General features: G+C 48.1%; 1 protein-coding gene across 2 annotated transcripts; it reads left to right on the top strand.

Annotated features, from left to right (window-relative positions):
• Nucleotides 1-22,151: 22,151 nt before the first annotated feature.
• Nucleotides 22,152-65,393, top strand: LOC137379285 (C-C motif chemokine 7-like). 2 transcript variants are annotated; one of them, XR_010976787.1, is made up of 3 exons: nt 22,152-22,442; nt 64,702-64,825; nt 64,999-65,393. XR_010976787.1 is itself a non-coding variant. In XM_068050016.1 (3 exons), exons 1-3 carry the CDS (start codon nt 64,444-64,446, stop codon nt 65,102-65,104), a joined length of 300 nt encoding a protein of 99 aa, XP_067906117.1. In that variant the 5' UTR covers nt 64,416-64,443; the 3' UTR covers nt 65,105-65,393. The 2 variants fall into 2 exon arrangements, 1 of the variants encoding a protein (XP_067906117.1); XM_068050016.1 differs by lacking the exon at nt 22,152-22,442 and adding an exon at nt 64,416-64,513.
• The last annotated feature ends 6,696 nt before the right edge of the window (nt 65,394-72,089 follow it).

Here is a 72,089-nt window from a genome sequence, read left to right as displayed (position 1 = left end):
AAGTAGATAAAACACCAGGACTAAATGAGATGCATCCAAGGATACTGAGGGAAGTGAGGGTGGAAATCGCAGAGGAACTAGCCATAATTTTTCAGTCTTCCTTAGACTCGGGGAGTGGTGCCAGAGGACAGAAAAATTGCAAACATTACACCCTTGTTCAAAAAAGGGTGTAAAGATAAGCCCAGCAACTAACAGGCCAGTCAGTTTAACTTCGGTGGTGGGAAAACTTCCAGAAAAAATAACTGCAGATATAATCAATAGTCACATGGACAAATGCGAGTTAATTTAGGAAAGCCAGCATGGATTTTTTAAGGGAAAATCATGTTTAACTAACTTGCTGGAGTTTTTTGAGGAGTTAACAGGGAGGGTTGATGAGGGCAATGTTGTTGATGTGGTGAACATGGACTTTCAAAAGGTGTTTGATACAGTGCCACACAACAGACTTGTGAGCAAACTTGTAGCTCATGGAATAAAAGGGACAGTAGCAACATGGATACAAAATTGACTGAGTGACAGGAAACAAAGAGTAGTGGTACCTGGATTTTTTTGGGCTGGAGGAAGGTTTAGATTTTTAGATTTAGATTTAGAGATACAACACTGAAACAGGCCCTTCGGCCCACCGAGTCTGTGCCGACCATTAACCACCCATTTATACTAATCCTACACTAATCCCATATTCCTACCACGTCCTCACCTGTCCCTATATTCCCCTACCACCTACCTATACTAGGGGCAATTTATAATGACCAATTTACCTATGATCCTGCAAGTCTTTTGGCTGTGGGAGGAAACCGGAGCACCCGGAGGAAACCCACGCAGACACAGAGAGAACTTGCAAACTCCACACAGGCAGTACCCAGAATTGAACCCTGGTCGCTGGAGCTGTGAGGCTGCAGTGCTAACCACTGCGCCACTGTGCCGCCAGTGGAGTTCGCTGTAGTGGAGTTCGCCAGGGATCGGTGTTGGGACCCTTGCTTTTCCTGATATATATTAATTACATAGACCTTGGTGTACAGAGTACAATTTCAAAGTTTGCAGATGATACAAAACATGGAAGCATTGTGAACTGTGAGGTGGATAGTGTAGAACTTCAAAAGGACATAGACAAGTTAGTAAAATGGGCAGACAGGTGGCAGATGAAGTTCAATGCAGAGAAATGTGAGGTGATTCATTTTGGTAGGAAGAACATGGAGAGACAATATAGAATAAAGGGTACAATTCTAAATGGGGTGCAGGAGCAGAGGGACCGAGGTGTATATGTGCATAAGTCATTGAAAGTGGCAGGACAGGTTGAGAGAGCGGTTAATAAAGCATATAGTATCCTGGACTTTATTAATAGGGATAGAGTACAAAAGCAAGGAAGGTTTGTTGAATTTGTATAAGACATTAGTTCGGCCTCAGCTGGAATATTGCGTCCAATTCTGGGCGCCACACTTTAGGAAAGACATGAGGGTAGTGGAGAAAGTCCAGAAAAGATTCACGAGAATGGTTCCAGGGATGAGGAATTTAAGTTATGAAGATAGATTGGAGAAGATAGGACTGTTTTCCTTGGCGAAGAGAAGGCTGACAGGTGATTTGATAAAGGTATTCAAAATCATGGAGGGTCTGGACAGAGTAGATAGAGAGAAACTTCCCACTCGTGAAAGGATTGATAACGAGAGGGCACAGATTTAAAGTATTTGGTAAGAGAAGCAAAAGTGGCATGAGGAAAAACTTTTTCACACAGAGAGTGGTTAAGGTCTGGAATGTGCTGCCTGAGAACATGGTGGAGGCAGGTTCAATTGGAGAATTCAAAAGGGAATTAGACAGTTATATGAAAAGGAAGAATGTGCAGGGTTATGGGGAGAAGGCAGGGGAATGGGACTGAGGGAGTTGCTCTTTCGGAGGGCCAGTGCGGACACGATGGGCCGAATGGCCTCCATCTGCACTGTAACAATTCTGTTATTCTGTGAATGAGGTTTCAGCAGCAGGTGAGCTGAAATGGGGCGAAGTCGGGCGATGTTACGAAGGTGGAAATAGACGGTCTCAGTGGTGGTAGGAATGTGAGGCCAGAAGCTCATCTCAGGGCCAACTGTGACACCAAGGTTGTGAACAAATCAGTTTACTCTCAGACTGTTATCAGGAAGAGAGCTGGAATGGGTAGCTAGGGAACAGAGTTTGGAGCAGGGACTGAAAACAATGGCTTCGGTCTTCCCAATATTTAATTGGAGGAAATTTCTGCTCATCCAGTACAGGACGTTGGGTAAGCTGTCTGATAATTTAGCAAAAATGGCAGAATCGAGAGAGGTAGTGGTGAGGTAGAGCTGGGTAAAGGCCTACTACCCGGCCCAAACCTGATGGGACCCGACTACATGTGTCGGGTTCAGGTCGGGTCGGGTCACACCTCCGGGTCCGGCATTCGGGCTTGGGTCAGGCCGGATCAGACACGCTAAATCATCATCTCAGGTAAGTGACTTTAATGTTAATTTACTTCTTGGACTTTAAAGGTGGTTTTGCTGCAGTTATTTTAAGCTTGTGCAGGTGAGGAACAAAGTGAAAAACGGAAGGTAGGTTAACTGATGATCGGGTCGGGTCGGGTCGGGTCAGGCGCGGGAAACAATAGAAGGACTCGGGCCGGGTCGGGCTCAGGGTCAGATGGGTTTCTGTCGGGCTCAGGTTGGGTCTCATTTGCAGACCCGAGCAGGCCTTTAGAGCTGCATGTCATCAGCGTACATGTGAAAACTAACGTTGTGCTTTCGGATGATGTTGTCGAGGGGCAGCATGTAGATGAGAAATAGGACGGGACAGCAGAGGTAACAGTGCGAGAGCAGGAAGAGAAGCCATTACCTGTGATTCTCTGTCTACAATTAAGTAGATAAGAATGGAACCCTGGAGAGCAGTCCCACCTAGCTGGACGATAGTGGAGAGGTGTTGGAGGAGGATGGTGTGGTCAATCATGTCAAAAGCTGCAGACAGGTTGAGAAGGACAAGGAGGGAAAGTTTACCTTTGTCACAATCACATAGGATGTTATTTGTGACTTTTTTAAGAGCTGTTTCGGTACTAAGTTTGTGGTTGGTTGGTGAGTAACTGCTGTTAGGGAATAACTCTAAATGGGTAAGTAACTAAAAGTAAAGGGAAAGGTCTCCTGCAACAAGAATTTAGGGAGTTAGGTAGCAGATTAAAAAGCAGCACCTCAAAGGTTGCAATCTCTGGATTACTCCTGGTTCCACGTGCTAGTGAGTATAGGAATAGGAGGATAGAGCAGATGAATGCGTGGCTTAGGAAATGGTGCAGGAGGGAAGGCTTTAGTTTCCTGGATCAGTGGGTCTGTTTCTGGCGAAGGTGGCACCTGTACAAGTTGGACGGGTTGCACCTGAACTGGAACGGGACCAACATCCATGCTGGGAGGTTTGCTAGTGCTGTTGGGGTGCGGGGTGGGGGGCGAGGTTTAAACTAATTTGGCAGGAGGATGGGATACAGAGTGGAGTTACAGTAAGGGGTGATGCACAGCCAAATATAGAAGAGAAACTGAGTCAGTCTGGAAAGCAGACCCGTTAAGGCACAAGTGAAAAATGCAAGGCTGGATTGCATCTATTTTAACGCAAGGAGTCTTACTAGTAAGGCAGCTGAATTGAGGGCGTTGATGAGCACATGGGAATATGATATTATTGCTATCACAGAGACATGGTTGAGGGAGGGACAGGACTGGCAGCTCAATATTCCAGGATATAGAATCTTCAGGTGTGACAGGGGAGGGGGTAAAAGAGGAGGTGGCATTGGACTGTTGAACAAGGAGTCAATTACTGCAGTAAGGAGGGATGATATCTCAGAAGGTTCCTCAAATGAGGCCATATGAGTAGAACTTTAAAAAAAAAGGGGCAATCACTTGGCTGGGAGTGTACTACAGGCCTCCAAACATTCAGGGAGAGATAGAGGAGCAGATATGTAGGCAAATCTCAGAGAGGTGTAAAAATAATAGGGTAATAATAATAGGGCATTTCAACTTCCCCAATATCAACTGGGATAGTCTTAGTGCAAAAGGCTTAAAGGGGGCAGAATTCTTAAAATTCATACAGGAGAGCTTTTTAAGCCAGCACGTAGAAAGTCCTACAAGTGAAGGGGCAGTACTGGACCTAATCCTAGGGAATGAAGCCGGACAAGTGATAGAAGTGTCAGTGGGGGAGCATTTCGGAGATAGTGACCATAACTCTGTAAGATTTAAGGTGGTGATGGAAAAGGACAAAGATGGAACGGAAATAAAGGTACTGAATTGGGGGAAGGCCGATTTCAATATGATAAAACAGGATCTGGCCAAAGTGGACTGGGAACAGCTACCTGTAGGAAAGTCTACATCAGATCAATGGGAGTCATTCAAAGAGGGAATAGTGAGAGTTCAGGGCCAACATGTTCACGTAAAGGTGAAGGGTAGGACCAACAAGTCCAGGGAACCCGAGATGTCAAGGGATACAGAGATTTGGAATCAGGGAAAAAAGGAGGCTTATGGCAGATTCAGAGCGCTGAAAACAGCGGAGGCACTAGAGGAGTATAGAAAGTGTTGGGTGGCACTTAAAAAAGTAATTAGGAGAGTGAAGAAGGGACATGAAAAAGCACTGGTGGGCAAGATAAAGGAAAATCCTAAGGTGTTTTATAAGTATATTAAGGGCAAGAGGATAACCAGGGAAAGAGTAGGGCCCTTGAGGGACCAAAGTGGTAATGTGTGTGGAGCCATGGACATAGGTGAGGTTTTCAATGATTACTTTTCAACTGTGTTCACTATGGAGAAGGACGATGTAGGTATAGAGATCAGGGAGGGGGATTGTGATATACTCAAACATATTAGCAATGAAAGGGAGGAAGTATTAGCTGTTTTAGCGGACTTAAAAGTGGATAAATCCGCAGGCCCAGATGAGATGTATCCCAGGCTATTATGTGAGGCAAGGAAGGAGATAGCAGGGGCTCTGACACAAATTTTCAAACCGTCTCTGACCACAGAAGAGGTACCGGAGGACTGGAGGACAGCAAATGTGGTACCATTATTCAAGAAGGGTAGCAGGGATAAACCAGGTAATTACAGGCCAGTGAGTCTAACATCAGTGGTAGGGAAACTATTGGAAAAAATTCTGAGGGACAGGATTAATGTCCACTTGGAGAGGCAGGGATTAATCAGAGATAGTCAGCATGGCTTTGTCAGGGGGAGATCGTGTCTAACTAGCTTGATTGAATTTTCTGAGGCGGTGACTAGATGTGTAGATGAGGGTAAAGCAGTTGATGTAGCCTACCTGGACTTCAATAAGGCTTTTGATAAGGTCCCCCAAGGGAGATTGGTTAAGAAGGTAAGAGCCCATGGGATCCAGGGCAATTTGGCAAAATGGATCCAAAATTGGCTTAGTGGCAGGAGGCAGAGGGTGATGGTCGAGGGTTGTTTTTACGAGTGGAAGCCTGTGACCAGTGGTGTACCGCAGGGATCGGTGCTGGGCCCCTTTCTGTTTGTAGTGTACATTAATGATTTAGACATGAATATAGGAGATATGATCAGTAAGTTCGTAGATGACACGAAAATTGGTGGTTTCTTAAATAGTGAGGAGGAAAGCCTTAGATTACAGGATGCTATAGATGGGCTGGTAAGATGGGCAGAGCAGTGGCAAATGGAATTTATTCATGAGAAGTGTGAGGTGATGCATTTTGGGAGGACTATCAAGGCAAGGGAATATACAATGGATGGTCGGACCCTAGGACGTACAGAGGGTCAGAGAAACCTTGGTGTACTTGTCCATAGATCATTGAAGGCAACAGCACAGGAAGGATCACTGACCTGAAACATTAACTCTGTTTCTCTCTCCACAGATGCTGCCAGACCTGCTGAGTATTTCCAGCACTTCATGTTTTTATTTCAGATTTCCAGCATCCGCAGTATTTTGCTTTTATTAAAAATGGTGAGGACTGGGTGCTTAATATTCAGGGATGCAAAGTGTTCAGAAAAGAATGGGAAGTGAAAAAAGGAGGAGGGGTGGCAGTACTGATTAGGGAAGACATTGTAGTGTTGCAAAGAAAGAATGTCCACGAGGGGGCAAAGACAGAATCCATTTGGTTAGAGTTGAGAAATAAAATGGCTATAATCATGATACTGGGGGTATTCTATACATCGCCAAATAGTAAGCGAGAGATAGAGGAGAAAATCTGCAGCGAAATCACAGAGATGTGCAAGAACTGTAGAGTGGTGATACTGGGGGACATGAATTACCCAAATATTGATTGGGATAATGTTACAGGAGAGGGTACGGAGGGAGAGGAATTTCTGAAATGCGGCCTGGAGAATGTCCTTGACGAGTATGTTCTCAGTCCAACTAGGAAGGAGGCTGGATCTTGTGCTGGGGAATGAGGTGGGCCAAGTGGACTAAGTGTCTGTGGGTGAACACTTGGGTAAGAGTGATCATTGTATTATAAGTTTTAGATTAGTAATGGAGAAGAGCAAGGAAAAATCTAAAGTAGAACTTCTGAGTGCTTCACCTGTGAGATGTGGGAGGTCCGTGACGCTTCCAGCGTTCCGGACGACTACATCTGCAGGAAGTGTACCCAGTGCAGCTCCTCACAGACCGCATGGATCGGTTGGAGCGGCAACTGGCTGCACTTAGGAGCATTCAGGTGGCGGAAAGCGTCATAGACAGGAGTTTTAGAGAAGTGGTTACACCCAAAGTGCAGGCAGATAGATGGGTGATCACGAGAAGGGGCAGGCAGTCAGTGCAGGAATCCCCTGTGGCTATCCCCCTCTCTAACAAGTATACCGTTTTGGATACCTTTGGGGGGGATGGCCTATCAGGGGAAAACAGCAGCAGCCAGGGCAGTGGCACCACGGCTGGCACTGTTGTTCAGCAGGGAGGGACAAAGTGCAGAAGAGCAATAGTTATAGGGGACTCTATAGTCAGGGGCACAGATAGGCGCTTCTGTGGATGTGAAAGGGACTCCAGGATGGTATGTTGCCTCCCTGGTGCCAGGGTCAAGGATGTCTCTGAACGGACAGGGGGCATTCTGAAGGGGGAGGGTGAACAGCCAGAGGTTGTGGTACACATCAGTACCAATGACATAGGCAGGGTGATGAGGTCCTGCAGGGGGAGTTTAGGGAGTTAGGTAGTAAGTTAAAAAACAGGACCTCTAGGGTTGTAATCTCTGGATTACTCCCTGTGCCACGTGCCAGTGAGGCTAGAAATAGGAAGATAGTGCAGCAAAACATGTGGCTGAGCAGCTGGTGTAGAAGGGAAGGTTTCAGATATCTGGACCATTGGGCTCTCTTCAGGGACAGATGGGACCTGTACAAGAAGGACGGGTTGCATCTAAATTGGAGGGGCACTAATATCCTGGCTGCAAGGTTTGCTAGCGTCACTCGGGAGGGTTTAAACTAGTGTGGCAGGGGGGTGGGAACCAGAGCAGTAGGACAGCTAGTAAAATAAATGAGGAGGACATAGTAAATAAGGCCAGTAAGACTAAGAGGAAGAGCAGGCAGGGAGATGTTGCTGAACACAGCGGGACTGGTGGTCTGAAGTGCATTTGTTTCAATGCGAGAAGTATAACAGGTAAGGCAGATGAACTTAGAGCTTGGATTAGTACTTGGAAATATGATGTTGTTGCTATTACAGAGACTTGGTTGAGGGAAGGGCAGGATTGGCAGATAAATGTTCCAGGCTTTAGAAGCTTCAGGCAGGATAGAGGGGATGTAAAAGGGGTGGGGGAGTTGCATTACTGGTTAAGGAGAAGATCACAGCCATACTGCGGGAGGACACCTCAGAGAGTTCATGCAGCGAGGCAATATGGGTGGAGCTCAGGAATAGGAAGGGTGCAGTCACGATGTTGGGGGTTTACTACAGGCCTCCCAACAGCCAGCGGGAGGTAGAGGAGCAGATATGTAGACAGATTTTGGAAAGATGTAAAGGTAACAGGGTTGTGGTGGTGGGTGATTTTAACTTCCCCTATATTGACTGGGACTCACTTAGGGGCTTGGATGGGGCAGAATTTGTGAGGAGCATCCAGGAGGGCTTCTTGAAACAGTATGTAGATAGTCCAACTAGGGATGGGGCCATTGTGGACCTGGTATTGGGGAATGAGCCCGGCCAGGTGGTCGAAGTTTCAGTGGGGGCGCATTTCGGGAGCAGTGACCATAATTCCATAAGTTTTAAGGTACTTGTGGATAAGGATAAGAGTAGTCCTCGGGTGAAGGTGCTAAATTGGGGGAAGGCTAATTATAACAATATTAGGCAGGAACTGAAGAATTTAGATTGGGGGCGGCTGTTTGAGGGTAAATCAACATCTGACATGTGGGAGTCTTTCAAACGTCAGTTGATTCGAATCCAGGACCAGCATGTTCCTGTGAGGAAGAAAGACAAGTTTGGCAAGTTTCGGGAAGCTTGGAGAACGCGGGATATTGTGAGCCAAGTCAAAAAGAAAAAGGAAGCATTTGTAAGGGCTGGAAGACTAGGAACAGACGAAGCACTTGAGGAATATAAAAACAGTAGGAAAGTACTTAAGCAAGAAGTTAGGAGGGCTAAAAGGGGTCATGAATAGTCATTGGCAAACAGGATTAAGAAAAATCCCAAGTCTTTTTATGCGTATATAAAGAGCAAGAGGGTAACCAGGGAAAGGGTTGGCCCACTCAAGGGCAGAGATGGGAATCTATGTGTGGAGCCAGAGGAAATGGGCGAGGTGCTAAATGAGTACTTTGCATCAGTATTCGCCAAAGAGAAGGACTTGGTGGATGATGAGCCTAGGGAAGGGATTGCAGATAGTCTCAGTCATCTCATTATCAAAAAGGAGGAGGTGTTGGGTGTCTTTCAAAGCATTAAGGTAGATAAGTCCCCAGGACCTGATGGGATCTACCCTAGATTACTGAGGGAGGCAAGGGAGGAAATTGCTGGGGCCTTGACAGAAATCTTTGCATCCTCATTGGCTACAGGTGAGGTCCCAGAGGACTGGAGAATAGCCAATGTTGTTCCTTTATTTAAGAAGGGTGGCAAGGATAATCCAGGAAATTATAGGCCGGTGAGCCTTACGTCAGTGGTAGGGAAACTCTTAGAGAGGATTCTTCGGGACAGAATTTACTCCCATTTGGAAACAAACAAACTTATTAGTGAGAGGCAGCATGGTTTTGTGAAGGGGAGGTTGTGTCTCACTAACTTGATTAAGTTTTTTGAGCAAGTGTCGAAGATGATTGATGAAGGAAGGGCAGTGGATGTTATCTATATGGACTTTAGTCAAGCCTTTGACAAGGGCCCTCATGGCAGACTGGTACAAAATGTGAAGTCACACGGGATCAGAGGTGAGCTGGCAAGAAGGATACAGAACTGGCTCGGTCATAGAAGACAGAGGGTATCAGTGGATGGGTGCTTTTCTGAATGGAGGGATGTGACTAGTGGTGTTCCGCAGGGATCAGTGTAGTATATATAAATGATTTGGAGGGAAATGTAGCTGGTCTGATTAGTAAGTTTGCAGACGACACAAAGGTTGGTGGAGTTGCGGATAATGATGAGGATTGTCAGAGGATACAGCAGGATATAGATCGGTTGGAGACTTGGGCGGAGAAATGGCAGATGGAGTTTAATCCGAATAAATGTGAGGTAATGCATTTTGGAAGGTCTAATGCAGGTGGGAAGTATACAGTAAATGGCAGAACCCTTAGGAGTATTGATAGGCAGAGAGATCTGGGCATACAGGTCCACAGGTCACTGAAAGTGGCAACGCTGGTGGATAAGGTAGTCAAGAAGGCAGAAGGCATGCTTGCCTTCATCGGTCGGGGCATAGAGTATAAAAATTGGCAAGTCATGTTGCAGCTGTACAGAACCTTAGTTAGGCCACACTTAGAATATTGCGTGCAATTCTGGTCGCCACACTACCAGAAGGATGTGGAGGCTTTGGAGAGGGTACAGAGGAGGTTTACCAGGATGTTGCCTGGTCTGGAGGGCATTAGCTATGAGGAGAGGTTGGAAAAACTCGGATTGTTTTCACTGGAACGACGGAGGTGGAGGGGCGACATGATAGAGGTTTACAAAGTTATGAGCGGCATGGACAGAGTGGATAGTCAGAAGCTTTTTCCCAGGGTGGAAGAGTCAGTTACTAGGGGACATAGGTTTAAGGTGCGAGGGGCAAAGTTTAGAGGGGATGTGCGAGGCAAGTTTTTTTACACAGAGGGTGGTGAGTGCCTGTAACTTGCTGCCGGGGAGGTGGTGGAAGCAGATACAATAGCGACAAAGAACAAAGAAAATTACAGCACAAGAACAGGCCCTTCAGCCCTCCAAGCCTGCGTCGATCCAAATCCTCTATCTAAACCTGTCGCCTATTTTCTAAGGGTCTGTATCTCTTTACTTCCTGCCCATTCATGTATCTGTCTAGATACATCTTAAAAGACGCTATCGTGCCCGCGTCTACCACCTCCGCTGGCAACGCGTTCCAGGCACCCACCACCCTCTGCGTAAAGAACTTTCCACGCATATCCCCCCTAAACTTTTCCCCTCTCACTTTGAACTCGTGACCCCTAGTAATTGAATCCCCCACTCTGGGAAAAAGCTTCTTGCTATCCACCCTGTCAATACCTCTCATGATTTTGTACACCTCAATCAGGTCCCCCCTCAACCTCCGTCTTTCTAATGAAAATAATCCTAATCTACTCAACCTCTCTTCATAGCTACCGCCCTCCATACCAGGCAACATCCTGGTGAACCTCCTCTGCACCCTCTCCAAAGCATCCACATCCTTTTGGTAATGTGGCGACCAGAACTGCACGCAGTATTCCAAATGTGGCCGAACCAAAATCTTATACAACTGTAACATGACTTTCCAACTCTTGTACGCAATACCCCGTCCGATGAAGGAAAGCATGCCGTATGCCTTCTTGACCACTCTATTGACCTGCGTTGCCACCTTCAGGGAACAATGGACCTGAACACCCAAATCTCTCTGTACATCAATTTTCCCCAGGACTTTTCCATTTATTGTATAGTCCACTCTTGAATTGTATCTTCCAAAATGCATCACCTCACATTTGCCCGGATTGAACTCCATCTGCCATTTCTCTGCCCAACTCTCCAATCTATCTATATTCTGCTGTATTCTCTGACAGTCCCCTTCACTATCTGCTACTCCACCAATCTTAGTGTCGTCTGCAAACTTGCTAATCAGACCACCTATACTTTCCTCCAAATCATTTATGTATATCACAAACAACAGTGGTCCCAGCACGGATCCCTGTGGAACACCACTGGTCACACGTCTCCATTTTGAGAAACTCCCTTCCACTGCTACTCTCTGTCTCCTGTTGCCCAGCCAGTTCTTTATCCATCTGGCTAGTACACCCTGGACCCCATGCGACTTCACTTTCTCCATCAACCTACCATGGGGAACCTTATCAAACGCCTTACTGAAGTCCATGTATCTGACATCTACAGCCCTTCCCTCATCAATCAACTTTGTCACTTCCTCAAAGAATTCTATTAAGTTGGTAAGACATGACCTTCCCTGCACAAAACCATGTTGCCCATCACTGATAAGCCCATTTTCTTCCAAATGGGAATAGATCTTATCCCTCAGTATCTTCTCCAGCAGCTTCCCTACCACTGACGTCAGGCTCATCGGTCTATAATTACCTGGATTATCCCTGCTACCCTTCTTAAACAAGGGGACAACATTAGCAATTCTCCAGTCCTCCGGGACCTCACCCGTGTTTAAGGATGCTGCAAAGATATCTGTTAAGGCAAAAACAAGAAATGCTGGATTCACTCAGCAGGTCTGGCAGCATCTGTGGAAAGAGAAGCAGAGTTAACGTTTCGGGTCAGTGACCCTTCTTCGGAACCCTTCCGAAGAAGGGTCACTGACCCGAAACGTTAACTCTGCTTCTCTTTCCACAGATGCTGCCAGACCTGCTGAGTGAATCCAGCATTTCTTGTTTTTGTTTCAGATTTCCAGCATCCGCAGTATTTTGCTTTTATATCTGTTAAGGCCCCAGCTATTTCCTCCCTCGCTTCCCTCGGTAACCTGGGATAGATCCCATCCGGACCTGGGGACTTGTCCACCTTAATGCCTTTTAGAATACCCAACACTTCCTCCCTCCTTATGCCGACTTGACCTAGAGTAATCAAACATCTCTCCCTAACCTCAACATCCGTCATGTACCTCTCCTCGGTGAATACCGATGCAAAGTACTCATTTAGAATCTCACCCATTTTCTCTGACTCCATGCATAATTTTCCTCCTTTGTCCTTGAGTGGGCCAATCCTTTCTCTAGTTACCCTCTTGCTCCTTATATATGAACAAAAGGCTTTGGGATTTTCCTTAACCCTGTTTGCTAAAGATATTTCACGACCCCTTTTATCCCTCTTAATTCCTCGTTTCAGATTGGTCCTACATTCCCGATATTCTTCCAAAGCTTCGTCTTTCTTCAGCCGCCTAGACCTTATGTATGCTTCCTTTTTCCTCTTAGCTAGTTTCACAATTTCACCTGTCATCCATGGTTCCCTAATCTTGCCATTTCTATCCCTCATTTTCACAGGAACATGTCTCTCCTGCACGCTAATCAACCTCTCTTTAAAAGCCTCCCACATATCAAATGTGGATTTATCTTCAAAAAGCTGCTCCCAATCTACATTCCCCAACTCCTGCTGAATTTTGGTATAGTTGGCCTTCCCCCAATTTAGCACTCTTCCTTTAGGACCACTCTCGTCTTTGTCCATGAGTATTCTAAAACTTACGGAATTGTGATCACTATTCCCAAAGTAGTCCCCTACTGAAACTTCAACCATCTGGCCGGGCTCATTCCCCAACACCAGGTCCAGTATGGCCCCTTCCCGAGTTGGACTATTTACATACTGCTCTAGAAAACCCTCCTGGATGCTCCTGACAAATTCTCCTCCATCTAGACCTCCAACACTAAGTGAATCCCAGTCAATGTCGGGAAAATTAAAATCTCCTATCACCACCACCTACATCTACATCCTACATCTTTCCATAATCTGTTTACATATTTGTACCTCTATCTCACGCTCGCTGTTGGGAGGCCTGTAGTACAGCCCCAACATTGTTACCGCACCCTTCCTATTTCTGAGTTCTGCCCATATTGCCTCACTGCTTGAGTCCTCCATAGTGCCCTCCTTCAGCACAGCTGTGATATCCTCTTTGACCAGTAATACAACTCCTCCATCCCTTTTACCTCCCTCTCTATCCCGCCTGAAGCATCGATATCCTGGGATATTTAGTTGCCAATCGTGCCCTTCCCTCAACCAAGTCTCAGTAATAGCAATAACTTCATACTCCCAGGTACTAATCCAAGCCCTAAGTTCATCTGCCTTACCTACTACACTTCTTGCATTAAAACAAATGCACCTCAGACCACCAGTCCCTTTGCTTTCATCATCTGCTCCCTGCATACTCTTCCCCTTAGTCATGCTGACTTCATTATCTAGTTCCTTACAGGCTTTAGTTACTACCTCCTTACTGTCCACTGACCTCCTCATTTGGTTCCCATCCCATTTAAGAGACATCTTGACAAATCCATGAATCGGAAGGGAATTGAGGGATATGGGCCCCGGAAGTGCAGAAGGTGTTAGTTTAGGCAGGTATCAAGATCGCCGCAGGCTTGGAGGGCCGAATGGCCTGATCCTGTGCTGTACCGTTCTTTGTTCTAAATTGGAAGAAGGTTAACTTCAATGGAATGAGAGGGATCTAGCCAGGGTAAGTAGATCAAAAGATTAACAGGAAAACCTGTAACGGAACAATGGTTGATCTTTAAGGAGGAGATATTTCAGGTACAGGCTAGGTACTTTGCAACAAAGGCAAAAGGTAAGGGAAGCAAAGCCAGGGCTCCTTAGACGACAAAGGAGATAGAGAATATGATGAAGCAAAAAAAAAAAGAGGGTGTATGATACCAGTTCGGTGAATTCTTCAAATGAGAACCAGCTCAAATTCAATAAGTTGAGAGGGGAAGTGATGAAGGAAATATGACTGGCAAAGAGAGAAGATGAGAATAAAATGGCAGTTAACATAAAAGGGAGTCAAAAACTGTTCTACCGGCATGTAAATAGTAAGCGGGTAGTAAGAGGCAGGTTGGGGCCTATTAGGGACAAAGAGGGTGATGGATGCTTAGAGGCAAGACTACAATATTTAATGAGTAATTTGTATTGGTCTTTACTAAGAAAGAGGATGCTGACAAAATATTGGTAGAAGCAGAGATGATAGAGGTAATGGATGGGGTGAAAATTGATAGGAAGGATGTGCTGGGTAAGGCTGGCTATGCTTCGATGGATAAGTTGCCTGGTCCGAATGGCTTTCATCCTAGGTTGCTATGGGAAGTGGGGATAGAAATAGTGGAAGGGCTTGCCATAATCTTCCAATATTCCCTCGATATGGAGGAGGTGCCAGAGGATTGGAGAGTGGCAAATTTGACATCCTTATTGAAGAAAGGGTGCAAGGACATTTCTAGTAATTACAGGCAGGCCAGTTTAACACCAGTGGTGGGTAAGGTTTATAAACAATAATCTGGGAAAAAAAATCAATCGGCACTTGGAAAGGTTTCAGTTAATTAAGGATAGCCAGCGTGGATATGTAAAACACAGATCATGCTTGACTATATATTTTTTGATGAAGGAATGGATCTTGTCTATATGGATTCTAAGACAGCGTTTGAGAAAGTACCACATAAAAGGCTGGTTAACAAAATTGAAGCTCATGGAATATGAGGGTCAGTGTCAGCTTGGATAAAAAAATTGGCTTAAGGATGGAAAACAGTGAGTCGTGGCAAGTGGTTGTTTTTCAGACTGTAGGATGGTAGACAGTGGTGTTCCCCAAGGGTCAGTGCAGGGACCACTGCTTTTTTGATCGATATAAATGACTTGCATATTTGAATACAGAGTAAAATTTCAAAATTTCAGTCTGAAGACAGGGGATCACTTTCAGTTCTCTGCTGCACAAGTTTAAGTGTAGAACTCACAGCAGGGCACCTTCACTGGCTTTTGATAGATTCTCCCAGCTCTTAGCTGGACAGGTTTTTGTGATTTTTTCCTGGGTCTCTCTTTCCAGAGAGCTACTTTTAAGGTCAAAATGGTCTCACATCTTGCCTCTGTTGGTAGATGTAGATCTTCCTCCCTGGAGTGACCAACAATGGACTAGGATGTGGCTACTTCACATCTTCTTTGTTTCAGAAGAACCCATTCAATTCAAAAATGTTTCTTGATGAGTTCGGGATGGGTGTAATTAACACCTTTTAGCTTGGAATGTATCTTTTTGTCCTTAAGACAGGTTGAATATACAGTTTGACTTTCGGTGGCCATTTTTGAAGCACATTGACCACTTTTTTTTTTTAAAGGAAAGTCAATTTTTATAACTCTTCAATTTGAGTTCTGTATTTTCAATCGCTGCACATGAGTATGACAAGGCCTCCTACAAATCTGTCTTGAAGGTTTATCTCTAACTTGTGGGAGAGTTTCTTCAACTTAAGAATGTAATCCAGTATAGATTCCCCTAGCAACTGTTTCCTTTCAGAGAATGCAACTCTCAGTGCCAAGCTAGGAGTCCAGAATCTCATTTATTTTGGTGTATCTCATAGTACTGGGGTCTGTCAGCCAACGCTGGTTAGACACTACATCAAAGACATCTAGTCAATTAATGTTGAGGAAGACATTAACTTTATCCTCATTGCCTATTTTATTCACTTTCATCCAAATGTTAAGCCTTCCTTCATAATTAATCCAGTCCTCTTTGTTATGGTGGAATTCCCCCATTGACCCCAAATAAGCTTTTTTGTGCCTTTTATCATGCAACTACATGCACCCCTAAGTCTAAATTCATAGCTGCTCATAGTACATATCAGATTCACTGAGCTGTGCAGGAACACAACATGTGCACATAGAGCAATCTTTCTAAACTGCTCAAATATCCTCAAATTTAACTTCAGTGTTTCCACAAAGTGTCACAATGTTCTACAGTCCTTGATTATTCTAATGAATCGTTTAAAAAAATCCATCCCTTCCTTGTCGCCATCTTCCAGTGGTGTTTGAACTGGAAATAACTCGCACGGAGACTCGACTTAATCGGCCAACGTGTCCTCCTCATTTGTTCATCACGTCTCCCAATAGAAAGGGCAACATTACAAAATGACCAGCGCTTACCATATACATGGGGGGCACAGTGGCGCAGTGGTTAGCACCGCAGCCTCACAGCTCCAGGGACCCAGGTTCGATTCTGGGTACTGCCTGTGCGGAGTTTGCAAGTTCTCCCTGTGTCTGCGTGGGTTTTCGCCGGGTGATCCGGTTTCCTCCCACATCCAAAGACTTGCAGGTTATAGGTAAATTGGCTGTTGTAAATTGCCCCTAGTGTAGGGAGGGAATATGGGATTACTCTAGGGTTGTTGGTCGGCACAGACTCGGTGGGCCAAAGGGCCTGTTTCTGTGCTGTATCTCTAAATAAATAAACAACAGTGCCCTGTGGACAAGGTACGCAGCAAGGAATCCTTTCCCTCACCTGTGTACACAATGCACTGCAGGGAATCCCCTCCCTCACCTGTGTACACAATGCACTGCAGGGAATCCCCTCCCTCCCCTGTGTACACTGTGCACTGCAGGGAATCCCCTCCCTCCCCTGTGTACATGTTGTACTGCAGGGATTCCCTCCATCCCCTGTGTACATATTGCACTGCAGAGATCCCCTCCCTCCCCCGTGTACATGTTGTACTGCAGGGATCCCCGCCATCCCCTGTGTACACGGTGCACTGCAAGTATCCCTGCCCTCCCCTGTGTACACAGTGTACTGCATGGATCCCCTCCCTCCCCTGTGTACACGGTGCACTGCAGCGATCCGCTCCCTCCCCTGTGGACACGGTGCACTGCAGGAATCCCTGCCCTCCCCTGTGTACATATTGCACTGCAGGGATCCCCTCCCTCCCCTGTGGACACGGTGCACTGCAGGGATCCCCTCCCTCCCCTGTGGACATGGTGCACTGCAGGAATCCCTGCCCTCCCCTGTGGACATATTGCACTGCAGGGATCCCCTCCCTCCCCTGTGTACACGGTGTACTGCAGAGATCCCCTCCCCTGTGTACATATTGCACTGCAGAGATCCCCTCCCTCCCCTGTGTACACAGTGTACTGCAGGGATCCCCTCCCTCCCCTGTGTACACGGTGTACTGCAGAGATCCCCTCCCCTGTGTACATATTGCACTGCAGAGATCCCCTCCCTCCCCTGTGTACACGGTGTACTGCAGAGATCCCCTCCCCTGTGTACATGGTGTACTGCAGGGATCCCCGCCCTCCCCTGTGCACATGTTGCACTGCAGGGGTCCCCTCCTGGGTGTACTGGGTGTACTGGGTGCACTGCAGGGAATCCCCTCCCTCCCCTTATGTACACGGTGCCCTGCAGGGAGTTCACTCCCACCCCCTATTGAGCTTCTATAAACTGGGCTCCACGAGAGTAACTGCTGCCAAGACGTTGAACCACGGGAGCCATCGCTGGGCTACCCTCACCTGAAGCCCATGCATGGACACGAGAGAGTGTAGGGACTGGAAGCCTGGGCTGTGCTTCCTAACCCAGTGAACTGAGGGCAGGTTGAACAGCCCTGTCTCTACCTCAGAGCAGCAGCTTTGCACAGACCAGCTGGGAAACTGAACCATGTGTCACTGGTCAAAGGGAGAAACATTAAGCTCCTGTAGAAGCTGGCTGTGTGTGAGGGGCTCAGAGACACAGAGAGACATTGTCCAGACCTATATTAATGTCCCTCTTGTTATTTGAGTCATTAGCACACTGTTCAGAGAAACAGCAACTTAGAAATGCAGCATTAAAGAAGAAATGGGAAGCTGGTGCAGGTTAAACCTGGAACGAAGATTTCAAGCTGCAACTTTCACTTCCACACGAGGGATAATGGTCAGTCTCTGATACTAGAATTCAGAGAGATCAAAACACAGCAGCTCCTGGAATTAACTCTCACTCTGGGACTGGGCTCAGATACTCTCAGCTCATAGGCAGGGCCAGAGTACAGAGAGGATCAAACAGACTCCATTCACAGTGCACTCAAAGAGCAAAGAACAGTACAGCACAGGAACAGGCCATTCGGTCCTCCAAGCCTGCACCGATCTTGATGCCTGCCTAAACTAACACCTTCTGCACTTCTGGGGACCGTATCCCTCTATTCCCATCCTATTCATGTATTTGTCAAGATGCCTCTTAAACGTCGCTTTCGTATCTGCTTTCACCACCTCCCCCGGCAGCACGTTCTAGGCACTCACCACCCTCTGTGTAAAGAAGTTGCCTCGCACATCCCCTCTAAACTTTGACCCTCGCACCTTAAACCTATGTCCCCTAATAACTGACTCTTCCACCCTGGGAAAAAGCTTCTGACTATCCACTCTGTCCATGCCGCTCATAACTTTGTAAACCTCCATCAGGTCGCCCCTACACCTCCGTCGTTCCAGTGAAAACAATCAGAGTTTATCCAACCTCTCCTCATAGCTAATGCCCTCCAGACCAGGCAACACCCTGGTAAACCTCTTCTGTACCCTCTCCAAAGCCTCCACGTCCTTCTGGTAGTGTGGCGACCAGAATTGCAATCAATATTCTAAGGGTGGCCTAACTAAAGTTCTGTACAGCTGCAGCATGACTTGCCAATTTTTATACTCTATGCCCCGACCGATGAAGACAAGCATGCCGTATGCCTTCTTGACTACCTTATCTACCTGCATTGCCACTTTCAGTGACCTGTGGACCTGTACGTCCAGATCTCTCTGCCTGTCAATGCTCCTAAGGGTTCTGCCATTTACTATATACCTCACACCTGCATTAAACCTTCCAAAATGCATTACCTCACATTTGTTCAGATTAAACTCCATCTGCCATTTCTCCGCCCAAATCTCCAACCCATCTCTATCCTGCTGTATCCTCTGACAATCCTCATCACTATCCGCAACTCCACCAACCTTTGTGTCGTCCGCAAACTTACTAATCAGACCAGCTACATTTTCCTCCAGATCATTTATATATACTACAAACAGCAAAGGTCCCAGCACTGATCCCTGCGGAACACCACTAGTCACATCCCTCCATTCAGAAAAGCACCCATCCACTGTTACCCTCTGTCTTCTATGACCGAGCCAGTTCTGTATCCATCTTGCCAGCTCACCTCTGATCCCATGTGACTTCACCTTTTTTACCAGTCTGCCATGCGGGACCTTGTCAAAGGCTTTACTAAAGTCCATATAGATAACATCCACTGCCCTTCCTTCATCATCTTCGTTACTTCCTCAAAAAACTCAATCAAGTTAGTGAGACACAACCTCCCCTTCACAAAACCATGCTGCCTCTCACTAATAAGTTCGTTTGTTTCCAAATGGGAGTAAATCCTGTCCCGAAGAATCCTCTCTAATAATTTCCCTACCACTGACGTAAGGCTCACCGGCCTATAATTTCCTGGATTATCCTTGCTACCCTTCTTAAACAAAGGAACAACATTGGCCATTCTTCAGTCCTCTGGGACCTCACCTGTAGCCAATGAGGATACAAAGATTTCTGTCAAGGCCCCAGCAATTTCTTCCCTTGCCTCCCTCAGTATTCTGGGGTAAATCACATCAGGCCCTGGGGACTTATCTACCTTAATGCTTTGCAAGACGCCCAACACCTCCTCCTTTTGAAAAATGAGATGACTGAGACTATCTGCACTCCCTTCCCTAGGCTCATCATCCACCAAGTCCTTCTCTTTGGTGAATACTGATGCAAAGTACTCATTTAGCACCTCGCCCATTTGCTCTGGCTCCACACATAGATTCCCTCCTCTGTCCTTGAGTGGGCCAACCCTTGCCCTGGTTACCCTCTTGCTCTTTATATATGTATAAAAAGCCTTGGGATTTTTTAAAATCCTGTTTGCCAATGACTTTTCATGACGCCTTTTAGCCCTCCAGATTCCTTGCTTAAATTCCTTCCTACTGTCTTTATATTCCTCAATGGCTTCCAGACCTTACGAATGCTTCCTTTTTCTTTTTGACTAGGCTGACAATATCCCGCGTTATCCAAGGTTCCCGAAACTTGCCAAACTTATCCTTCTTCCTCACAGAAACATGCTGGTCCTGGATTCTAATCAACTGACGTTTGAAAGACTCCCACATGTCAGATGTTGATTTACCCTCAAACAGCCGCCCCCAATCTAAATTCTTCAGTTCCTGCCTAATATTGTTATAATTCGCCTTCCCCCAATTTAGCACCTTCACCTGAGGACTACTGTTATCCTTATCCACAAGTACCTTAAAACTTATGGAATTATGGTCACTGTTCCTGAAATGCTCCCCTACTGAAACTTCGACCACCTGGCCGGGCTCATTCCCCAATACCAGGTCCAGTACGGCCCCATCCCTAGTTGGACTATCTACATATTGTTTCCAGAAGCCCTCCTGGATGCTCCTTACAAATTCTGCCCCATCCAAGCCTCTAGCACTAAGTGAGCCCCAGTCAATATAGGGGAAGTTAAAATCATCCACCACTACAACCCTGTTCCCTTTACTTCTTTCCAAAATCTGTCTACATATCTGCTCCTCTACCTCCCGCTGGCTGTTGGAAGGCCTGTAGTAAACCCCCAACATTGCGACTGTACCCTTCCTATTCCTGAGCTCCACCCATATTGCCTCGCTGCACGACCCCTCCGAGGTGTCCTCCCGCAGTACAGCTGTGATATTCTCCTTAACAAGTAATGCAACTCCCCCACCCCTTTTACATCCCCCTCTGTCCCGCCTGAAGCTTCTAAATCCCGGAACATTTAGCTGCCAATCCTGTCCTCCCCTCAACCAAGTCTCTGTAATAGCAACAACATCATATTTCCAAGTACTAATCCAAGCTCTAAGTTCATCTGCCTTACCTGTTATACTTCTTGCATTGAAACAAATGCACTTCAGACCACCAGTCCCGCTGTGCTCTGCAACATCTCCCTGCCTGCTCTTCCTCTCAGTCTTACTGGCCTTATTTACTATGTCCTCCTCATTTATTTCACTCGCTGTCCTACTGCTCTGGTTCCCACCCCCCTGCCACACTAGTTTAAACCCTCCCGAGTGATGCTAACAAACCTCGCAGCCAGGATATTTGTGCCCCTCCAGTTTAGATGCAACCCGTCCTTCTTGTACAGGTCCCATCTGTCGCTGAAGAGAGCCCAATGGTCCAGATATCTGAAACCCTCCCTTCTACACCAGCTGCTCAGCCACGTGTTTTGCTGCACTATCTTCCTATTTCTAGCCTCACTGGCACGTGGCACAGGGAGTAATCCAGAGATTACAACCCTAGAGGTCCTGTTTTTTAACTTACTACCTAACTCCCTAAACTCCCCCTGCAGGACCTCATCACTCTTCCTGCCTATGTCATTGGTACCGATGTGTACCACAACCTCTGGCTGTTCACCCTCCCCCTTCAGAATGCCCTCTGTCCGTTCAGAGACATCCTTGACCCTGGCACCAGGGAGGCAACATACCTTCCTGGAGTCTCTTTCACGTCCACAAAACGCCTATCTGTGCCCCTGACTATAGAGTCCCCTATAACTAGTGCACTCAGACTCCGTTCGCACTGCACTGAGGGTCCGTTCACACTGCACTGAGTGTCCGTTCACTGCGAGTCCATTCACACTGCACTGAGTGTCCATTCACATTGCACTGAGTTTCCATTCACATTGCACTGCGAGGCCATTCACAATGCACTGAGTGTCCATTCACAATGCAGAGTGTCCATTCACAATGCACTGAGTGTCCATTCACAATGCACTGCGAGGCCATTCACAATGCACTGCGAGGCCATTCACAATGCACTGCGAGGCCATTCACAATGCACTGCGAGGCCATTCACAATGCACTGCGAGGCCATTCACAATGCACTGCGAGGCCATTCACACTGCACTGAGTGACCATTCACACTGCACTGAGTGTCCATTCACAATGCACTGCGAGTCCATTCACAATGCACTGCGAGTCCATTCACAATGCACTGCGAGTCCATTCACAATGCACTGCGAGTCCATTCACAATGCACTGCGAGCCCATTCACACTGCACTGCGAGTCCATTCACACTGCACTGAGTGTCCATTCACAATGTACTGCGAGTCCATTCACACTGCACTGAGTGACCATTCACAATGCACTGCGAGTCCATTCACACTGCCCTGAGTGTCCATTCACACTGCACTGAGAGTCCATTCACAATGCACTGCGAGCCCATTCAGACTGCCCTGAGTGTCCATTCACACTGCACTGCGAGTCCATTCATACGTCATTCAGAGCTATGCAGATGGTACTGAGAGTACATTCACACTGCACTGTGGCTCCATTCACTCGGCACTGAGGCCATTAGGCCGCGAACCTCGGGTTTTATTTATTGCTCCTCTCCGCTGCACTCCCGGAAGTTAAGTGCTGCAGCCCGCGATCCTCGGGCTATATTTATCCGCTCCGCGTTCTTCCTGCACGTCTGCTGCTCTCCTGCAAGGTAAGATCACACTAAGGCTAATGTATACTCTGAGCTGAGATTGAGTGGGATTTTCTATTTTCAGCTATGATGGATCTCAGAGGAGGGCAGTGGAATGTGGTTGGAATGATCTCCCTGAACTGGGCTGCGACCAGAGTCCTAGCAGAAAGGAGAAATAGGGTGGTCACAGGGCTTTAAACATATGAAGTGGGGTGAGGACTCCGGTGGAAGAGTAGAACTATAGTTCAAAAACAAACAGAAAGGGAAAGGGCAGACGAACAGTCAGAAATTGTGTTCTAGACACAGCAAGTAAAGGGAAAAACTAAGAGATATAAACTAACTAAACCAGGAGAGGGAAATAGGAAACGTATGAGTAAAACATTAGAGCTGAAGGGCAGGTTCGGGTGGGTGACCAAATAAGTGGAGTATAGGAACAAATTGAATGAACTGCAGGTGCAAATCTAATTTGGAGGTTGTGACAAGGCAGTCATTATGGAGACTGGGGACGAAATATCCCAGGATGTAAGTTTCACAGGAAAGATATGGAAAATGGTGGAGGGAGAGAAGTAGCCGAAATACTTAATGATGAAATGACTTCAATGGTAAGAGGGTACAATGAGAGGTAAGCAGACAGTGGAGACTTTATGGGTAGTGTGATGGAAATCACACCTGCCAAATGGAAACACATTAATTTCGTTATAGGGGACATTACTTGAAACTTTTTTACTGGACATTGCAAAGAACTTGTTTTTTAAAAAAAAGAACTGAATGGCTGAAAATATGGTTGCACATTTGCATTCTGAAAAAAACAGGACCAGCTGAGAGACAAATGAGAGACAATGGGAGTGCCCACTGATTCAATTAGTAGGATGGGTTTTGTCAATAGTGGTAATCAACATTCTTGGACTGTGTAAGAGCCAGAACTCCACCCCCCATTGAGTATGTATGGAAAGCTTTGAAATCCAACAACCCTCCAAGAAGGTGCTGTTTCTAACAAGGAGATGGTCACATGACCTACCTGCTGACCAGACTGAGGCTTTTTGAATTGTACCACACAGAAAGGAAAAAGATTGCAACTAGACTGGCAGAAGAAAAAGTCTCTCTCTCTCTCTGCAGCAAAGTCCCAGGGAACCCACAGTGATAACTCAGACTTCAAGACTACTTCAGCCTTCTGGTACCAGAGAAACAAGTCTGGAATTGCGCACATGGCCCCAACGAGGACTCCCAGAGCTTAACTTCAATCAAGGACATTACATCAAAGACACAAAAGAGAGTACCTGTATGCCATTTATTGCCAACTTACTTCAAACCCACTCCCTAATTCTTTCTTTCCCTCTGTATCTACTTGTGTGTGCGTGCCTCTCATATACATGTGAGCATGTATGCTTTGTGTCCTTTAGTCATTTTAACCAGTTTAGAGTGATAAGGTTAATAAACTTACATCTTTAAACCTGGGGCGGCACAGTGGCGCAGTGGTTAGCACCGCAGCCTCACAGCTCCAGCGACCCGGGTTCAATTCTGGGTACTGCCTGTGTGGAGTTTGCAAGTTCTCCCTGTGTCTGCGTGGGTTTCCTCCGGGTGCTCCGGTTTCCTCCCACATGCCAAAGACTTGCAGGTTGATAGGTAAATTGGCCATTAGCAATTGCCCCTAGTATAGGTAGGTGGTAGGGAAATATAGGGACAGGTGAGGATGTGGTAGGAATATGGAATTAGTGTAGGATTAGTATAAATGGGTGGTTGATGGTCAGCACAGACTCGGTGGGCCGAAGGGCCTGTTTCAGTGCTGTATCTCAAAACTAAACTAAACTAAAACCTGTCTGGTTCATTTGCAATTGTATTGAGAGTGCAGTGAGCAAGGGCTCACTGAGGTGGTAAGTAAAAATCACTGTGTTTTAAAAGATAAACCCTATTATGGTCAAACCAGAGAAGGGGAGAGAGGGGAGCCTGAGACCCCCTTCCTCACCTGGTCATAACAGTAGAATCAAGAAATAGAAAAGGATTTAAGACTGTAGTGGGAGATGTCTTACTGCAGTTATACAGGGCCTTGGTGAGACCACATATGGAGTATTGTGTGCAGTTTTGATCTCCATATCTGAGGAAGGATGTTCTTGCCATGGAGGGAGTGCAAAGAAGATTTACTAGGCTGATTCCTGGGATGGCAGGATTGACGTATGAGGAGAGATTGGGTTGACTAGGCCTATATTCACTAGAGTTTAAAAGAATGAGAGGGGATCTCATAGAAACCTATAAAATTCTAACAGGGCTAGACAGGCTAGATGCAGGGAGGATGTTCCCGATGGCTGGGGAGTCCAGAACCAGGGGTCACAGTCTCAGGATATGGGGTGTGCCATTTAGAACTGAGATGAGGAGACATTTCTTCACTCAGAGGGTGGTGAACCTGTGGAATTCTCTACCGCAGAAGTCAGTGGCGGCCAAGTCATTAAATATATTCAAGAAGGATATAGATATATTTCTTAATGTCAAAGGGATCAAGGGATATGGGGAGAAAGTGGGAACAGGGTACTGAATTAGACGATCAGCCAGGATCTTTTTTGAATGGCAGAGCAGGCTTGAAGGGCCGAATGGCCTATTCCTGATCCTATTTTCTATGTTTCTATGTTGCGTACAAGCCCCCTGATCTATGAAGTGGCAGATTATATCAATGCAGAGATTAGACAAGCATGTAGCAAAGGCAGAGTGGTTTTAATGGGGGATTTGAAATTTCATGTAGATTGGGATAGCAGATGAGGACCTGCCACAAAGGTAGTGATTTTCTTCAGTGTATCCGGGATAGTTTTCTGTAACAATGGCCAGAATTATCCCAGCCCCATGGAGGCGGGTTTGGAGATGGGGGGAGCTGGGAATTTTAGATATGAAAGCATTGGGACAGCTTCCCAATGGGTTCCCACCTCTTTGTGCTTTTCCCGGAGATGGGAGTGCACTGGCAACAGCAACCCACCCAGCAGTGGAAGGCAGATCGTTAAGCCAGTGAGTGAGGTCGTGAGGTATAGGTGGCATTGTAAGCAGTGTACGTGGAAGTATTTCGTGAGTGGACTGCAATCTTTCCGGGGTCATCCTGTTGTGTCCATACTCTGGCAAGTAAAAGGAGGCTGCACAGCGGGAGGTGGGGCTGCATTATATTTGATTGAGATTTAAATGTTACCAGCAGAAAATGGCAAAGCTACTGTCTTCCCAAGTCACAGCTTTGTCATTGACAGTGGAATTCCTGGAGATGACGTCTCTAATCCCCATGGGCCTCATGATGTCTCGGCCACTCCCTTGGTACTGAGGGCAGCTCCAGTACTTCCCTGCCACTCCTGCTGCTTGAGCCTCAGCACCGCTCCCACTGGTCACACTGTGGGGGATGCTATCCCCCTGCCACTGGACCATGCAGATCTCCCACTGGTCACACCGTGGGGGCTGCTATCCCCCTGCCAGTGGACCATGCAGCGCTCCCACTGGTCACACCGTGGGGGCTGCTATCCCCCTGCCAGTGGACCATGCAGCGCTCCCACTGGTCACACCGTGGGGGCTGCTATCCCCCTGCCAGTGGACCATGCAGCGCTCCCACTGGTCACACCGTGGGGGCTGCTATCCCCCTGCCAGTGGATCGTGCTGTCCTGAACCCACCTGCGTCCTTAATTGGACAGTGAATGTGGAGGCTCCTATCAATTGGCTGCCTCCCGTAAGATTGTACCGGATGGCGCACCGCAGACACGAGTGGGGTCAGGGTCCTGACGCCCAAGAATTTTATAAGTCTAGAAGATTCTGGCCAAGATTTCCTTGAACCAACAAGGTGCCAGACCATATTAGATATAGTAATGAGTAATGAACCAGATTGAGTTGACAGTCTGTTCCCCATATCCCTTGATTCCCTGAGAGATCAAAAATCTGTCTATCCCAGCTTGAAATGTATTCAACTGATGGAGCATCCACAACCCTCTGGGGTAGAGAATTCCAAAGATTCACAACCCTTTGAGTGTAGTAATTTCTCCTCATCTCAGTCCTCAATGATCAGCCCCTTATCCTGAGACTGTGTCCCCGTCTTTTAGATTCCCTTATCAGCAGAAATAATCTCTCAGTCTCTACCCTATCCAGCCCCTTTAGAGTCTTAAATGTTTCAATGAGATCACCTCTCATTCTTCTAAACCCCAAAGAATACAGGCCCAATTTTTTTTTAATTCTTTCATGGGATGTGGGTGTTGTTGACAAGGCCAGCATTTGTTGCCCTTGACAACTGAATGGCTTGCTAGGCCATTGCAGAGGGCAGTTAAGAGTCAACCACATTGCTCTGGGTCTGGACGTGACATGTAGGCCAGACCAGGTAAGGGTAGCAGATTTTCTTCCCTAAAGAACATTTGTGAACCAGATGGGTTTATTTTACAACAATTAATGACAGTCTCATAGCACCATTATGGAGACGAGCTTTCAATTGCAAATTTTTATTAATTAATTGAATTTAAATTCTACCAACTGACGTGAGTGGGATGTGAACTCATGTCCCCAGCCCACAACTGTGAATTATTAGTTCAGTGACATTACCACAACATCACCATCTCCCCCTAGCCTCTCAGTATAGAACAACCCCTTCATCCCACAGACCAATCTAGTGAGCCTTCGCTGTACCACCTCCAATGAAAGTGTATCCTTTCTTAAATGTGGAGACCAAAACTGCACACAGTATTCCAGATGTGATCTCACCAAAACCCTGTACAATTGTAGTAATACTTCCCTATTCCTGTACACCAATCCCTTTGCAATAAAGGCCAACATGCCATTTTCCTTCCTAATTGCTTGCGGTACCTGCATGTTAACTTTCTGCATTCCTTGAACAAGCACCCCCAAGTCTCTTTGAACATCGACACTTACAAGTTTCACACCTTTTTAAAAAGTTCTACTTGCTAAAATAGACAGTCATGGATGACTAAAGAAGAAAGAAACAACTTTAAACTAAAGGAAAAACACACAAAAATGCAAACAGCACAGATCCTGGTGAGTGTGAATGATACAAAGAATGGCAAAGGATAACTAAGCAAATAGTAAAAGCTACAAAAAAGGAGTATGAGAAGGAATTTGCAAGTGATATCAAAAGCAACACAAAAAACTTTTACAATTATATCAGGAAAATGAAAGTGGTCAGGAGCAATGTGGGCCCCTTGAAAACTGATAACAGTGATATTGTCAATAAAAATAAGGAAATGACGGACATGTTGAGTAATTACTTTGTGTCAGTATTTACTGTTGAGAAAGAGGTTAGCATGCCAAGGAAACTAATATTGTATTAGGACCAGGAATTCACCATAATTAACATCAGCAAGGTAACAATAATGAAGAAAATAATTGCACTAAAGAGTGACAAATCCCCAGACCCATGTGGGTTCCAGTAGGTGAGAACATTTCAGATGCCCTAAATATAATGTTCCAAAGTTCTCTTGATTCATAAACCCGTTCCTTAAGATTAGAAAACTACACATGTCACTCTGCAATTTAAAAAAGGTGAGAAAGTGAAACCAGGGAATTATAGACCAGTTAGACTAAGCTCTGTTGTCGGGAAATTACTACAATCTATAATTAAGGATCGGGTGACTGAATACCTTGAAAATTTCCAGCTGATCACAGACAGCCAGCATAGATTTGCAAAGGGTGGGCTACACATGACAAATTTGATTAAATTTTTTGAAGAGTTGACTGAAATAGTGGCCAGGGGAATGTCTATCGATGTTATTTATATCATCTTTCAGATACATTGGATAAAGACCCTCACAAGAGACTGTTAGCTAAAGCTGAAGCTCATGGAATTGAAGGCAAATTATTGACCTGGTTAGGAAATTAGCTGAATGGCAGGAAGCAGAGATTAGGATGAATGGGCAGGTACTGTAACTGGCAGGAAGGGACTTGTGGTGTCCCGCAAGGTTCTGTGTTGAGCCCTTTACTATTCACTATATTTATTAATGACTTAGATGATGGGGTAGAGAGCCACATATCCAAATCCGTTGATGACCCAAATATAGGCAGCATTGTAAGCAGTATACATGGAAGCATAAAATTAGAGATTTTGAATTTCAAAATTTGCTGATACCAAACTTGGAGGTGTGACAGACAGTGAGGATGGTACCAATCGACTGCAACAGGACATAGATAGGCTAGCAGAATGGGCAAAAAGTGGCAGATGGAATTTAATACAGAGAAGTGTAAGGTGATGCATTTTGGCAGAAGGGATAGGGAGAGGCAACATATACTTAATGGCACAGTTCTAAAGAGAATATAGGAACAGAGAGACCTGGGGTACATGTGCACCAATCCCTGAAAGTAGTCGAACATATTGAGAGAGCAATTAGTAAAGCAGATGGGATCCTGGGCTTCATGAATGGAGGTATTGAGAACAAAAGCAGAGAAGTTATACTGAACCTTTATAAAGCTCTGGTTGGGCCATAACTAGAGTTTGCATCCAGTTCTGGTCACCACACTTTAGGAAGGAAGTCTTTGAGAGGGGGCAGAGGAGATTTACCAGAATGGTTCCAGGGATGAGGGATTTTATCTACAAGGTTAGGTTGGAGAAGCTGGGGTTGTTCTCCTTGGAGCAAAGGAAATTGAGGCGAGATTTGATAGAGGTGTACAAGATTATGACAGGTTTAAATAAGGTAGACAAAGAAAAGCTGTTCCCATTAGCTGATGATACTAGGACTAGAGACACAGATTTAAGGTTTTGGGCAACAGATACAAGTGGGATGTGAGGAAGAACTTTCTTTATGCAGCGAATGGTAATGACCTGGAACTCACTGCCTACGAGGGTGGTGGAAGTGGAGACGATGAATGATTTCAAAAGGAAATTGGATGGGCACTTGAGGGAAATAAATGTGCAGGGCTATGGGGTTAGAGCAGGGTAATAGAACTGACTGGATTGCTCTACAGAGAGTCAGCATGGACTCAATGGGCCATAATGGCCCTTTGAAAGACGAAGTGAAAGGGCAAAACCGTGGCAAATGAATTTCAATGTAAGCAAACGTGAGGTCATCTGATTTGCATCTAAAAAGGATAGAAGAGGCTACTTTCTAAATAGTTGTTACGGACAGGTTGTAAGGGGTGTGGGTGGTTCCCACTGTTCACCTCCCAACTGACCACAATCGTGTTTTGTTAAAATTATGCCTTAGGGTCAAATAAACAGACAAATTCCAGGTTTTCTTGTAGGTTAGAAAAACAGATAAATATTTATTTTTAAACAAATCCCGAAATAATCGCAACAGCACTCACACACACATTCACCCACACATACATTCATAAGAACAGATAGATAGATAGAGAGAAAAAGGTGAGGTAGTTTAAAGTCCCAAGTGAGGTAAATGTTCATGGTTTACAAAAGAAGAATGTGTCTTCTTGGGAGGAAAAGTTTTTTTTTTAAGTTGCAGGCCTGATTATTCGCAGTCTTGAACTTGGGGAAGTATTGTAGAGCTCTAGTGGTTGTAATACAGTCCAAAGCTGGTGGTGTGTTGTTTGTTACCTTCAGAGATGTTTAGTCTCAAAGTCTCTTTGGAATCTCTCTGCCATGATGGCTAATCCTTTTTTTTATTCATTCACGGGAAGAGGGCATTGCTGGCTAAGCCAGCGTTTATTGCCCGTCCCTAATTGCCCCTGGGAAGTGAGCTGCCTTCTTGAACCGCTGCAGTCCATGTGGGGTAGGTATACCCACAGTGCTGTTAGGAAGGGAGTTCCAGGATTTTGACCCAGCTTCAGTGAGGAAACGGCGAGATAGTTCCAAATCAGGATGGTGTGTGGCTTGGAGGGGAAGTTGCAGGTGGTGATATTCCCATGCATTTGCTGCCATTGTCTTTCTAGTTGCTGGAGGTTGTGGGTTTGGAAGGTGCTGTATAAGGAGCCTTGGTGCATTGCTGCAGTGCATCTTGTAGATGGTACACACTGCGGCAACTGTGCGTTGGTAGTGGAGGGAGTGAATGTTTGAAGGGGTGCCAATCAAGCGGGCTGCTTTGTCCTGGATGGTGTCGAGCTTCTTGAGTGTTGTTGGAGCTGCACCCATCCAGGCAAGCGGAGAGTATTCCATCACACTCTTGACTTGTGCCTTGTGGATGGTGGACAGGCATTGGGAAGTCAGGAGGTGAGTTATTCACTGCAGGATTCCTAGCCTCTGACCTGCTCTTGTAGCCACGGTATTTATATGGCTACTCCAGTTCAGTTTCTGGTCAATAGTAGCCCCTAGGATATTGATAGTGGGGGATCCAGCAATAATAATGCCATTGAATGTCAAGGGGAGATGATTAGATTTTCTCTTGTTGGAGATGGTCATTGCCTGGCACTTGCCACTTATCAGCCCAAGCCTGGATATTGTCCAGGTCTTGCTGCATTTCTACACGGACTGCTTCAGTATCTGAGGAGTCGCAAATGGTGCTGAACATTGTGCAATCATCAGTGAACATCCCCACTTCTAACCTTATGATTGAAGGAAGGTCATTGATGAAGCAGCTGAAGATGGTTGGACTTAGGACACTACTCTAAGGATCTCATGCAGTGATGTCCTGGAGCTGAGATGATTGACCTCCAACAACCACAACCATCCACCTTTGCGCTAGGTATGACTCCAAACAGCAGAGAGTTTTCCTCCTGATTCCCATTGACTCCAGTTTGCTAGGGCTCCTTGATGCCATACTCGGTCAAATGCTGCCTTGATGTCAAGGGCAGTCACTCTCACCTCACCTCTTGAGTTCAGCTCTTTTGTCCATGTTTGAGTCACTTTAGACCTTGACTGTTTCTAGCTTTTTGCTATGTCATGCATGTAATAAGATCAGGAGCTGAGTGGCCCTGGCGGAACCCAAACTGAGCGTCACTGAGCAGGTTATCGCTAAGCAAGTGCCGCTTGATAGCACTGTCGATGACACCTTCTATCACTTTCCTGATGATTGAGAGTAGGCTGATGGGGCGGTAATTTGTCGGGTTACACTTCTTCTGATTTTTGTGTACAGGACATACCTGGGCAATTTTCCAGATTGCTGGGGAGATGCCAGTGTTGTAGCTATACTGGAACAGCTTGGCAAGGATGTGGCAAGTTCTGGAACACAGGTCTTCAGTACTGTTGCCGGAATATTCTCAGAACCCATAGCCTTTGCAGTATCCAGTGCCTTCAGTCGTTTCTTGATATCATGTGGAATGTGCAGGGTTCTTCTCTTGTCTGCTGGATCCTTCTCACAGGCTTTCTGTGATGTTGGCTTGATCTCTCTCTGTCTCTGTCTCTGTCTGTCTCTCTCTCTCCAGAGAGCTACCTTTTTAAGGTCGAAAGCTATTACCTTGGTGTTTCTGTTAGGAGATCCTTGGCCCTCTCCTCTGTTCTGACCACAAAATGAGTCAGGGTGATAGCCATGGCCATTGTTTGATCCTTGAATGGGAATTATTCTGTTATGAGGTTGCTGCTTCACACTTTGCTTATCTTGGTTTGGCTATGAGTCAGACTATCTCCAACATCCTCTGTTCATCCATTCACGTCGATCTGAGTCATTCATATGCAATAGCTCATTTCAATTTCAAAGAGGTTCTCCCCAGAGCTATTTCAGACGAGGTTAACGAGCCTCATCTTTTCAGATGAGTTTGTGTATTTCCAGTACAGGAGGGGGTCACATGGTTGCTGCTCCATTTTGACTGTGGATCACATGTCCCATGTTTTTGTGATTTCGTTGTAACAGTTGACAATTTAACCTCATAATTCCTCCATTTCATTGTTTGTTTATTTCATCACGGCTTCTTCCATGCATGTCATAGTGAAAAGCCAGAAACAGTCAAGGTCTAAAGTGACTTGGAAGTCCCGGTACACAGATCATTAAAATTCCATGAACAGGTGCAGAAAATAATCAAAAAGGTGAATGGAATGCTGGCCTTTACATGTGGAGTACTGGGATACAAGGGGGTAAAGGTCCTGCTTCAGCTATAGCAACCCCTGGTTAGACCACACCTGGAGTTACTGTAAACAGTTCTCAGCACCTGGGAGGGAGTGCAGCTTAGATTTACCAAATGATAACGTGGACTCCAAGGATTAAATTACATGGAGAGATTATACAAACTTGGGTTGTACTCCCCAGAAATTAAAAGGTGAAGGGGTGATTTGATTGAAGTTTTCATGATCTTCAGGGGAACAGAGAGGGTAAATGGGGAGAAACTATTTCTGTTGGTTGGGGAGTTTTGGACTAGGAGCATAGTGTAAAAATTAGAGTCAGAGCTTTCAGGAGTGAAATTAGAAAACATTGCGACACATAAAGGGTGGTAGAAATTTGGAATTCTCTTCCTCAACAACAACAACATATTTCTATCGTGCCTTTAATGTAATAAAACATCCCAAGATGCTTCACAGGAACATTACAAAACAAAGTATGACACCAAGGCACAAAAGGAGATATTGAGTCAGATAACCAAATGCTTAGTCAAAGAAGTAGATTTTAAGGAGTGGCATAAAGGAGGAAAGTGAGGTGGAGAGGCGGAGAGGTGTAGGGATCGTATTCCAGAGCTTGGGGCCTAGGCAACTGAAGGCGCAGCCACCAATAGTGGAGTGATTAAAATCAGGCATGCCCAAGAGGCCAGAATTAGAGGAGTGCAGATATCTTAGAGGGTTGTGGGACTGGAGGAGATTACAGAGATAGGGAGGGGAGAGGCCATGGAGGGAATGAAAACAAGGATGAGAAGTTTAAAATCAAGATGTTGCTTGACCGGGAGCCAGTGTAGGACAGCGAACAGAGGAATGATAGGGGAACAGGACTTAGTGTGAGTTAAGATATCGGAGCAGAGTTTTAGATGACCCCAAGTTTACAGAAGGTAGAATGTGGGAGACCAGCCAGGAGGGCGTTGGAATAGTCAAGTCTAGAGCTAATGTAGGCATGAATGAGGGTTTTAGCTGCAAATGAGTTAAAATTATGATGCGATTAGGCAAGATTTAGGATGCGTAGGATGGGGAAGGAAACTGTAGGGGATGGGCACAATCGAAATGTGGAGCTTATTCAGGGAGCAGCTACTGCATGTCCTTGATAAGTATGTACCTGTCAGGCAGGGAGGAAATTGTCGAGCGAGGGAGCCGTGGTTTACTAAAGAAGTTGAAGCGCTTGTCAAGAGGAAGAAGAAGGCTTAGGTTAGGATGAGACGTGAAGGCTCAGTTAGGGCGCTTGAGAGTTACAAGCTAGCCAGGAAGGATCTAAAGGGAGAGCAAAGAAGAGCGAGGAGAGGACACGAGAAGTCATTGGCGGATAGGATCAAGGAAAACCCTAAGGCTTTCTATAGGTATATCAGGAATAAAAGAATGACCAGAGATAGATTAGGGCCAATCAAGGATAGTAGTGGGAAGTTGTGTGTGGAATCAGAGGAGATAGGGGAAGCGTTAAATGAATATTTTTCATCAGTATTTACAGTAGAGAAAGAAAATGTTGTCGAGGAGAATACTGAGATACAGACTACTAGGCTAGATGGGATTGAGGTTCACAAGGAGGAAATGTTAGCAATTTTGGAAAGTGTGAAAATAGATAAGTCCCCTGGGCCAGATGGGATTTATCCTAGGATTCTCTGGGAAGCCAGGGAGGAGATTGCAGAGCCTTTGTCCTTGATCTTTATGTCGTCATTGTCAACAGGAATAGTGCCGGAAGACTGGAGGGTAGCAAATGTTGTCCCCTTGTTCAAGAATGGGAGTAGAGACAGCCCTGGTAATTATAGACCTGTGAGCCTTACTTCGGTTGTGGGTAAAATGTTGGAAAAGGTTATAAGCGATAGGATTTATAATCATCTTGAAAAGAATAAGTTCATTAGACATAGTCAGCACGGTTTTGTGAAGGGTAGGTCGTGCCTCACAAACCTTATTGAGTTTTTTAAGAAGGTGACCAAACAGGTGGATGAGGGTAAAGCAGTGGATGTGGTCTATATGGATTTCAGTAAGGCGTTTGATAAGGTTCCCCACGGTAGGCTGTTGCAGAAAATACGGAAGTATGGGATTGAAGGTGATTTAGTGCTTTGGATCAGAAATTGGCTAGCTGAAAGAAGACAGAGGGTGGTGGTTGATGGCAAATGTTCATCCTGGAGTTCCGTTACTAGTGGTGAACCGCAAGGATCTGTTTTGGGGCCACTGCTGTTTGTCATTTTTATAAATGACCTGGATGAGGGTGTAGAAGGGTGGGTTAGTAAATTTGCGGATGACACGAAGGTCGGTGGAGTTGTGGATAGTGCCGAAGGATGTTGTAGGTTACAGAGGGACATAGATAGGCTGCAGAGCTGGGCTGAGAGATGGCAAATGGAGTTTAATGCGGAAAAGTGTGAGGTGATTCACTTTGGAAGGAGTAACAGGAATGCAGAGTACTGGGCTAATGGGAAGATTCTTGGTAGTGTAGATGAGCAGAGAGATCTTGGTGTCCAGGTACATAAATCCCTGAAAGTTGCTACCCAGGTTAATAGGGCTGTTAAGAAGGCATATGGTGTGTTAGCTTTTATTAGTAGGGGGATCGAGTTTCAGAGCCACGAGGTCATGCTGCAGCTGTACAAAACTCTGGTGAGGCCGCACCTGGAGTATTGCGTGCAGTTCTGGTCACCGCATTATAGGAAGGATGTGGAAGCTTTGGAAAGGGTGCAGAGGAGATTTACTAGGATGTTGCCTGGTATGGAGGGAAGGTCTTACGAGGAAAGGCTGAGGGACTTGAGGTTGTTTTCGTTAGAGAGAAGGAGGAGGAGAGGTGACTTAATAGAGACATATAAGATAATCAGAGGGTTAGATAGGGTGGATAGTGAGAGTCTTTTTCCTCGGATGGTGATGGCAAACACGAGGGGACATAGCTTTAAGTTGAGGGGTGATAGACATAGGACAGATGTCAGAGGTAGTTTCTTTACTCATTAGAGTAGTAGGGGCGTGGAACGCCCTGTCTGCAACAGTAGTAGACTCGCCAACTTTAAGGGCACTTAAGTGGTCATTGGATAGACATATGGATGAAAATGGAATAGTGCAGGTCAGATGGTTTCACAGGTCGGCGCAACATCGAGGGCCGCAGGGCCTGTACTGCGCTGTAATGTTCTATGCTCTATGTTCTAAAAGGGGCGAAATCTGGCAATATTCGAGGTGGAAATAGACGGCCTTAGTGATGGCGTGATATGGGGTCAGAGCTCATCACGGGGTCAAATGTGACACCAAGGTTGTGAACAGACTGGGTTAATCTCAGACTGTTGTCAGAGAGAGGGATGGAGTTGGAGCTAGTCAATGGAGTTTGGAGCAGTGTCCGAAAACAATGGCTTCAGTCTTCCCAATATTTAAATGGAGGAAAGTTCTGCTCATCAGTACTGGATGTCAGAAAAGCAGTCTGATATTATAGCAATAGTAGAGGGATCGAGAGAGGTCGTGATGAGGTAAAGCTGAGTGTCTTCAGCTTACACATGAAAACTAATGCTGTGCTTTCGGATGATTTCGCTGAGAGTCAGCATGTGGATGAGAAATAGCGGGGGAGAAAGAGTAGATACTTGGGGGACATCAGAGGTAACGGTGTGGGAGCAGGAATAGAAGCCATTACAAGTGATTCTCTGGAACTGATTAAATAGATAAGAATGGAACCAAGTGAGAGCAGTCCCACCCAGCTGGACGACAGTGGAGAGGCATTGGTGGAGGATGTTGTGGTCAACCGTGTCAAAGGCTGCAGACAGGTCGAGAAGGACGAGGAGGGAAAGTTTACCTTTGTTATGGTCACATAGAATGTAATTTGTGACTTTGTTCAGAGCTGTTTTGGGCTGGAAACCTGATTGGAAGGATTCAAACATGGGGTTCCAGAAAAGGGGGCCATCAGCAGCAGCAGAATTGTCCTCAACCACAATCTGTAACCTCATGGCCCGGCATATCCCCCACTCTACCATTACCATCAAGCCAGGAGACCAACCCTGGTTCAATGAAGAGTGCAGGAGGGCATGCTGGGAGCAGCACCAGGCATACCTCAAATTGAGATGTCAACCTGGTGAAGCTACAACACAGGACTGACTATCTGTGTGCCAAACTGCGTAAGCAGCATGCGATAGACAGAGCTAAGTGATCCCATAACCAACGGATCAGATCTAAGCTCTGCAGTCCTGCCACATCCAGCTGTGAATGGTGGTGGACAATTAAACAACTAACTGGAGGAGGTGGCTCCACAAATATCCCCATCCTCAATGATGGGGGAACGCAGCACATCAGTGCAAAAGATAAGGCTGAAGCATTTGCAACAATCTTCAGCCAGAAGTGCCGAGTTGATGATCCATCTCGGCCTCCTCCTGAAGTCCCCAGCATCACAGATGCCAGACCTCAGCCAATTCGATTCACTCCACGTGATATCAACAAACAACTTAAGGCACTGGATACTGCAAAGGTGATGGGCCCTGACAATATTCCGGCAATAGTTCTGAAGACCTGTGCTCCAGAACTAGCCACGCCCCTAGCCAAGCTGTTCCAGTACAGCTACAACACTGGCATCTACCCGGCAATGTGGAAAATTGCCCAGGTATGTCCTGTACACAAAAAGCAGAACAAATCCATCCTGGCCAATTGCAACCCCATCAGTCTACACTCAATCATCAGTAAAGTGATGGAAGGTGTCATCAACAGTGCCATCAAGTGGCACTTGCTCAGCAATAACCTGCTCAGTGACACTCAGTTTGGGTTCTGCCAGGGCCACTCAGCTCCTGACCTCATTACAGCCTTGGTACAAACATGGATAAAAGAGCTGAACTCAAGAGGTGAGGTGAGAGTGACTGCCCTTGACATTTGACCGGGTGTGGCATCAAGGAGCCCTAGCAAAACTGAGGTCGATGGGAATCAGGGGGAAAACTCTCCACTGGTTGGAGTCATACCTAGTGCAAAGCAAGATGGTTGTGGTTGTTGGAGGTCAATCATCTCAGGTCCAGGACATCACTGCTTGTGTTCCTTAGGGTAGTGTCGTAGGCCCAACCATCTTCAGCTGCTTCATGAAAAGAAGGGAACCGATTTGGGAGGTGACAACACAATCAAGGATTTTGGAAAGGAAAGGGAGGTTGGAGATGGGACGGTAGTTTGCAAGGACAGTGGGGTCAAAGGTTGTTTTGTTTGAGGAGAGCGGTGATGACAGAAGATTTAAAGGAAAGAGGGACAACACCTGAAGATAGAGAACCAGTTATAATATCAGCTAGCATGGAGACCAGGAGGTGAAGTTGTGTGGTCAGCAGTTAGTGGGAATTTTTCTTTTTTATTCCTTTCATGGGATGTGCGCATCGCTGGCTCGGCCAGCATTTATTGCCCATCCCTAATTGTCCTTGAAAAGGTGGTGGGGTGAGCTGCCTTCTTGAACCGCTGCAGTCCTTACAGTGTAGGTACACCCACAGTGCTGTTCGGAATGGAGTTCCAGGATTTTGACCCAGTGACAGTGAAGGAACAGTGATATAGTTCCAAATCAGGATGGTGTGTGATTTTGAGAGGAACTTGCAGGTGGTGGTGTTCCAATGCATCTGCTACCCTTGTCCTTCTAGGTGGAAGAGATTGTGGTTTGAAAGGTGCTGTCTAAGGAGCCTTGGTGCATCGTTGCAGTGCATCTTGTAGATGGCACACACTGCGGTCGCTGTGCATCGGTGATGGAGGGAGTGAATGTTGAAGGTGGTGGATGGGGTGCCAATCCATCGGGCACCTTTTGTTCTGTATGGTGTCGAGCTTCTTGAGTGTTGTTGGAGCTGCACCCATCCAGGCAAGTGGAGAGTATTCCATCACACGCCTGACTTGTGCCTTGTAGATGGTGGACAGGCTTTGTGGAGTCGGGAGGTGAGTTACTTGCTGCAGGATTCCTAGCCTCTGACCTGCTCTTGTAGCCACGGTAGTTATCTGGCTCCTCCAGTTCAGTTTCTGATCAATGGTAACTCCCAGGATGTTGATAGTGGGGGATTCAGCGATGGTAATTCCACTGAGTGTCAATGGGAGATGGTTAGATTCTCTCTTGTTGGAGATGGCCATTGCCCGGCACTTGTGTGGCGCAAATGTTGCTTACCACTTATCAGCCTACGCCTGAATATGATCGAGGAAGCAGCAGGTGGGTCTCATTGACAAAATGAGCTCAGAGAGGGCAGAGAGAGATAAACAGAAACTAGATAAAGAGGGGGTGCATTGCAGGAAGTTTGGCCAGGTGGGCTAGTAGAAGGGAGGGACGTGGCAGAGGCAGCTGATTGGATGATCTCAATCTTGGTGATAAAGAAGTCCATGAGCTCCTCGCACATATTGTTGGAGGTGAGGAGTCAGTGGAAAGGGGTTTAGGACAATGGTTTGCAGTCGAGCAAAGAAGCTGGGGGTTGTCTTTGCATTTCAGGATGCTCCTGGAATAGCGAGCAGTTCTAGCAGACGAGAACTAGACCTGATTGTGTTTTAAGTGTTTCCATAAACGGAGATTGATTTTTGATCGATTCTTAATTTTAAAACTGAGATTGATAGACTTTTGTTAACAAAAGGTATTAAATAATACAAAGTGACTCCTGACAACACAGCGGCCCGCTGACGTCATCAGAACGCTCCTAGCTGTGCACATGCTCAAACGGTCTCCTGCACTCTGAGATGCTGCACATGCACAGCCAACGTCTTGCCTTGCCAGGACTAACTGGTGCATGCGCAGCCACTCACTCCACTCGCTCGCTTCCTGCTTCCTCCAGACGCCAGCTCTAGGCTGCTGGCCACTTCTCTCCTCTCGGCCACTCGCTCTGCCCGAAGAAGCAAAGCGGGCCACAAGGGGTGACGGGGTGATGTTGGAGCGAGTGGCCGAGAAAAGGGATGCGGCGTGGCCTCGAGCTCGTGTCTGGAGGGATGGGGGCTGGGGGATTGTCTGGAGTGTGGAGGGAGAGCGGTGAGGAAGCGGGGAGTGAGCGCCCAGAGAGCTGGATGGGGCGGGTGGGGAAGTGGGGAGTGAGCGTCTGGAGAGCGGGATGGCACTGAAACTTTACAGAATTCTGGAGGGTGAGCAGCACTGTCAGAGGTTCTGTCCTTCTGCTGAGACTTTAAACAGTGCAATGTTCTCCGAGTATCAAACATGGACATTGTGTGCTGCCGTGGGTTGAAGTTGTTTGGCTGTGATAAATTGAGCAGCGCCATCTTTAATCCTGGCAGCTGCCTGAATGTTGCAAATAGTGATGTTTCAGTGGAAGAGGCTGCATTTGTGTCTGTGCTAGTACAGCGCCACCTAGTGGTTGCATTGTCAGCAAACACAGCCTAAGTAATATGGGACAAAGGTGGGTACATGGAGTGAGGTTGCAGATCAGCCATGATCTCATTGAATGGCAGAGCAGGCATGAGGGATGAATTGGTCAACTCCTGTTCCTATATTCCTATAATGATCAGTTATGTTATAGTCAGGTAACAGTACGATGAGGTCCACGATCAGGTGGGATATCTCTCCGTGATCGGGTGGGATATCTCTCCGTGATCGGGTGGGATATCTCTCCGTGATCGGGTGGGATATCTCTCCGTGATCGGGTGGGATATCTCTCGGTGTTCGGGTGGGATATCTCTCGGTGTTCGGGTGGGATATCTCTCGGTGTTCGGGTGGGATACCGCTCTGTGGTTTGGTGGTGTCTTTCTCCATAGTCAGGTGGGATATTTTTCCTGTCAAGTGGAATATCTCTCCTTAGTTTGGGGATATCTCTCTGTTGTGAGGTGGGATAGCACTGGTGACTTTGGCCAGAGTGGTCTCAGCATGTTGGTGTGATGGGATTTGAACATGGATGGATGAACATGGCTCTGTGGTGATGTGTTTGTGTAAGATACAGATGGCAGGAAGTTAGTAATGGAGCTGTCAATGGAGAGAGCAGTGGGTTCATGGTGGATTATTAAAGGAAGGGGTTGTGATGCTGATTTTAAAAGGGTGGTAATTTGTTTAAGGAGAGGGAATTATGATGATGTCATATTTTTGCATCTTAGTCACCAGATAGTGAGCTACATCTCACACCAGAGGCTTGAGTGCTAAATCCAGGCTGGCAGTCCTAGTGCAGTACTGAGGGTCAGCACTGAGGGAGTGCTGCATTGTCGGAGGGTCAGCACTGAGGGAGTGCTGCATTGTCGGAGGGTCAGCACTGAGGGAGTGCTGCATTGTCGGAGGGTCAGCACTGAGGGAGTGCTGCATTGTCGGAGGGTCAGCACTGAGGGAGTGCTGCATTGTCGGAGGGTCAGCACTGAGGGAGTGCTGCATTGTCGGAGGGTCAGCACTGAGGGAGTGCTGCATTGTCGGAGGGTCAGCACTGAGGGAGTGCTGCATTGTCGGAGGGTCAGCACTGAGGGAGTGCTGCATTGTCGGAGGGTCAGCACTGAGGGAGTGCTGCATTGTCGGAGGGTCAGCACTGAGGGAGTGCTGCATTGTCGGAGGGTCAGCACTGAGGGAGTGCTGCATTGTCGGAGGGTCAGCACTGAGGGAGTGCTGCATTGTCGGAGGGTCAGCACTGAGGGAGTGCTGCATTGTCGGAGGGTCAGCACTGAGGGAGTGCTGCATTGTCGGAGGGTCAGCACTGAGGGAGTGCTGCATTGTCGGAGGGTCAGCACTGAGGGAGTGCTGCATTGTCGGAGGGTCAGCACTGAGGGAGTGCTGCATTGTCGGAGGGTCAGCACTGAGGGAGTGCTGCATTGTCGGAGGGTCAGCACTGAGGGAGTGCTGCATTGTCGGAGGGTCAGCACTGAGGGAGTGCTGCATTGTCGGAGGGTCAGCACTGAGGGAGTGCTGCATTGTCGGAGGGTCAGCACTGAGGGAGTGCTGCATTGTCGGAGGGTCAGCACTGAGGGAGTGCTGCATTGTCGGAGGGTCAGCACTGAGGGAGTGCTGCATTGTCGGAGGGTCAGCACTGAGGGAGTGCTGCATTGTCGGAGGGTCAGCACTGAGGGAGTGCTGCATTGTCGGAGGGTCAGCACTGAGGGAGTGCTGCATTGTCGGAGGGTCAGCACTGAGGGAGTGCTGCATTGTCGGAGGGTCAGCACTGAGGGAGTGCTGCATTGTCGGAGGGTCAGCACTGAGGGAGTGCTGCATTGTCGGAGGGTCAGCACTGAGGGAGTGCTGCATTGTCGGAGGGTCAGCACTGAGGGAGTGCTGCATTGTCGGAGGGTCAGCACTGAGGGAGTGCTGCATTGTCGGAGGGTCAGCACTGAGGGAGTGCTGCATTGTCGGAGGGTCAGCACTGAGGGAGTGCTGCATTGTCGGAGGGTCAGCACTGAGGGAGTGCTGCATTGTCGGAGGGTCAGCACTGAGGGAGTGCTGCATTGTCGGAGGGTCAGCACTGAGGGAGTGCTGCATTGTCGGAGGGTCAGCACTGAGGGAGTGCTGCATTGTCGGAGGGTCAGCACTGAGGGAGTGCTGCATTGTCGGAGGGTCAGCACTGAGGGAGTGCTGCATTGTCGGAGGGTCAGCACTGAGGGAGTGCTGCATTGTCGGAGGGTCAGCACTGAGGGAGTGCTGCATTGTCGGAGGGTCAGCACTGAGGGAGTGCTGCATTGTCGGAGGGTCAGCACTGAGGGAGTGCTGCATTGTCGGAGGGTCAGCACTGAGGGAGTGCTGCATTGTCGGAGGGTCAGCACTGAGGGAGTGCTGCATTGTCGGAGGGTCAGCACTGAGGGAGTGCTGCATTGTCGGAGGGTCAGCACTGAGGGAGTGCTGCATTGTCGGAGGGTCAGCACTGAGGGAGTGCTGCATTGTCGGAGGGTCAGCACTGAGGGAGTGCTGCATTGTCGGAGGGTCAGCACTGAGGGAGTGCTGCATTGTCGGAGGGTCAGCACTGAGGGAGTGCTGCATTGTCGGAGGGTCAGCACTGAGGGAGTGCTGCATTGTCGGAGGGTCAGCACTGAGGGAGTGCTGCATTGTCGGAGGGTCAGCACTGAGGGAGTGCTGCATTGTCGGAGGGTCAGCACTGAGGGAGTGCTGCATTGTCGGAGGGTCAGCACTGAGGGAGTGCTGCATTGTCGGAGGGTCAGCACTGAGGGAGTGCTGCATTGTCGGAGGGTCAGCACTGAGGGAGTGCTGCATTGTCGGAGGGTCAGCACTGAGGGAGTGCTGCATTGTCGGAGGGTCAGCACTGAGGGAGTGCTGCATTGTCGGAGGGTCAGCACTGAGGGAGTGCTGCATTGTCGGAGGGTCAGCACTGAGGGAGTGCTGCATTGTCGGAGGGTCAGCACTGAGGGAGTGCTGCATTGTCGGAGGGTCAGCACTGAGGGAGTGCTGCATTGTCGGAGGGTCAGCACTGAGGGAGTGCTGCATTGTCGGAGGGTCAGCACTGAGGGAGTGCTGCATTGTCGGAGGGTCAGCACTGAGGGAGTGCTGCATTGTCGGAGGGTCAGCACTGAGGGAGTGCTGCATTGTCGGAGGGTCAGCACTGAGGGAGTGCTGCATTGTCGGAGGGTCAGCACTGAGGGAGTGCTGCATTGTCGGAGGGTCAGCACTGAGGGAGTGCTGCATTGTCGGAGGGTCAGCACTGAGGGAGTGCTGCATTGTCGGAGGGTCAGCACTGAGGGAGTGCTGCATTGTCGGAGGGTCAGCACTGAGGGAGTGCTGCATTGTCGGAGGGTCAGCACTGAGGGAGTGCTGCATTGTCGGAGGGTCAGCACTGAGGGAGTGCTGCATTGTCGGAGGGTCAGCACTGAGGGAGTGCTGCATTGTCGGAGGGTCAGCACTGAGGGAGTGCTGCATTGTCGGAGGGTCAGCACTGAGGGAGTGCTGCATTGTCGGAGGGTCAGCACTGAGGGAGTGCTGCATTGTCGGAGGGTCAGCACTGAGGGAGTGCTGCATTGTCGGAGGGTCAGCACTGAGGGAGTGCTGCATTGTCGGAGGGTCAGCACTGAGGGAGTGCTGCATTGTCGGAGGGTCAGCACTGAGGGAGTGCTGCATTGTCGGAGGGTCAGCACTGAGGGAGTGCTGCATTGTCGGAGGGTCAGCACTGAGGGAGTGCTGCATTGTCGGAGGGTCAGCACTGAGGGAGTGCTGCATTGTCGGAGGGTCAGCACTGAGGGAGTGCTGCATTGTCGGAGGGTCAGCACTGAGGGAGTGCTGCATTGTCGGAGGGTCAGCACTGAGGGAGTGCTGCATTGTCGGAGGGTCAGCACTGAGGGAGTGCTGCATTGTCGGAGGGTCAGCACTGAGGGAGTGCTGCACTGTCGGAGGGTCAGCACTGAGGGAGTGCTGCACTGTCGGAGGGTCAGCACTGAGGGAGTGCTGCACTGTCAGAGGTGCCGTATTCTGGGGAAGAGCAATGTCGCACCCCCTGGTGTCCTGACTAATAATTATTGCTCAAGCAACATCATTGAAACAGCCGACCTGCTCCTTATCAATTGCTGTTTGTGTGAGCTCACTCATTTGCTGCCACATTTCCTACATTACAACAGTGACTACTCTAAAGCTCTTTATGGTGTTGAGGTCATGAAAGGTACTATATGAAATGTAAGACCGTCTTTCCTTCCTTTTACACATTGAGTCAGGGGTCTCAGTCTTTCGAGCTGCTGCATCTATGAAAAGGTTTGCATGTGATCCAGGTGACAGATTAATGTTCTATCAACCTACCAACATCCTATCTCCAGCTATCGCATAGTCTCCCATTCTTTGTAAGATCACTGTGTTAGCCCTGAGGTGCTTTGGCTAGAGCACATGTGAGAGCACAGTTTTTGCTGCAGGGGCAGTGTCATCTCATCTCAACACTGACTGTTCTCTGTGAGCCAACAAGAGATGACCTTCAACTGTCAGGACCCAATAAGCAGGGAACGTGCCTTGAGAAGCGGTAACTCAATCTGATACATCTGAACAGCCTCCAATCAGAGACAGAAAGCTTGTTTGAGTAGAGCAGAATGATGCCCTGATGCCTTGCCTCTCAACCAAGCTCATAAAAATACACTCATGGCTCATTTATCCCACTGTTGTTTGTGGGAGCTTGCTGTGCACAAATTGGGCACTGCCTTTTTTCCTACATCACAACAGCAAGTGAACTTGTTTATTTGCTGAGGTTCCATATTAATGCAATCTCTGTCTTTCTTTCATGTGGTTGAGGAGATCCAGATTGGATGCCTGTCTTCACCAAAGCACCACATTTCTGCGTCTGATTATTCTCAAGGGTGACTATATCATCAATGTGAGGTGATGGAATGGGATTGAAATGAAGAGATGGCTGACCATCATACACGAGGGGCACACTCACAATGCAAATGATACAGGGCCTATTTCTGTGCTGCCTGACAGCACCTTCTGTTTTTCATGCTTGATGCCAGTCCTGTTGTTAGCCTGTTCTGACCAATGCGGTTTCTCTGGGGTCAAGGTCTGTCCTTTCTGCTGGTTTGCACAATTTGTCCAGATTCTGGGACGTCCCCCCAATCACTCAGCGTGTCCCAACTTCCTAAAAAAAGTCTTTGACCAGACTGTATCCCTTTGCCTGGCCACTTCCTGCCCCTTGTCACCGCCTCGCTGCAGTTCTGTAACCTGTCAAACCACTGACCCATTCAGATTGGAAAGGAACTTCCTGCCCCTTGCAGAACCCACACTGAACAATCCAGGACGGCACCAGATCAGAATGATCACAAAATCACGTACAATCTCATCAATGGCAAACGATCAAAATGTGCAGCATTGCAGAAGAATGTCCAAGAGATTCAGTAACTACTTAAGAACATAAGAACTAGGAGCAGGAGTAGGCAATTCAGCCCCTCGAGCCTGCTCCGCCATTCAATAAGATCATGGCTGATCTCATCTCTGCCTCAACTCCACTTTCCTGCCTGTTCTGCATAACCCTTCAACCCTTTACTAATTAAAAATATGTTTATCTCCTCCTCAAATGTACTCAATGTCCCGGCATCCACCGCATTCTGGGGTAGTGAATTCCACAGATTCACGAACCTTTGAGAGAAGCAATTTCTCTCATCTCTGTTTTAAATCTGCTACCCCTTATCCTAAAACTATGACCTCTCATTCTAGATTGCCCCACAAGAGGAAACATCTTCTCTATGTCTACTTTGTCAATCTCCTTTCTCATCTTTTATACCTCAATTAGATCTCCTCTCATTCTTCTAAACTCCAGACAGTAAAGGCCTAAACTGCTCAATCTCTCTTCTTAAGACAAACCCCTCATCTCTGGAATCAATCTAGTGAACCTCCTCTGAACTGCCTCCAATGCAACTACATCCCTCCTCAAGTAAGGGGACCAAAACTGTACGCAATACTCCAGGTGTGGTCTCACCAATGCCTTGTACAGTTGCAGCAACACTTCTCTACTTTTATATTCTATTCCTTTAGCAATAAATGCCAAAATTCCATTTGCCTTCCTTATTACCTGCTATACCTGCATACTAGTTTTCTGCGATTCATGCACGAGGACACCCAGATCCCTCTGCACCGAAGCACTCTGAAATTTCTCTCCATTTAGATAATTTCCCTTTCTATTCTTCTGACCAAAGTGGATAACCTCACACTTATCCACATTAAACTCCATCTGCCAAATTTTGGCCCATTCACCTAACCTATCCATATCCATTTGTAAATTTCTTATTTCTGTATTGCAACTTACTATCCCACCTCGTTTGGTGTCGTCTGCAAATTTGGCTATAGTACCTTCTATCCCTGCATCCAAGTCATTAATATATATTGTAAATAGTTGGGGCCCAAGGACCGAACCCTGTGGCACCCCAAAAGTTACATCTTGCCAACCAGTAAAAGACCCATTTATCCCGACTCTCTGTTTTCTGTTGGTTAGCCAATCCTCTATCCAAGCTAATAAATTTCCCCAAACCCCATGTGATCTTATCTTGTGTATTAACCTTTTGTGCGGCACCTTATCAAATGCCTTCTGGAAGTCAAGATATACTACATCTACAGGATCCCCATTACCCACTTTACTTGTTACATCTTCAAAGAACTCTAGCAAATTAGTCAAACATGATTTACCCTTCATAAAACTATGCTGACTCTGATGGAATGTGTTTTAACTTTCTGAATGTCCTGTTATTACTTCCTTAATAATGGATACTTCACACCCTACCCCTTAAACTCTCAGTTGTGGCTCAGGGTGTAACAGTCATCTGTCTCAATCAGAGTTCAGGGCTTCAAGCCCCACTCAAGAAACTTGAGCACAAAAACATGAAATGCTAATATAAATAATTGATGTAAAAAGTTAACTCTGTTTCTTACTCCACAGATGCTGTCAGACTTGCCAGCACTTTCTGTTTTTATTTCAGATTTCCAACATCTGCAGTATTTTGCTTTTGCACTTGAGTACATAATCCAGGCTGACACTCCAGTGCAATACTGAGGGAGTGCTGCACTGTTGGAGGTGCTGCCTTGCATTAAACTGAGGCCCATCTTCCTTCTCAGGTGGATGTGAAAGATCCCCAGGCACTGTTTCAAAGGAGAGCAGCGGAGTCATCCCCTGGTCAATATTTATCCCTCAAACAGCATCAATAAACAGATTATTTGTCATTATTACATTGCTGTTTGTGGGATCTTGCTGTGCACAAATTGACTGCCGTATATCCTACATTACATCACTGACTACACTACAAAAGTGGTTGAGTGGCTGGAAAGAGCTTTGGGACGTCTGGGGGTGATAAAAGGCTCTATATTAGTGCAAGAAGTTTGGCCCATCACTGCTGTGCCAGCATTTTCTCCTTCGCTGCCTAGCCCAGTTCCATTTATGTTCCCTGTATCTGGTTGTGATAATGGAACAGGAAAGTTGGGAGAAGGATAGTGATGTATGTAGCTGGAGGGTGGAGTGGCATGGCACCGGAGGCCTTGTGATACCCCAAACCTGTTAATGGGCTGGAGCAAATCTACTCCAAGATGGTCCTGGCTGGAGCAGCCAATCTCAAGGCCGGGACATAGACAAAGTTATTAACCTTCAAATAGACTTTTGGAATCTCCCATAAACACAAACAGTGCATATCCATACAGAGACTGGCTATAGCTCCACGACTGCTTATTGAAGGTTAGAGTCATAGAGTTATACAGCACAGAAACAGGCCCTTCGGCCCATCATCTCCGTGCCAGCCATCAAGCACCTACCTATTGTAATCCCATTTTCCAGCACTTGGCTCGTAGCCTTGTATGCTATGGCATTTCAAGTGTTCATCTAAATACTTCTTAAATGTTGTGAGGGTTCCTGCCTCGAACACCCCTTCAGGCAGTGTGTTCCAGATTCCAACCACCCTCTGGGTGAAAATATTTTTCCTCAAATCCCCTCTAAACCTCCTGCTCCCTTACCTTAAATCTATGCCCCCTGGTTATTGAACCCTCCGCTAAGGGAATACGTTTCTTCCTATCTATGCCCCTCATAATTTTGTATTACTCAATTAGGTCCCCCCTCAGCTTTCTTTACTCTAAGGAAAACAACCCCAGCCTATCGAGTCTCTCTTCATAGCTGAAATGCTCCAGCCCAGGCAACATCCTGGTGAATCTCCTCTGCACCCTCTCCAGAGCAATCACATCCTTCCTATAGTGTGGCGACCAGAACTGTACACAGTACTCCAGCTGTGGCCTAACTAGCATTTTATACAGCTCCATCATAACCTCCCTGCCCTTACAGTCTATGCCTTGGCTAATAAAGGCAAGTATCCCATACGCCTTCCTAACCACCTTATCTACATGTGCTGCTGCCTTCAGCGATCTATGGACAAGTACACCAAGGTCTCTCTGACCCTCTGTACTTCCTAGGGTCCTACCATCCATTGTATATTCTCTTGCCGCCTTATACCTCCCAAAATGCATCACTTCACACTTCTCAGGATTAAATTCCATTTGCCACTGCTCCGCCCATCTTACCAGCCTATCTATACCTTCCCGTAATCTAAGGCTTTCCTCCTCATTATTACGACACCACCACTTTTCATGTCATCTGCGAACTTACTGATCATACCTCCTATATTCATGTCTAAATCATTAATGTACACTACAAACAGCAAGGGTCCCAGCAACGGCCCCTGTGGTACACCACTGGTCACAGGCTTTCACTCGCAAAAACAACCCTCGACCATCACCCTCTGCCTCCTGCCACCAAGCCAATTTTGGACCCAATTTGCCAAATTGCCCTGGATCCCATGGGCTCTTACCTTCTTGACCAATCTCCCATGCAGGACCTTATCAAAAGCCTTACTGAAGTCCATGTAGACTACATCAATTGCTTTATCCTCATCTACACATCTAGTCACCTCCTCGAAAAGTTCAATCAAGTTTGTTAGACATGATCTCCCCCTGACTCTCCAAGTGGAGATTAATCCTGTCCCTCGGCATGTTTTCCAATAGTTTCCCTACCACTGATGTTAGACTTACTGGCCTGTAATTATCTGGTGTGAGAGTGAGACGGGGATTTCACTCTGGGCTGTGAATAGTGGGAGTAGCTCACTCATTCTTCACTCCTTCCACTCTCTAAACCTGGACCAGCCCACGAGGGAAATTCTGAGCTGTTAATGCAGATACTATCTGACCCAGCATGCCGAAGATAATCTCTCACCATCCACTCAGTGCATTAGCTCAGCTCTTCCACAGGAGGATGACAATCACACTTTGTTAACCACAAATATCTCACTTTATTTACAGAATTGATGAATCTATTGAGTCATAGAGTCAGAGTTATACAGCACAGAAAGAGGCCCTTCGGCCCATCGTGTCCGTGTTGGCCATCAAGCACCTATCTATTCTAATCCCATTTTCTAGCACTTGGCCTGTAGCCCGTAGATTATACACAGCCTGTTTTATGTTTCCAATTTCTCATCAAATGCTGTTTTTTTTTCACATGTTCACAGAATCACAGAATAATACAATGCAGAAGAGGCCCTTCGGCCCATCGAGTCTGCACCGCTGCATTAAAGACACCTGACCTGTCTACCTAATCCCATTTGCCAGCACTTGGCCCATAGCCTTGAATGTTATGACGTGCCAAGTGCTCATCCAGGTACTTTTTAAAGGATGTGAGGCAACCTGCCTCTACCACCCTCCCAGGCAGTGCATTCCAGACTGTCACCGCCCTCTGGGTAAAAAAGTTCTTCCTCAAGTTCCCCTTAAACCTCCCGCCCCTCACCTTAAACTTGTGACCCCTTGTAACTGACCCTTCAACTAAGGAGAACAGCTGCTCCCTATCCACCCTGACCATGCCCCTCATAATCTTGTATACCTCGATCAGGTCACCCCTCAGTCTTCTCTGCTCCAGTGAAAACAACCCAAGCCTATCCAACCTCTCTTCATAGCTTAAATGTTCCATCCCAGGCAACATCCTGGTGAATCGCCTCTGCACCCCTTCCAGTGCAATCACATCCTTCCTATAATGTGGCGACCAGAATTGCACACAGTACTGCAGCTGTGGCCTTACCAAAGTTCTGGACAACTCCAACATGACCTCCCTGCTTTTGTAATCTATGCCTCGATTGATAAAGACAAGTGTCCCATATGCCTTTTTCACCACCCTATTAACCTGCCCTTCTGCCTTCAGAGATCTATGGACAAACACGCCAAGGTCCCTTTGTTCCTCGGAACTTCCTAGTGTCAGGCCATTCATTGAATACTTCCGTGTCGCATTGCTCCTTCCAAAGTGTATCACCTCACACTTTTCAGCATTAAATTCCATCTGCCACTTTTCTGCCCATTTGACCATCCCGTCTATATCTTCCTGTTACCTAAGACACTCCACCTCACTGTTAACCACTCTGCCAATCTTTGTGTCATCCGCGAACTTACTGATCCTACCCCCCCACATAGTCATCAATGTCGTTTATATAAATGACAAACAATAGGGGACCCAGCACAGATCCCTGTGGTACACCATTGGACACTGGCTTCCAGTTACTAAAACAGCCGTCTGTATTCACTCTCTGTCTCCTACAGCTAAACCAATTTTGAATCCACCTTGTCAAGTTACCTTGTATCCCATGTGCATTTGCTTTCTTGATAAGTCTCCCATGTGGGACCTTGTCAAAGGCTTTGCTGAAATCCATGTAAACTACATCAACTGCACTACCCTCATCTACACACCTGGTCACATGCTCAAAAAATTCAATCAAATTTGTTAGGCATGACCTCCCTCTGACAAAGCCCTGCTGACTATTCCTAATCAAATTTTGCCTCTCCAAGTGGAGATAGATTCTCTCTTTCAGAATTTTCTCTAATAGTTTCCCTACCACTGACGTGAGACTCACTGGTCTGTAGTTCCCTGGCTTATCTCTACAACCTTTCATAAATAGTGGGACCACATTAGCTGTTCTCCAGTCCTCTGGCACCTCCCCTGTGGCCAGAGAGGAATTGAAAATTAGGGTCAGAGCCCCTGCAATCTCCACCCTCGCCTCCCACAGCATCCTGGGACACAAATCATCTGGACCTGGAGATTTGTCCACTTTTAAGCCTTCAAAACCTCCAATACCTTGTCACTCCCTGTGACAATTTGTTCAAGAACCTCACGGTCTCTCTCTAAGTTCCATATCTACATCCTCATTCTCTTGGGTGAAGACAGATGTGAAGTATTCATTCAACACCCTACCAATGTCCTCTGGCTCCACCCACAAATTTCCCCCTTGGTCCCTAATGGGTCCTACTCTTTCCCTGGTTATCCTCTTCCCATTGACATACTTATAGAATATCTTGGGATTTTCCCTACTTTTACCAGCCAGAGCTTTCTCATATCCCCTCTTTGCTCTCCTAATTGCTTTCTTAAGCTCCATCCTACATTTTCTGTACTCCACTAATGCTTCCATTGATTTGCTCTCCTTGTATTTGCTAAAAGCCTCTCTTTTCCTTCTCATTGTACCCTGAATGTTTCTGGTCATCCATGGTTCTCTGGGCTTGTTGCTCCTACCTGTTACCCGAGAGGGAACATGTTGGGCCTGGACCCTCCCCATTTTCTTTTTGAATGCCCCCCACTGCTCTTCTGTGGATTTCCTGACAAGTAACTCTTTCCAGTCTACCTTGCCAGATCCTGCCTTATTTTACTAAAATTCACTCTCCCCAAATCCAAAACCTTTTTTTGTAACTTGTCTATTTCTTTCTCCATAACAAGCTTAAATTGTACCATGTTATGGTCGCTATCACCAAAATGCTTTGTTTGTTTGTATTGCTGAGTTTACCCCCGAGAATGTTGGTTCCTGCAGTAAGAGACCTGTTTTGGCATCCCTTGCCTCCATTGTCTCAACCATGTGTGACCTTCCCCACTGAGTCTTGGCACTTTTCAGCAATGGCTCACTGGATAGCAATCAGGAGAGTGAACCCTGTCTCCGTTTGCATCCTCTCAGTCAAATCAGTGGAACATATGAACATACAAATTAGGAACAGGAGTAGGCCACTCAGCCCCTCGAGTCTGCTCCGTCATTCAATAAGTTCATGGCTGAACTGATTACTCCACATTTCCACCTACCCCGATAACCTTTCACCCCCTTGCTTATCAAGAATCTATCTACCTCTGGCTTAAAGATATTCAAAGAGTCTGCTTCCAGCTCCTTTTGAGGAAGACAATTCCAAAGACTCACGGCCCTCTGAGAGAACAAATTCTCCTCATCTCTGTCTTAAATGGGCAACCCCTTATTTTTAAACAGTGACCCCCAGTTATAGATTCTCCCACAAAGGGAAACATCCTTTCCACATCCACCCTGTCAAGACCCCTCAGGATCTAATATGTTTCAATCAAGTCAGCTCTTAAATCTTCTAAATTCTATTGGATACAAGTCTAGCCTTTCCAATCTTTCCTCTTAAGAACCGATTTCCCCAGCGAGGCAAACCAAACTTACCTGCGCTCCTGGCTCCATGTCCTCGGCTGGGCTGCAGTCCCAGCGGTGGCCACTGCTCCCGGACATGCTGCTGGGACTAAGAGCTGCCAGCCCAATGATTGGCCGGCAGTTCAGTGTGGTGGGACTTCCTCCCTCAAGCGGATGGAAGTCCGGCCTTGGAACAATTAAAGCCTGGGGACCTGTAAAATGCGGGGCGGATCCTCGGGCTGGGTGGAAGCGGGTTCGCCACCGACTTTTACGTCAGTGGCTAGCTCCCGTCCGCCCAGCGTAAAATCCAGCCCAGTGAGTCTGACCAACAAGTGTCTCAGGAGGGGCACCTTATGGCAGGGTGAGAGCCTTAACAGACTCTTATGTGAGAATAGATCCAGTTATGTTATCCAAGGATGTTAAATGGGTCGTCGAGCGGAAACTAGATAAACTTTCTGACAGTGAAATAGACAATCTGATGGCTGGATTTGTCAGTGCAATGATTGAATGCCATATAAGGAAGTCATAAAGTTTATTCCAGATAAGACAGGCCAGAAGAAGTTAAAGATTAAGAATGCGCGGAACCTTCTGGTTTACAGCGCTCACTTTCGCGCTGAGAGATATGAGAGGATTATTAATAAAATAAAGATCAGGAAATAGAGTAGTTAAATCAATGGATCCAAGAGTCCGTTAACCAATAGGATCAAGAAATAGAGAGATTGAACCTGTGGGTTTGAGATTTGGAACTGTGTAACCAGCAGATTACTGCTTTGTTGCAGCAGCAGCAACATGTCTATAACCTGAATGCTGGTGCTGTTGGATTGATGCTCCGGAAATTAAAGACTAGTTAAAACATCAAAAGGAAGAGAATTAATATTTAAGAGAGAATTGAAGATGCTAGTAGGGCGCTCAGAGAGGTGATGAGCAAACCTCAACAGGAGGAGGATAACTCACAGTGCTTCCTGAAAATTTACAATCTACAGGGAAAATTGGGAAAGCAACAGGCAATTTGTCTGCAGTAACCGCAGGAGGCACCATCCTGGCCTCTTGTGAGGATAGTGGAGAGGTAGATTGGGGAGAGTTGAGAAAAAAGGGGCAGCTGACTTTCAGACGTTGCAGTCTGCACCAGTAGCTTGGGTTGTGAAATAGGAGAAGCAATGACCGCAATGGTCATTAACAGAGTAAAGGCCCTGACCCACTCTGATGCAGAGTGCTTGGCTCAAGAACTAGGGTCTAACACATCACAGTGAACCAGTGGTGGGTTATCTCCCGATTGCTGTGAACCAGCGGTGGGTTATCTCCCGATCAGTGTGAGCCAGTGGTGGGTTATCTCCCGATCAGTGTGAGCCAGTGGTGGGCTATCTCCCAATTGCAGTGAGCCAGTGGTGGGATATCTCCCGATCAGCGTGAACCAGCGGTGGGTTATCTCCCGATCAGTGTGAGCCAGTGGTGGGTTATCTCCCGATCAGTGTGAACCAGCGGTGGGTTATCTCCCGATCAGTGTAAACCAGCGGTGGGTTATCTCCCGATCAGTGTGAACCAGCGGTGGGTTATCTCCCGATCAGTGTGAACCAGCGGTGGGTTATCTCCCGATCAGTGTGAACCAGCGGTGGATTATCACCCGATCAGTGTGAACCAGTGGTGGGTTATCTCCCGATCAGTGTGAACCAGTGGTGGGTTATCTCCCGATTGCTGTGAACCAGCGGTGGGTTATCTCCCGATCAGTGTGAGCCAGTGGTGGGTTATCTCCCGATCAGTGTGAGCCAGTGGTGGGTTATCTCCCGATCAGTGTGAGCCAGTGGTTGGCTATCTCCCGATTGCAGTGAGCCAGTGGTGGGTTATCTCCCGATCAGCGTGAACCAGCGGTGGGTTATCTCCCGATTGCTGTGAACCAGCGGTGGGTTATCACCCGATCAGTGTGAACCAGCGGTGGGTTATCTCCCGATCAGTGTGAGCCAGTGGTGGGTTATCTCCCGATCAGTGTGAGCCAGTGGTTGGCTATCTCCCGATTGCAGTGAGCCAGTGGTGGGTTATCTCCCGATCAGTGTGAACCAGCGGTGGGTTATCTCCCGATTGCTGTGAACCAGCGGTGGGCTATCTCCCGATCAGTGTGAGCCAGTGGTGGGCTATCTCCCGATCAGTGTGAGCCAGTGGTGGGCTATCTCCCAATTGCAGTGAGCCAGTGGTGGGTTATCTCCCGATCAGCGTGAACCAGCGGTGGGTTATCTCCTGATCAGTGTGAACCAGCGGTGGGCTATCTCCTGATCAGTGTGAACCAGCGGTGGGCTATCTCCCAATTGCAGTGAGCCAGTGGTGGGATATCTCCCAATTGCAGTGAGCCAGTGGTGGGTTATCTCCCGATCAGTGTGAGCCAGTGGTGGGCTATCTCCCAATTGCAGTGAGCCAGTGGTGGGATATCTCCCGATCAGCGTGAACCAGCGGTGGGTTATCTCCCGATCAGTGTGAACCAGTGGTGGGTTATCTCCCGATCAGTGTGAACCAGTGGTGGGTTATCTCCCGATCAGTGTGAACCAGTGGTGGGTTATCTCCCGATCAGTGTGAACCAGTGGTGGGTTATCTCCTGATTGCAGTGAGCCAGTGGCGGGTTATCTTCAGACGAATCCACCCCGGATTAGAGGAAGGAGACCTTGAAAGAATCATTTCTAGTTCTTTGGTGATCCACATCAAGACCAATTATGATGCGGATGTTTGGAAGAAGGGGCAGCCTCCAAGGATGATATTCAGGCTGTCCTTGATCATTTAGATATTCTAAATTGGAACCTAAATGCACCATTTGGTCAGACCGTACAGGAGAAGGATGAGACCCTAAAGGCATTTGGCAATTGATTGTATGACCTGTACAAGCAATCCAAGAATAGGGCTCTGGCATATGTGGGAGGGATCATGTACAATTTAAAAATATGTTTGTATCTCAGCTACAACCACTGGTGAAGAAGGTGATGGGTACAACCACCCACACAGAGCAACAGTAGGCTATTATAATTGAGACTGCCCAACTCGCATATGAGGCAGTAAGAGACTCCCTGAGAGTGGATACCCCTTTGGCTGTGCATCTAAAGAAAACCGTAGCCGTTGTGAAAGGACCAGAAAAGTATTCCAGGAAAGGACAAGAGGTATCCCGTTACAACTGCTGAAAAGCGGGACACATACTAGGGACTGTTGCTCTTCCATGAAAGAGCCACTGCCACATTCCTGCCCCTTGCCCAACCCAAAACTGTCCGGGGTTGAGCAAATGATTCCCTGATGATCACGGCAATGCCACGGGGGAGGACAGAGGGAGGCAGCCAGTTTATTGTGCTTAACAGGCAACTCCATCTGTGCCCCCCTCAGAGGGTTCTTTTTCCCACCCCACCCTTGCAGAGTCTCTCCAGCCAATGAGGAAAGTAGATCCCCTCCAAACAGCAGTGGGGCTCCAATGTGATAGTCACGGGTGATCTGTGATCCCTGTTGTTTTAAAAGGGGGCCGACAACAGATTACACCAATAGCCATAGGATCAGCCATCACTATCATACACACCTCGCACCCGAAAGCTACCCTGTTGCAGGAAGGGATCGTCTGCTTCGATGGGACTGTGATGACTTCAGCCTATTCAGTAAAGAACTCTCAGCTATAGATGGGAGGTTTGTTCTGGGAGCTCTCGTCACTGGTTTTCATGACTACTCCAGATGGGAGGGGGATTTTGGGAACTGACGTACTGGGCCAGAACGAGGCAATAATTGACTATAATAATAACCTCAAACGGTCAACTTCCTTAGCTGATAGGAAAGGGAGCGTTGTCGAGATCTCGGATGCTCATTCAGTCTTTGCAATTAAAAAAACTGTTGGCCTATGACCCTCTGAGTCACGAAGATGCCAGGGTTGCAGGATAAATCCAGAAACATCTTTTAGTATTCGTCACATGATTACAATCGAACGGCAAGGGAGAAATCTTTAACTGAGCCCCCACACCCCATTTGCTGAGCAATATTTTGTAAGGGCTGGAAGACTAGGAACAGATGAAGCACTTGCGGAATATGAAGACAGTAGGAAGGAAATTAAGCAAGGAGTTAGGAGGGCTAAAAGGGGTCATGAAAAGTCATTGGCAAACAGGATTAAGGAGAATCCCAAGGCTTTTTATACATATATAAAGAGCAAGAGGGTAACCAAGGAAAGGGTTGGCCCACTCAGGGACACAGATGGGAATCTATGTGTGGAGCCAGAGGAAATGGGCGAGGTGCTAAATGAGTACTTCGCATCAGTATTCACCAAAGAGAAGGACTTGGTGGATGATGAGCCTAGGGAAAGGAGTGTAGATAGTCTCAGTCATCCCATTATCATAAAGGAGGAGGTGTTGGGTGTCTTGCAAAGCATTAAGGTAGATAAGTCCCCAGGGCCTGATGGGATCTATCCTAGAATACTGAGGGAGGCAAGGGAAGAAATTGCTGGGGCCTTGACAGAAATCTTTGCATCCTCATTGGCTACAGGTGAGGTCCCAGAGGACTGGAGAATAGCCAATGTTGTTCCTTTGTTTAAGAAGGGTGGCAAGGATAATCCAGGAAATTATAGGCTGGTGAGCCTTACGTCAGTGGTAGGGAAACTATTAGAGAGGATTATTCAGGACAGGATTTATTCCCATTTGGAAACAAACGAACTTATTAGCGAGAGACAGCATGGTTTTGTGAAGAGGAGGTCGTGTCTTACTAATTTGATTGAGTTTTTTGAGGAAGTGACGAAGATGATTGATAAAGGAAGGGCGGTGTATGTTGTCGATATGGACTTTAGTAAAGCCTTTGACAAGGTCCCGCATGGCAGACTGGTGCAAAAGGTGAAGTCACATGAGATCAAAGGTGAGCTGGCAAGATGGATACAGAACTGGCTCGGTCACAGAAGACAGAGGGTAACAGTGAATGGGTGTTTTTCTGAATGGAGGGATGTGACTAGTGGTGTTCCGCAGGGATCAGTGCTGGGACCTTTGCTGTTTGTAGTATATATAAATGATTTGGAGGAAAATGTAGCTGGTCTGATTAGTAAGTTTTCGGACGACACAAAGGTTGGTGGAGTTGCGGATAATGATGAGGATTGTCAGAGGATACAGCAGGATATAGATCGGTTGGAGACTTGGGCGGAGAAATGGCAGATGGAGGTTAATCCGGACAAATGTGAGGTAATGCATTTTGGAAGGTCTAATGCAGGTGGGAGGTATACAGTAAATGGCAGAACCCTTAGGAGTATTGACAGGCAGAGAGATCTGGACGTACAGGTCCACAGGTCACAAAGTGGCAACGCAGGTGGATAAGGTAGTCAAGAAGGCATACGGCATGCTTGCCTTCATCGGTCGGGGCATAGAGTATAAAAATTGGGAAGTCATGCTGCAGATGTACAGAACCTTAGTTAGGTCACACTTAGAATATTGCGTGCAATTCTGGTCGCCACACTACCAGATGGACGTGGAGGCTTTGGAGAGGGTACAGAAGAGGTTTACCAGGACGTTGCCTGGTCTGGAGGGCATTAGCTATGAGGAGAGGTTGGAAAAACTCGGATTGTTTTCACTGGAATGACGGAGGTGGAGGGGCGTCATGACAGAGGTTTACAAAGTTATGAGTGGCATGGACAGAGTGGATAGTCAGAAGCTTTTTCCCAGGGTGGAAGAGTCAGTTACTAGGGGACATAGGTTTAAGGTGCGAGGGGCGAAGTTTAGAGGGGATGTGCGAGGCAAGTGTTTTACACAGAGAGTGGTGAGTGCCTGGAACTTGCTGCCCGGGAGGTGGTGGAAGCAGATACGATAGCGACGTTTAAGAGACATCTTGACAAATACATGACTAGGAAGGGAATAGAGGGATATGGGCCCCGGAAGTGCAGAAGGTGTTAGTTTAGGCAGGTATCAAGATCGGCGCAGGCTTGGAGGGCCGAATGGCCTGTTCCTGTGCTGTACTGTTCTTTGTTCTTTTGTTCTTTATATCACACCCCCAGGGAATGCCTGGGGATACCAATCAATCTCTCCTCCAGCAGGGTGTTGGTAGGCCGGCACTGTCATGACCAAGAACACAAGAAATAGGAGCAGAACAAGACCATATGGCCCATCCAGCCTGCTCCGCCATTCAATACGATCATGGCTGATCTTGTGCTTCAATTCCACTTTCCTCCCCGCTCCCCATCTCCCTTAATTCCCTGCAAGACCAAAAATGTATCTATTCCAGCCTTAAATATATTCAATGATGCAGCATCCACAATCCTCTGGGGTAGAGTATTCCAAAGGTTCTCAACACTTTGAGTGAAGTAATTTCTCCTTATCTCAGTCCTGAATCATTGGCCCTTATCCTGAAACTGTGTCCCCATGTTCTAGATCACTGACCAGTGGGAACAATCTCTCAGCTTCTACCCTATCAAGCCCTTTCAGAATCTTATACGTCTCAATTAGATCGCCTCTCAATGTACTTAGCCTCTCATCACAGGACAACCTCCTCATTCCAAGGACCAATTGAGTAAATCTTCGCTGCACTGCCCCCAGTGCAAGTATATCCTTTCTTAAATAAAAGCAAAATACTGCGGATGCTGGAAATCTGAAATAAAAACAAGAAATGCTGGAACCACTCAGCAGGTCTGGCAGCAGATGCCTCTTTCCACAGATGCTGCCAGACCTGCTGAGTGGTTCCAGCATTTCTTGTTTTTATCCTTGCTTAAATGTGGAGACCAAAACTGCACACAGTATTCCAGGTGTGATCTCGTCAAAACCCTGTACAATTTTAGTAAGACTTTTTTATTCCTGTACTCCAATCTCCTTGCAATAAAGGCCAACATGCCACTTGCCTTCCTAATAGCTTGCTGCACCTGCATGTTAACTTTGTGCGTTCCTTGTACAAGTACCCCGAAGTCTCTCTGAACATCAACACTTCGCAGTTCCACACCTTTTAAAATATATTCTGCTTTTCTATTTTTACGACCAAAGTGAACAACTTCACACTTCCCTACATTATACTGCATTTGCCATCTTGTTGCCCACTCACTTAACCTGTATATATCTCTTTGCAACCTCTCATTATCCTCCCAACAGCTTACCTTTCCACTGAGCTTTGTATCATCAGCAAACTTAGTTGCAGTACTCTTTGTCTCTTCATCCAAGTCATGAATATTGAGCAGGGTTGTCCAACATATGGCCTGTGGGCCAGGATCTGGCCCGCCAAAGGTTTCCATCTGCCCCGCGGGTGTAAACCGTACATGGGGCTGTTCCTCATCCTCACCAGGGCACCGTGACTGGGGATGAGAAATTTCCCATTGTCGTCTTCTTGCTTAAAACGCTACATTTAATGACATGTTCTCCAGACTATTTTGAAGAGTCACTCAAACCATTTCTAAAACATATTGGACTGCAAACTTGGCTTCTTGTGGAGGCTGGGCCTTTATTTTGTATTTAAAAAACATCACACTGTCAGTTTCACAGCCGCTGAAGCAGGAACACGCTTCCCAACATCGGACCGATTCGGGGTTTTCCGACGTTTTTTAAAAAGCCCACCGGAAATCTCCGAATCTGTTCGTTGTTGGGAAGCACGTTCCTGCTTCGGCAGCTGTCAGCTGTGAAACTCAGCAAGATGTTTTTCAACAAACAGACTGAGCACAAAGAGAGAGATGGGGGAGGGGAAAACCGAGAGAGAGAGAGAACAAGGGGAGAGCAGAGAGAGAGGGGGGAGCAGGGAAAGAGATAGAGAGAACAGAGAGGGGGAAACAGAGAGAGAGAGAGGGACAGAGAGAGAGAGAGGGAAAACAGAGAGAGTAGGGTGATCAGAGAGAGAGGGGCAGGAGGGGACAGTGAGAGAGGGGCTGGGAGGGACAGAGAGAGGGGTGTGAACAACACAGAGAGCGGGGAACACAGGGAGAGAAAGAGACAGAGATCAAGATCACTCCTGGCAGATGGCTATCTATCCAGAATACTCTGAATCACTACATCAAGTGTGCAGGCAGAGATTGACTACTGATGCAAGCAAAAACAATCCCAGGTATATCGCTAAATCAGTTTTCAATATAGTGATGAGAAAGTAAGTCAATAAAAGTCTTCTCATTTACAGCTTCTTCATAAAAATGCACATTTGTTTTTGTTTTTATTGGTAAGATAAATTTTTAATGCCTTTATCTTTCGAAATTTGTTCACCGGCCTGCTGGACCGAGCAAAAATCGTAATGTGGCCCTTCGCCGGAGAAGGTTGGACAACCCTGATATCGAGTGTAAATAGCTGTCTGTCAACTTCAAAATGCCCCATTTATGCCCACTCTCTGCATCCTGTCTGTTAACCAATCCTCTATCCACGCTAATATATTACCCCCAACACCATGAGCCCTTATCTTGCCTATTAATCTTTTATGTGGCACGTTATTGAATGACCAATTCACCTATTTGTCCTGTAAAGAAACCGGACGGCATTTGGAGGTTAACCATCGACTCCTGTAAACGTAACTCTGACGCCAGCCTGTTCACCAGTCATAAGGGAAACACCGACACTTTTATCACAGATACCGGCTGCATCTAAGCACTTTTCTACATTGGACATTTCGAATGGGTTTTGGAATCAGGAAGGAGGATCAATACAAGTTTGTGTTTACCTTTGAAGATCAAAGCTATACTTGGATATGTTAACCACAGGGCTTTCAAAATACCCCGACCATCTATATATATATATATATATATATATTAGTGTGTGCAGGCCCGCCAGGGTTTCTCGGAGCAGGACAGTTTACTTCAGTACGTGGATGACCTGCTTCTGGCCTCCACGACTGTGAACTCGCGCAAGGCCCAATTGCTGAAGGAACAAATCACTTTTCTGGGAGTGTCCATCTAACTGGCCGGGAAGGCCCTGAACAACCATAAGGTTGATGTTATACAATGACTGCCTCTTCCAATATCCAAAACAGCACTCTGCTCATTCCTGGGACTGGTAGGGTATCAGCGAAACGTTATTCCTGGATTTGCCGAACTCCCGAAACTGCAACGAACTGCTAAAAGGAAAGAATGACGATATCTGCCCTGTCTGGTTAGAGCTTCACAGTGAAGCAGGAACCACACTTAAAACAGCCGTCATGCAGACGATTTGTCTGATTACACTGGACCCGACTTAACCTTTCCACCTTGAGGTAGGTGCAACTAACTAGAGCATCACTGCTGTTCTCTACCAAGATTAGGCAGACAGATTGTAAATGATCCCATCCCATACACCTCTCAGATTCTTCGAAGGGCTGAGAGAATTTACATGCCTTGTGCGTGGCACTTGCGGCATCACTAACCTGCCAAACCTAATCTGGCAAAGCCCCTCATTCGCCGTTGAATCTGCAAATGAAACCAGGGCATTCACTGGTCTCTTCACAATGGCTCAGCAAATGGACTCATGCATTTTTACAGAGAGATAGCGACATCATCCGTGGCAGACCAAGCTATTGGCTCAACTTTCATTCTATAAGGGAGCCCGCCCCATTGCCCTTGATAAACTTCAAATCACACCCAGTTCAGAAGGAACCTGTCTCCGATGCCCCGGCCATATATATATATGTATATGGGTCCTTGAATTATGTGCACGGTTTGCCCTGCACCAGCTTTGCGAATTGTTTTACCGAACGAGTAATTCAATGCAAACGTAACTGTCATTCATCACAGTATGCAGAAATTGCCACGCTCTTAACTGCTGTAATAGAAACTTCTAACCAAGCTGTAAACATTTGGTCTGACAGCGCCTATGCCATCAGCACCATGTTGTCCCTTCCTCTGTACCACAAGAACGCATACTGCACTGTGGAGGGCAATCCCTTCATTCACAGGCCATTATTTAGCCTGCTCTGGACATCCCTAAAGGAGAGTAGTTAACCTTGTTTTATTGGTAAGGTTTCAGCCCATAAGAAGGGAGATGTCCATAGTGCAGGAAACTCCAAGGCTGATCTGGCAGCCCTGTTGGGTGATCCACAGTTTCACAGTGTTTGGTGTGTCTGTAGCATAATCCTCCTCCTCGCCCCCAACCCCACCAACACAAATCGGACTGTCCTCCAGAATGCCCCGCTGCCAGAGGGACCCTGGACACACTTGCAAATTGGTTTCATCAGACCCTGCCCAAAACCCAAGGGAATCATGCCTATGCCCTTGTCGTGGTGCAGCAGTTTACTAAATAGATTGAAGGTTCCCCTGCAGATCGAATATTGCAATCACTACTGCCGAAAGGTTATTGAGTGAGGTGATGTGTAGGTAGCGAGTGTCATTGCAGATCGATAGTGGTGAGGGTTCACATTTTACTGAAAAATCTTTCACCCATCTGTAAGAAATAATGGGGATAAAACATAAGTTACACATCTCCCAGCAACCCCCCCCCCCCTCCAGTCTTTGGGAGTGGCGGAGAGGGGTCATAGGACCCTGAGAATGATGTTGAAGAAACTATGTGCCGACCACCCCACTCAATTGGCGAGTATGCCTCAACGTGTCTAATGGTGATCCGCTCGACCCCACACAAAACAACGGGGGTATCACCATATCAGACTATGACCAGGAGACTGATGAGAACCTGACCTTGCCATGCATGAGCCCTCTACTCCAAGGGCTATGTAGTTCTAAGTGGTTGGAAAAGGTAATAGAGTATACAAATCAGATGAATCAGTTTGTAGCACAAATTCTGGGGAAGTCAAAGAAGCAGATCAAGAAATACCAAGTGGGAGACATGGTTATGGTCCAGAATTATGGCAAAAAGGAGCATGTCGTTGAACGCAAATGGAAGGGGCGATACCCAATTGTGGACCGCTTGAGTCCCGCAAATTATTTGATTCATTTCCTGGGGTAAAGAAGTTCAAAATACACAAAGTAATATATTAATCAGCTGAAAACTGTGAAAGAATAAATACTTCACCGACCCTGCAAATGTCTTGTACATCAAGTGAGTCAAAAAATGCATAGCTTGGAGTTTGCAGCTTTCCTTAAAAGAAGCCAATGAGAGGTCAATAAGGATATTGTCCCCTCAAAGGGGGAATTTATAAGATTAACACTGAGTTATTAAGACTCCTTTTGTAGTCCAGTGAGGTAGGAAATGTAGAAAAAGAGAATGATATAAATTGATGGGAGAAAGGTCATGGGAAATGATGTCACGTTTTAAATCAGTTGCAGCAGCTAAAAAGCTAAGTCCTTGTAGAAACATCAAATTGTCTGTAGAAGCTAAAAGATCAGATGTGCTGGAACCTTTCTGAGATAAGAGACTATGAGATGTAGCAGCTCAAGATAAGAAGAATGAGAACAATGGTGAATATGGAGAACCTGACATGATCATTTTCAGGCTATTACAGTTAACGTGGAATGTACATGATCAGTGGACAAAAGCATGCGCAGGGCACGACCACCACAGGGATGAGCATGATCGTGCACTGGAAGGGGTTAATTGGATAAGAACCAGGATGAAAGAGATCCTCCTGATTGAACCCAGGCAGCGGAGAAGAACCAGAGACTAGAAGGCAAGAAAAAACAGGAAAAGAGAAAGAAGCTTGAAGATTGAAGACCGAAGAAGCAAGAGGAGATGTGTGCTTTGTGATGTGTGCTTTACCATCTAGACTTAATATGGGTATAAAGCCGGTGTTAACCTGTAAATCACTGCTTGAGTTTATTGCTGTAGTTTGCATGAAGCTTGATAAACTTGTTCTGAAATTGTCTCAGTAAAGTAGTTTCACAACTGAAGTTTGCACCTTGTATATTTCTGCACCAGTAATAGGGAAAAACCTTACAAAATTACATCTTCCTTACTGCCTACAACCTCAGTCTCCTGAAGCAGAAGGATTGGCTAGTCTGAATTTCATGTTGTGCTACTGACTTAAAAGTTGTCAGAATCTTCATCTGTAAAACATGTTTCTTTTGACGTTAATAAATCCAATTAAATAGCGAAGTATTTCATCTTGGTCACTCTCACCTCTGATTACTCTGAAGAGCTTAGAGAGTTAAACCAATTTCCCTACAAAACCCTTGCTATTTCTCATTCTGTTGACTACCAGCTATTGTTAATGTGTACTCTTGGTCTTCTATTTCTCCTTTCCTCTTTGTCTCCCACATCTTTTATAATTCAATAGTCTTTCCCATTATTTCCCCCTATCATTATCATTTGCTTTGAGTCTCAGTCTGTCACTGACAGTTCCAGATTAAATTAGAACTAACTGCTCTGATATGGTCATAAAGTCTGTCTCTCCACAAAAATCCCCCAATGGGTTTTGGGGGGGGGGGGGTGGAAATTGGCATTTCTGAGAACCTCAGAAATAGTGCTGATGACATCAGCAGTTTGAGCTCAGTTTCCTGTATAAATGGAGCAGTAAAAAGGTGCGAGTGAGTCAGGTTCAGACACCCGACCTCTGCTCTCGGACTCACCCACAATGAAGCTGGTCCTGGCAATCCTGATTCTCGTTCTCACCATCAGCATCTGCTCTCAGCAAGTCTCTGCAGGTCAGTTCGTCACTCCTTCATTCATTCATTCACTTTCTCACTCTTTCATCCACTGTGTGTTTTCCAAGTGTTTTGTGCAGTGTAAGTGTGATTCTGGAAATAACACACTTGGATTGTATATAGATGCTGTGACAGTTTGTGAGGGGCAGCCTTTAATACCCACTAATTGGTCCATCTCTTCATTTCAGCTCCCACTATTCCTGTGGGCACTCTATGCTGTGAGCGCTACATCAGAGGACCATTGCCACTAACTCGCCTCGTGGGCTACATAATAGTTCACAGCACTTTTTATTGTTCCCGAGCTGCTGTGATGTGAGTATTGTTTACCAAACACTCTCTGCTCTCTCAAACTACTTCTCTGTGTAATGCTGACTGCTGTTCTGACACTATGATTGGTTGCTGGATAAATCCACTCTTTCTCGATTATAAACCTTCCTCAGATCCACAATGACCCACCACAAAAATCTGACCTTTCCATTTCACAGATTTAAGACTGTAAAGGATCGTCTGGTATGTGCCGACCCGAAGCATCAATGGGTCCAGGAGCGAGTGAGGGATCTGCAAGGGAAGGAGCAGTATGCAGTACCCTAATCCTCCATGATAACCAGTGGTTTGGTGGTGGACCTGAGATGGTGGAGTTCGCTAATCTTAGTACAGACACCAGGTTTCCTGCAACTACAGTTGATGTTTACTGCAGTGAGGATAAAACACAAAAAATCGGATAAATATACAGATAGATTATTATTTCCTAGTTCATTCTTGGCAACTCTTGGCTTGTTGATTTGTGTGACTCCCATGTTGTACTGGATTCTCAGCTTTATTTTTCTGCTTTTGATTTCTGAAACTGATTCCAATAAAACCAATTCTACTTCAAACCTAACCTGCAGATGGTGTCTTCTGTTAGTTTAAACCTCTCTGGAAATATAGTCAAAGTGGAGAGAGAAAGATAAGAACATGTGGAAAACTCAGAGGTATTTAGCTTTGGACTACTACCGAAGTCCAACACATTAAGTGATGGCCCAGCACTGCCTCCTCCAACCCACGTCCATCCCATTGGCCCAGCACTGCCTCCTCCAGCTCTCTTCCATCCCATTGGCCCAGCATTGCCACCTCCAGCCCTCTTGCGTCCCATTGGCCCAGCACTGCCTCCTCCAGCCCCCTTCCATCATATTATCCCAGAACTCCCTCCTCCAGCCCTCTTCCACCCTGCTGGCCCAGCACTGCCTCTTCCAGGCTTCTTCCATCCCATTGACCCAGAACTGCCTCCTCCAGCTCTCTTCAATCCCAATGGCCCAGCACTGCCTATTCCAGGCCTCTTCCATCCCATTGACCCAGAACAGCCTCCTCCAGCTCTCTTCCATCCCATTGGCCCAGCACCACCTCCTGCAGCCCTCGTCCATCCCATTGGCCCAGCACTGCCTCCTCCAGCCTTCGTCCATCCCGCTGACCCAGCACCACCTCCTGCAGGCCTCGTCCATCCCATTGGCCCAGCACTGCCTCCTGCAGGCCTCTTCCATCCCATTGACCCAGAACAGCCTCCTCCAGCTCTCTTCAATCCCATTGGCCCAGCAACACCTCCTGGAACCCTCGTCCATCCCATTGGCCCAGCACTGCCTCCTCCAGCCTTCGTCCATCCCGCTGACCCAGCACCACCTCCTGCAGGCCTCGTCCATCCCATTGGCCCAGCACTGCCTCCTCCAAGCATCTTCCATCCCGCTGGCCCAGCACCTAATCCTCAAGCCCTCTTCCATCTCATTGGCCCAGCACTGCCTCCTCCAGCCCCACCCCCATCCCATTGGCCCAGCACTGCCTCCTCCAGCCCTCTTTCATCCTGCTGACCCAGCACTGCCTCCTCCAGCTCTCTTCCATCCTGCTGACGCAGCAGAGCTACCTCCAGCCCTCTTCCATCCCTTTGGCCCAGCACTACCTCCTCCAGCTCTCTTCAATCCCATTGGCCCAGCAATGCCTCCTCGAGCTCTCTTCAATCCCATTGGCCCAGCACTGCCTCCTCCAGCTCCCTTCAGTCCCATTGGCCCAGCAGAGCCTCCTCCAGCTCCCTTCAATCCCATTGGCCCAGCATGGCCTCCTCCAGCTCTCTTCAGTCCCATTGGCCCAGCACTGCCTCCTCCAGGCCTGTTCCATACCGCTGGCACAGTACCAACTCCTCAAGCCCTCGTCCATCCCATTGACCCAACCATGCCTCCTCCAGCCCACTTCCATCCCATTGCCCAGCACTGCCTCCTCCAGTCCTCCTTCATCCCATTGGCCCAGCACTGCCTCCTCCAGCCCTCTTCCATCCCATTGGCCCAGCACTGCCTCCTCCAGCCTTCGTCCATCCCGCTGACCCAGCACCACCTCCTGCAGGCCTCGTCCATCCCATTGGCCCAGCACTGCCTCCTCCAAGCATCTTCCATCCCGCTGGCCCAGCACCTAATCCTCAAGCCCTCTTCAATCTCATTGGCCCAGCACTGCCTCCTCCAGCCCCACCCCCATCCCATTGGCCCAGCACTGCCTCCTCCAGCCCTCTTTCATCCTGCTGACCCAGCACTGCCTCCTCCAGCTCTCTTCCATCCTGCTGACGCAGCAGAGCTACCTCCAGCCCTCTTCCATCCCTTTGGCCCAGCACTACCTCCTCCAGCTCTCTTCAATCCCATTGGCCCAGCAATGCCTCCTCTAGCTCTCTTCAATCCCATTGGCCCAGCACTGCCTCCTCCAGCTCCCTTCAGTCCCATTGGCCCAGCACAGCCTCCTCCAGCTCCCTTCAATCCCATTGGCCCAGCATGGCCTCCTCCAGCTCTCTTCAGTCCCATTGGCCCAGCACTGCCTCCTCCAGGCCTGTTCCATACCGCTGGCACAGTACCAACTCCTCAAGCCCTCATTCATCCCATTGGCCCCGAAATGCCTCCTCCAGCCCTCTTCCATCCCGTTGTCCCAGCACCACCTCCTCCAGTCCTTGTCCATCACATTGGCCCATGATTGTCTCCTCCAGCCCTCTTCCATCCCATTGGCCCAGCACTGCCTCCTCCAGCCCACTTCCATCCCATTGACCCAGCACTGCCTCCTCCAGACCTCTTCCATCCCATTGACCCAACCATGCCTCCTCCAGCCCACTTCCATCCCATTGACCCAGCACTGCCTCCTCCAGCCCTCTTCCATCCCATTGGCCCAGCACTGCCTCCTCGATTCCTATTCCATCGCATTGGCCCCGCACTGCCTCCTCCAGACCTCTTCCATCCCATTGGCCCAGCATTGCCTCCTCCAGCCCTTTTCATCCCATTGGCCCCGCACTGCCTCCTCCAGCCCTCTTTCATCCCATTGGCCCAGCACTGCCTCCTGCAGCCCTCTTCCATCCCATTGGCCCCGCACTGCCTACTCCAGCCCTCTTTCATCCCATTGGCCCAGCACTGCCTCCTGCAGCCCTCTTCCATCCCATTGGCCCCGCACTGCCTCCTCCAACCCTAATCCATCCCAATGGGCAGCACTGCCTGCACCTGCCCTCCTTCATCCCATTTGCCCAGCAGTGCCTCCTCCAGCCCTCCTTCTACCGATTGGCCCAGCACTGCCTCTTCCAGACTTCTTCCATCCCATTGGCTGAGCAATGCCTCCTCCCACCGTCTTCCATTCCATTTGCCCAACATCACCTCGTCCAGATCTCTTCCATCCCGCTGATCCAGCACTGCCTCCTCCAGCCCTCTTCCATCCCATTGGCCAACACTGCCACTTCCAGGCCTCTTCCATCCCATTGGCTCAGCACTACCTCTTCCAGGCCTCTTCCATCCCATTGGACCCGCACTGCCTTCTCCAGCCCTCTTTCATCCCATTGGCCCAGCACTGCCTCCTGCAGCCCTCTTCCATCCCATTGGCCCAGCATTGCCACCTCCAGCCCTCTTGCGTCCCATTGGCCCAGCACTGCCTCCTCCAGCCCCCTTCCAACATATTATCCCAGAACTCCCTCCTCCAGCCCACTTCCACCCCGTTGGACCAGCACCGCCTCCTCCAGATCTCTTCCATCCCATTGGACCAGCACTGCCTCTTCCAGGCTTCTTCCATCCCATTGATCCAGAACTGCCTCCTCCAGCTCTCTTCACTCCCATCGTCCAGCACTGCCTATTCCAGGCCTCTTCCATCCCATTGACCCAGAACAGCCTCCTCCTGCTCTCTTCCATCCCATTGGCCCAGCACCACATCCTCCAGACTTCGTCTATCCCATTGGCCCAGCACTGCCTCCTCCAGCCTTCGTCCATCCCACTGACACAGCACCTCCTCCTGCAGGCCTCGTCCATCCCATTGGCCCAGCACTGCCTCCTCCAGGCCTCTTCCATCCCACTGGCCCAGCACCTAATCCTCAAGCCCTCTTGCATCTCATTGGCCCAGCACTGCCTCCTCCAGCCCCCTCCCATCCCATTGGCCCAGCACTGCCTCCTCCAGCCCTCTTCCATCCCATTGGCCCCGCACTGCCTCCTCCAGCCCTTTTCATCGCATTGGCCCAGCACTGCCTCCTGCAGCCCTCTTCCATCCCATTGGCCCTGCACTGCCTCCTCCAGCCCTCTTTCATCCCATTGGCCCAGCACTGCCTCCTGCAGCCCTCTTCCATCCGATTGGCCCAGCACTGCCTCCTCCAGCCCTCTTCCATCCATTGGCCCAGCACTGCCTCCTGCAGCCCTCTTCCATCCCATTGCCCAGCACTGCCTGCTCCAGTCCTCCTTCATCCCATTGGCCCAGCACTGCCTCCTCCAACCCAATTCCATCCCATTGGCCAGCACTGCCTGCTCCAGCCCTCCTTCATTCCATTAGCCCAGCACTGCCTCCTCCAGCCCTCCTTCCACCGATTGGCCCAGCACTGCCTCTTCCAGACTTCTTCCATCCCATTGGCTGAGCAATGCCTCCTCCCGCCGTCTTCCATTTCATTTGCCCAACACCACCTCCTCCAGCTCTCTTCCATCCCGCTGACCCAGCACTGCCTCCTCCAGCCCTCTTCCATCCCATTGGCCCCGCACAGCCTCCTCCAGCCCTCTTTCATCCCATTGGCCCCGCCCTGCCTCCTCCAGTCCTCTTTCATCTCATTGGCACAGTAGTGCCTCCTGCAGCCCTCTTCCATCCCATTGGCCCCGCACTACCTCCTCCAGCCCTCTTTCATCCCATTGGCCCAGCACTGCCTCCTGCAGCCCTCTTCCATCCCATTGGCCCCGCACTGCCTCCTCCAGCCCTCTTTCATCCCATTGGCCCAGCACTGCCTCCTGCAGCCCTCTTCCATCCCATTGGCCCAGCAGTGCCTCCTCCAGCTCTCTTCCATCCCATTGGCCCAGCACTGCTTCCTCCAGCTCTCTTCCATCCCATTGGCCCAGCACTGCCTCCTGCAGCCCTCTTCAATCCCATTGGCCCTGCATTGCCTCCTCCAGCCCTCTTTCATCCCATTGGCCCTGCACTGCCTCCTGCAGCCCTCTTACATCCCATTGGCCCTGCACTGCCTCCTCCAGCCCTCTTTCATCCCATTGGCCCCGCACTGCCTCCTCCAGCTCTCTTCCATCCCATTGGCCCAGCATTACCACCTCCAGCCCTCTTGCGTCCCATTGGCCCAGCACTGCCTCCTCCAGCCCCCTTCCATCATATTATCCCAGAACTCCCTCCTCCAGCCCTCTTCCACCCTGCTGGCCCAGCACTGCCTCTTCCAGGCTTCTTCCATCCCATTGACCCAGAACTGCCTCCTCCAGCTCTCTTCAATCCCATTGGCCCAGCACTGCCTATTCCAGGCCTCTTCCATCCCATTGACCCAGAACAGCCTCCTCCAGCTCTCTTCCATCCCATTGGCCCAGCACCACCTCCTCCAGCCGTCGTCCATCCCATTGGTCCAGCACTGCCTCCTCCAGGCCTCTTCCATCGCGCTGGCCGAGCAACACCTCCTGCAGCCCTCGTCCATCCCATTGGCCCAGCAGTGCCTCCTCCAGCCTTCGTCCATCCCGCAGACCCAGCACCACCTCCTGCAGGCCTCGTCCATCCCATTGGCCCAGCACTGCCTCCTGCAGGCCTCTTCCATCCCATTGACCCAGAACAGCCTCCTCCAGCTCTCTTCAATCCCATTGGCCCAGCAACACCTCCTGGAACCCTCGTCCATCCCATTGGCCCAGCACTGCCTCCTCCAGCCTTCGTCCATCCCGCTGACCCAGCACCACCTCCTGCAGGCCTCGTCCATCCCATTGGCCCAGCACTGCCTCCTCCAAGCATCTTCCATCCCGCTGGCCAAGCACCTAATCCTCAAGCCCTCTTCCATCTCATTGGCCCAGCACTGCCTCCTCCAGCCCCACCCCCATCCCATTGGCCCAGCACTGCCTCCTCCAGCCCTCTTTCATCCTGCTGACCCAGCACTGCCTCCTCCAGCTCTCTTCCATCCTGCTGACGCAGCAGAGCTACCTCCAGCCCTCTTCAATCCCATTGGCCCAGCAATGCCTCCTCTAGCTCTCTTCAATCCCATTGGCCCAGCAATGCCTCCTCGAGCTCTCTTCAGTCCCATTGGCCCAGCACTGCCTCCTCCAGGCCTGTTCCATACCGCTGGCACAGTACCAACTCCTCAAGCCCTCATTCATCCCATTGGCCCCGAAATGCCTCCTCCAGCCCTCTTCCATCCCGTTGTCCCAGCACCACCTCCTCCAGTCCTTGTCCATCACATTGGCCCATGATTGTCTCCTCCAGCCCTCTTCCATCCCATTGGCCCAGCACTGCCTCCTCCAGCCCACTTCCATCCCATTGACCCAGCACTGCCTCCTCCAGACCTCTTCCATCCCATTGACCCAACCATGCCTCCTCCAGCCCACTTCCATCCCATTGACCCAGCACTGCCTCCTCCAGCCCTCTTCCATCCCATTGGCCCAGCACTGCCTCCTCGATTCCTATTCCATCGCATTGGCCCCGCACTGCCTCCTCCAGACCTCTTCCATCCCATTGGCCCAGCATTGCCTCCTCCAGCCCTTTTCATCCCATTGGCCCAGCACTGCCTCCTCCAGCCCTCTTTCATCCCATTGGCCCAGCACTGCCTCCTGCAGCCCTCTTCCATCCCATTGGCCCCGCACTGCCTACTCCAGCCCTCTTTCATCCCATTGGCCCAGCACTGCCTCCTGCAGCCCTCTTCCATCCCATTGGCCCCGCACTGCCTCCTCCAACCCTAATCCATCCCAATGGGCAGCACTGCCTGCACCTGCCCTCCTTCATCCCATTGGCCCAGCAGTGCCTCCTCCAGCCCTCCTGCTACCGATTGGCCCAGCACTGCCTCTTCCAGACTTCTTCCATCCCATTGGCTGAGCAATGCCTCCTCCCACCGTCTTCCATTCCATTTGCCCAACATCACCTCGTCCAGCTCTCTTCCATCCCGCTGATCCAGCACTGCCTCCTGCAGCCCTCATCCATCCCATTGGCCAACACTGCCACTTCCAGGCCTCTTCCATCCCATTGGCTCAGCACTACCTCTTCCAGGCCTCTTCCATCCCATTGGCCCCGCACTGCCTCCTCCAGCCCTCTTTCATCCCATTGGCCCAGCACTGCCTCCTGCAGCCCTCTTCCATCCCATTGGCCCAGCATTGCCACC

This window comes from Heterodontus francisci, chromosome 17 (assembly GCF_036365525.1).
Source record: "Heterodontus francisci isolate sHetFra1 chromosome 17, sHetFra1.hap1, whole genome shotgun sequence".
NCBI lineage: Eukaryota > Metazoa > Chordata > Chondrichthyes > Heterodontiformes > Heterodontidae > Heterodontus > Heterodontus francisci.
The sequence above is the reverse complement of the archived record's forward strand: the minus strand, read 5'-3'. Positions and strand labels throughout refer to the sequence as shown.

Excerpts from the sequence above, each read along its gene's own strand:
- LOC137379285 (XM_068050016.1), top strand. The coding sequence starts at position 64,444 with ATGAAGCTGGTCCTGGCAATCCTGATTCTCGTTCTCACCATCAGCATC. Across the intron at positions 64,514-64,701 it reads CTCTCAGCAAGTCTCTGCAG|CTCCCACTATTCCTGTGGGC; the intron begins GTCAGTTCGTCA and ends TCTTCATTTCAG. Across the intron at positions 64,826-64,998 it reads TGTTCCCGAGCTGCTGTGAT|ATTTAAGACTGTAAAGGATC; the intron begins GTGAGTATTGTT and ends TCCATTTCACAG.